Below are 72089 nucleotides of genomic sequence, written 5' to 3'. Positions count from 1 at the left end.
ACACAATTAAAATAGGGCATTAAACAGTATCATGTTCGTAAATCCAGGCAATAACTGGGGTCTGATATGCAATATTTGACCCTCAACACAACCCCCAACCAGCATTTTGCTAGTCTTGAGCAAAATATGCGAAAAATATGTTTGAGAATTACAGGATGATTTCTCTGAACTTAAGTAATTTTTGAAAAATGATTCAGATCCTCGAATTCTAAGATTCATGAATTTAGGCATTACTTTCTCATGGACTCAAGCGCACGGTAAATTACATAATCAAGTTCAAAGTATTACTCCATCAATTAGAAAAGTTCTAAACATTGAGTTCCATGAGTGTATAGTGCAATCTCGGCTTATCATCATTAAAATTCACTTCTTTATTTCAGGAAATTATTGGTAACCAACAAGATAATTCATGATAACCAAAACTTAAACCAAAACTTGCCTCACAGATCATCTTTTTATTTTTTTAGCTTTTGATTTTTCTAGTAAAAGTAACGCCAAGAAGGGGAATTAAATCCTCACCTATAGGGAGCAAACCTATGGTGAAGACTATACACCCAAAATTTTTCACATATCATCTATGGGGAATTAAATCTACACCTATAGGGAGCAAACCAATGGTGTAGACCATTCGCCCAATCCTTTTAATTTCTCAGATTGGTTCCTTTCAAGCTTAGTGATTACCAAGTTAATCCTTTAATATCGAACTGAACCCTTAATGTGCAAGCGAGATGTGTTTTGTGAAATCATGACTCAATCAATATTTAAAACCTCTAACCATGGATTAATAGTTCGAACTTAATTGTGAAATCTAACAAATAGTTGAATCCAAGAGTCATAAATTTCCAACATCACTTATCTTGTAATTCTAAATCGAATATGGCCATCAAAATCACTTTGAATTCATACGAAATTCCAAAAAAATTTAAAAATTTAAAAATTTTCACAATTTTCGCGCTTAAGACCATGAAAACACCGATTAAGAGACCTAATCTCCCACCCCCAATCTAAAGTCTATATTGTCCTCAATGCAAAAGATATGCTCGTAATGTATATGAGACAATGAAAGTAAATGAGAAGTGATGGGAAGATTGTACCTGGACGAGGGATTCAAGAAGTTTTTACACAAAGATCTCAGCATGAAAGCAAGTCAACACAAGAGAGAAACCAATAAAAGAGAACTATTCTAAAACAATGTAGAAAACAAATTAACCTAGAATAGCATAAAACAAACTGCCCTAGTCCTATGAAAACAGGAAACCTACCTATACCTCCATCAGACTAGGAGATCAATCCTGGTAAACAGGATCAGTCAGAGGTATGGACATGTCCTCTGAATCAGATTTCTCGACAAATGGCTTTAAGCGATGTCCATTTACTTTAAACTCCTTGCCATTGTCTGGATCTCTTATCTCAACGGCCCCATGAGGATACGCAATGACCACAATGTAAGGGCCAGTCCAACGAGATCGAAGCTTACCTGGAAAGAGATGTAATTGAGAATTATACAAAAGGATTTTCTGACCAGGTGTGAATGATTTTCGTAGAATACGTTAGTCATGAAACGCCTTCATTCTGTCCTTGTAAATTCTCGAGTTCTCGTATGCGTCGTTCTGGATTTCTTCGAGTTCATTCAACTGAAGTTTGCGTAGCGAGCCAGCATTGTCCAGATTGAAATTCAATTTTTTGATTGCCCAGTAGGCTCTATGTTCCAACTCCACAGGCAAGTGGCAAGCCTTCCTATAGACAAGTCTAAAGGGAGACATTCCAATAGGGGTTTTAAATGCAGTACAGTAAGCCCATAAGGCATCGGTCAATCGGATGGACCAATCCTTACGGTCAGGGTTAACCATTTTCTCCAAAATGTGTTTGATCTCCCTATTGGAAATCTCAACTTGCCCACTTGTCTGTGGGTGATATGGGGTGCTCACCTTATGAGAGATACCGTATTTCTTCATTAAACTCTCGAATAGCCTATTACAAAAGTTTGAGCCCCCATCACTAATGATAGCTTGAGGCGTTCCGAATCGGGAAAGGATGTTCTCTTTTAGGAATTTAATGACTGTGCGATGGTCATTATTCCGACATGGGATCACTTCAACCCATTTAGTGACATAGTCTACAGCGAGCAAAATATATAGATTTCCAAAAGATTAGGGGAATGATCCCATGAAATCAATGCCCCAGCAATCAAATGCCTTGATGATAAGAATGAGATTCAAGGGCATCATATTTCGACGGGACAACGCTCCCAATTTTTGACAACGCTCACAAGCTTTGCAAAACTCATGAGTATCCCTGAACATAGTGGGCCAGTAAAAGCTACACTGTAAAATCTTGGCTGTGGTCTTTTTAACAGAAAAGTGACCACCACAGGCTTGTGAATGACAGAAAGAGATGACACTCTGATGCTCAACGTTTGTCAAACATCTCCTTAAGATTTGGTCTGGGCAATATTTAAATAAATATGGATCCCAGAAAAAGTTGCGTACCTTGGTAAAGAATTTCTTCTTATCTTGCGCAGTCCAATGTGTCGGTATGGAACCTGTGGCAAGATAATTAACAATATCAGCGAACCAAGGTGAATGGGAGACTCTGAACAGTTGTTCATCAGGGAACATATCATTGATATGGGTCGCCTCAAGGGAATCGGAGGTATTAAGGCGAGAAAGGTGATTGGCCACTACGTTCTCTACTCCCCTTTCTATCTTTAATTTTCAAATCAAATTCTTAGAGTAGAAGGATCCATCTTATTATGCGGGGCTTAGAATCATTCTTAGAAAGAAGTTACTTGAGTGCTGCATGATTTGTGTAGATAATGGTCTTAGATCCGATCAGGTAGGACCTAAATTTGTCCAAGGCGAACACTACGGCTAAGAGTTCCTTTTCCGTATTTGAGTAGTTCACTTGGGCAGGATTTAGAGTCCTACTCGCATAATGAATGATGTAAGGCCTCTTATCTTTTCTCCGACCTAAAACCGCTTCAAGAGCATAATCAGAAGCGTCGCACATAAGCTCAAAAGGAAGGCTCCAGTTGGGTGGTTGTATGATGGGTGCACTAGTCAACATGCCCTTAAGCTTAGTGAAAGCTTCTTGACATGGTTCAGTCCACTCGTATGGTGCATCCTTTTGAAGTAGATTACATAAAGTACGAGAGATGAGACTAAAGTTCTTTATGAATCTTCTGTAAAACCCAGTGTGTCCTAAGAAGGATCGCACGTCTCGTATGTTCTTAGGTAGTGGTAGGTTAGAGATAAGATCAATTTTTGCCTTATCCACCTCAATTCCTTTGGATGAGATAATATGTCCAAGGACAATTCCCTTATGAACCATGAAATGGTACTTCTCCCAATTAAGTACCAAGTTCTTCTCTTCACATCTTTTCAGCACACATTTAAGACTTTCTAAACACTTACTGAAAGATGAACCGAAAACTGAAAAATTATCCATGAAGACCTCTAGATATTTTCCCACCATGTCAAAAAAGATACTCATCATACATCGCTGAAAGTTGGCAGGGGCATTACATAATCCGAATGGCATCCTTATATAGCCAAAGGTGCCGTAGGGACATGGAAATGTGGTCTTTTCCTGATCCTCAGGGGCGATTTCAATCTGATTGTAGCTCGAATACCCGTCAAGGAAACAGTAATAGGAATGACCAGCTAGCTTTTTCAATATTTGATCAATGAAGGGCAAAGGAAAGTGGTCCTTCCTCGTGACGGTATTCAGCTTCCTGTAGTCAATGCACATTCTCCAACCAGTAGTAACTCTAGTTGGCACGAGTTCATTATTGGCATTGGCTACGATGGTGATCCCGGACTTCTTAGGAACTACCTGAGTTGGACTCACCCATTGACTATCGGATATGGGGTATATGATACCCACATCCAATAGTTTAAGAATCTCGGCCTTAACCACTTCCCTCATGTTTGGATTTAGTCTACATTGTGATTGCCGAGTGGTCTTCACATTATCCTCAAGATATATGCTGTGAGTACAAATTGAGGGGTCGATTCCCTTGAGGTTCGCTATCGTCCATCCAAGGGCTCCCTTATGCTCAATAAGAGTAGATATGAGCATACTCTCCTGTTCTTTCTCCAGGTGGGTAGAGATCACCACCGGATATGTCTCATCTTGACCTAAATAGACATTTTTCAAATCAGAGAGTAAAGGTTTTAGGTCAAGCTTCGGTGGCTTGAGGTTAGACGGTAGAGGCACTACATCAGTTTAGGGCAACTCTTCAAATTGTGGCCTCCACCAGTTAACTTCAAGTACCGGTGCAGTATCAAGCAAGGCATACGTCTCCCTAATCATGTCATCATCAAAATCATGAGAGTGAGCCAAGCACGTCTCTAGAGGGTCAGAGGATAAGGTCAGAGATGTCGTATCTTCCATAAAAGAGTCAATCATGTTAATGTCATGGAAATCGTCATCATCCTCTAAGTTTCTACCGCTATTGAAAAAGATGTTTGACTCTAATGTTATATTCCTAAAAGACATAGTCATGACACCATTCCTGCAATTGATAATTGCGTTTGAAGTGACAAGGAATGGGCGACCAAGAATGACAGGAATCTGAGTGTTCATGTTATTAATGGGTTCGGTGTCCAAGATGATAAAATCTATAGGGTAGTAAAATCTATCAACTTGGACCAACACATCCTCAATTATCCCTCTTAGTACACGAATAGAGCGATCAGCAAGTTGTAGTATGGTTAGGGTGGGTTTTAATCCACCCAAACCTTACTGTTTGTATACCGAGTAGGGAATCAGATTGATGCTCGCTCCTAAGTCAAGAAGTGTATGATCAATTCGGTGGTCCCCAATTACACATGATATGGTTGGGCTACCGGGATCTTTGAATTTCTGTGACACATCTTACTTTAGGATGACACTCACTTTCTCGGTCAAGAAGATCTTCTTTTGAATACTCTGCCGTCGTTTGGTCATGCATAAGTCTTTCAGGAATTTGGCATATGAAGGTATCTGTTTTATGACATCAAGTAGAGGAATGTTGACTTTCACTTATTTCAACACCTCTAGGATATCCTGAGAGTTAGAGAGAGGTTTCGGTACGACCAACCGTTGGGGAAATGGAGCAACTAGCTTTTCTAGAAGTTCCGGTTCTAATTTTTATAGGGCCTCACTAGATTCATCATTGTTATCCTCTTCTGGTTCTTGAGGCTTTTCAGGCCTAACCGGAAGAGTTTTATCAATGATCTTCCCACTCCTAAGAGTGGTGATGGATTTAACGTGCTCCATTTGATTTAAAGAGCTGGGATTACTTATCTCGTATTGTGGTTTAGGATTGGGGAGCGGTTGCGCAGGAAGCATCCCCTTTTCTATAACCGTCATACGTAATCCATCTTTTGCATAAAATCTCGCATTGGCTGGGTCAGCTCTTGCATGAAATTTTGAACCGGTTCTTCTTGAAGTTTCCCCTGATTTGGATTTTGATTGAAGAAACTTTGAGGGGTAGCAGTTTGTCCATTTCTCCAACTAAAGTTTAGATGATTTTTCCAACCAGGATTGTATGTATTAGAGGTCGGTCCATTGAAAGGTCTTTGATAATTATTTATGGCATTGGATTGTTTATTCAACACTTCTCGAAAGGCGGGTATTGTAGGACAATTTTCAGTTATATGAATGTTGCAATCACAGATGCCGCAAACACTTTCATTAACCTTATCCTTCTTTCCTTCCATGGCCTCAACTTTCCTTATGAGCGTAGTCACTTTATAATTGAGATCATCCTCTTCTTTCAAGAGATACAATCCACCTTTCTCCTTATATTGAGTTGGCCTAGACGTGGTGTTCGATTTTGAGTAATAATCCCATGATTGTGTTTTTTCATCAAGACTATTGAGGTAATCCCATACCTTGTCGACATTTTTATTAATGAATTCTCCATTACACATTGTCTCAACCATTTGGCGCATCAAAGATGTCAGTCCATCGTAGAAAAAATTTGTAATGCGCCACGTTTCAAAGCCGTGTTGTGGGCATGAACTGACCAAATCCTTGAACCTTTCCTAACATTGGTAAAATGTTTCATCCTCCTTTTGGGTGAAGTTCATGATTACTTTTCTAAGGGTAATTGTTTTATGATGTGGAAAAAATTTCTTTATAAATTCCCTTTGCATATCATTCCATGTGCCAATGGATCTAGGATGCAGTGAATGTAACCATGTCTTAGCCTTCTCCTTTAAGGAAAAAGGAAAGAGTCTCAGCCTAACTGTGTCCTCAGACACATTTTCAAAATATAAAGTGGCTATGATCTCATCAAACTCTTTCAAATGTAGATATGGTTCTTCAGATTTCAGCCCATGGAACTTAAGAAGGAGTTGGATAACTCCTGGCTTGATGTCCATATGTCCTGTATTTTCAATAAAAATCATGCATAAGGGCGTACTCACCCCCGTTGGTTGTAAATAATCTCATAAAGTACGAGGCGGGGGCGCTTGATGCACCTCATTCTCATCCTAAATGTCCTCCACCCTAGGTTAGGGTAGAAGAGGTTAGTTTTCAGCCATCACTTCAATTAACTCAGGGGATTTCAAGTGGTGTTTAGTCCTGCGATGGATAGTTAACCCTCAACCAATCCTCCTTCAGTCAAGAGACGTCAAGTGTTGTCATAGGCCCACTTGGGCATGAAACACTCGTAGCCCTCAATCAAATTCGGAATCTAATCCTAAGAAGGGAAAAGAGAATCTAGAAAGAAAGAGAGGGTTGGAAAGAAGTTACCAAATTGGAGTCCCTAAGTTAAAAACTTGCAAAAGAAAACAAAACAAGTCAGATTCTAAAAAGAAAGTTAGAAAATCCTTAAAAAAAGGATAAAAGTAAACTAGTTTCTAAAAGAAGAAATTCCTAAAGGAAAGTGGAAATTTCTAAAATAAATTAGGAAAGTCCTAAACTAGGAAGTAAGTTACTAAAAGAGATCTGAAAAATAGAAAGTAGAGAAGGATCTTACCGAATTAGAAATTTCTATCTTAAAAGCCTACAAAATAGGAAAGTTAGTTTCTTAAACAAAAAGTCTACAAGTAGAAAATTTCTAAAAATAAATTAGGAAACAAAGTTAGATTCTAAAAGAGTTAGAATTAGAAAGTTTCTAAAATACAAAATCCAAACCTAAAATTAGAAAGTTTCTAAAAATAAAATAAAGAAAAGATGAATTAGTTTCTAAAATTAGAAAGAATTTCTAAAAAGGGAATTAACTAACCTAGTTTCTAAAAACAAAAGAGAAAAGTTTCTAAAAATAAACTATTTCCTAAAAATAGAAAAATACTAGAATTAGAAAATTTCTAAAACTCAAACCCTAATTCTAAAAATAGAAAAAGTAGAGGAATTAGAAAAGGATTTCCAATTTAGAAGTTTATGTCAGGATCCTACAAAACAGGAAAACAAGTTAGTTCTAGAAATCAAATAGAAATAAAAATCTAAAACTAAAGTTAGTAAAATCCTAATCTTAAAATAATTCTAAAACTAGTTAATTTCAAAAAAACGTAACCGTCAAACCCCGGCAACGGTGCCAAAAACTTGTTCACTCCCCAAGTATAGGGTTGTGATGTAGTAATAAACTCGGTGAGACCGAGCTCGAATCCCAAGGGACTGATACCTGTACGTAATCTGAAACTAGGTAGAAATAGAACTAGCCTAAGATGAAATCTAAATCAAATATAAATTGATGAATATTGGTGAGAGATTAATGTAAAACTTAAGAGAAATCAGAGATAAGAAACTAGGGATTCAGAGGATCCACTTGTAGAGATCAGTGAGATCTTATGCCTGCTTCAAAAATCATGAAAATTAAACTGAACTTTCTCTAATAAAATTTTAAAGAGATGAAAAGTATATGAATTAGAATGGATTCCATCACCAAACCATGCCCAGGAGACAAAGCAAACAACAGAATTAAACTAATTACCAACCAATCAACATGCTATGAAGGTTAGGAAGGGTACCATCATCCTACCATGCCCAGGAGACGATGGTGAACAACAGGGCTTCCTGACGTCATAAACATAAAAGGAAGGAACATGCTCAAAGCCATTGTAGATCCATTATAATTTTAGTCACAACAGACCATTAAAAACTAAAAACACTCCCTTAAATAAATTATAATCAGTATCAGTTCAGTATGAATACAAAACACAAGCAAAAGAGTCCCCCATCACGCTACAAGCTTCACCTTTTAGCCCTAGCTAAGAGGTTCTGCCACTCATGGACATGGTGAGGCTATACTCTCTGGAAAAATTCATAAACAAAAGAAAATACTAAAGAAGAAGGGAAAGTAGAACCCGTCTCTACCCTGTCTCTTTTCTTGCTTCAAGTCCCAGCCAAGCTCCTTGAATGCCTATTGGAATTTTATCCCCTCTCTCTCGTTTCTTCTTCTCTTTTATAGCCAGCCAGCGAGATGTCAGTGCTGCTGAAGTCGGGTTCGTAGCCTTTAAGCATCACTGTGCGCATGTGGAAAAACAACCTAAATCAACTTGCATTTAGCTTGAATTTCTAGACAGTGGACGTCCCATCTTTGGTTTTGATTGCATGGTCATGGTCTTGGCCACCTATTGCAACGTGTGGACGGTCTGGATCAGGGATCCGACCGTGATCTCGTTCACAAAATGATCACCAAAATCGGACAACGTCCGGACGCGTGTAGTGCGTAAGAAGTGCGAAATTTTAGATTTTCGACGTCAGTGGGGCCCATGATTGATGTTATAGGAGAGATCCAATCCCTCCATTGAATTTTTGGCCTTCTCTTGATGTGGTCCACAGGATCCTTTATTCCGCCGTCCATCCTACGTTTAACAGCTAGGATCTTTCGATACCTTGCATAGGGTCAAATTGACACCTAGGAGAGGATAAGAGGATCGGTGAGATTCCCATGGACGGTCCGGATCGAACCTTCGGTGTACGGTGGTGGCCCACGAAACTCGCTGAGGTGGTCGGTGGGTCCGTAATCTGTGTATTCTGAAAAATCCACTCCGTCCATTAGAATTATCTCAAAAAACCATTGGGGAAGGGCGAGAGCGGTTTGATTTCGGTGTGGCCCATAAGACTTGGCATTACACCGTTCATCTTGCGTTGGGACTTTAATTTCGTTCGTACACATGCATGGGGGTAAAAGTTCACCTTGATGAGGTCTTAGCCATCCCCCGGAGTGAATGGATGGTTCGGATCATCCGATTGGATGATGTGTGGGGTCCACTATCAAAAAATAGACGAACAGCGTCCGTTTGCTATTACCACGCAAGAAGAAGACGGGTCGGCCCGTCTTTGACCGGGTTGACCGTCTGGTGCGCGGCCGGTGCATGTATACTATGTACATACACTATATATGTAGGGTCCACTGTGATGCTTGTGAGAAATCCGCTCCATCCATCCCCTTCCTCATTTAATTTAAGACGTTGAGTCCAAAACTGAAGCGTATCCAGAGATCAGGTGGGCCCCATATTGATGATTAATGTGCTAATCTGACTGTTGGACCAATTCCACATGGATACAATGGATGAAATTCTACATGTACAGTTAATTTATGGCATTCAGGCCATGTATGAAGTTTCGAGCCAAATGGATGTTTGGAACCATGTGATCTTGCATTCTGGACCAATTTCGGAACATTTGAACTTCAGTTTCTCGATTTTCTCGGGTCTCTGACGTGTAAATCTGTTGATCTTGGTCCCCTTGGGTCCATCCCTTGCCTTGGTGATTTTAGAGTATCAAATCCATGCATTTAGCACTCTTTTTCAGTCCAAGCTTGTAAATACGCCTTGCTCACAAACACGATTAAAATAGGGCATTAAGCAGTATCATGTTCATAAATCCAGGCAATAACTGGGGTCCGATATGCAATATTTGACCCTCAACAGATGTGATATTAGATATCCAAAAATGCCCGAATTCATTGAATGGACAATCATGGAGATTTGCTCCTCGTCATCGATTGGATTGTGCATTTTGGCGACCAATGCTCGTCATTGTCCCACATATGCAGATAACTCTTCGTCACCTTATTGTCTTAAGGCTTCCAGGTCTGCTCTCCTAGGAACCACATTGAAGTTGTAGGCAAACTTGTCAAGAATGCTTGTGAGAGTTGTTCCCTGGTCTTGATTTAATGATAATTTAAGGAAGTGTACCAGTTTAGGGCATCACCCTTCAATAACTTTTGGAATAGGCGGATAAGGGCTCCTTCATTCCCTACTACTACTTTCAATTCCCCACAGAATGCCTTGAGAAGTGATGTAGGACATCCACTGTCGTTGTATCTCTTGAATTTGGGTACCTCAAAGTTTTAATGTACTTGTGCATCTGAGAAGGGACAAAAGTCCCTAAACTTTGTTAAATGAGATTGACCCCTTATTGACTTTGAAGCTGGTTTTGCATGGTTTGGAGCTTCTCTCGTAACTCATCTATTTATGTGCAGCTCGTTTGAGGGATCGGTGTCTCTCAAGGCAAGACTTGTTTCGCTTCTTTGACATGGTGATCGATTTCTTCGATCCTATGGCTCCCATGAGGGGGAGCTTGTTGAAATGTAATCGTGTTTTTATTTGTGGAAAATTGAAATTAAAAAGTACTCCCGGTCGGGGGAAGTTGAGATGATGGGAAATGACCCCTTTGTTGGGTATTTGCCACATTCGGCAGGTTGAACTAGGCTTAACACTGACCCCTATTGTGGACATTCACTAGTGTTGTACCTAGGCTTTCGGTCAGGGAAGCTATTACTTGAAATTGGTTTTAGATCCTGGTTAAGGAATGTGCTAAAAATTGATTGGAGACCCTGATTCTAGGATCTGTTTGAAATTATTTGAAATCCCTAATTATGAGGTTCGCTAGGGATTGATTGGAAGCCCCAACTGCAAGGCTATTTTAAAATTGACTGGGAATCTCAGTTGCGAGATTATTTTGAGAATGACTTCTAGCCATGGGAGAATATTGAAAGAAGTGCCTCATGGTCAAGGGCTATGTGGCTATTGTTAGTTGTCCTGTGCGGACTACGTGGTTGTGCTTTAAGGCTGGAAAGAGCCTGAAAGCTGATTGTTGTTGTTGTTATTGAAAAGGGCGAACTTGGTTACAGGCTGCGGTAGCTTGCTATAACACCTTGTACTTTTCAGTACTCGGGCATTACCATGGGGACCTAACTTAGTATAACACAAGCCCGATTTGTTCGAATATTCACAAACTCTAGCCTAAACTTGTTAATGGTGATCTTCATCTGTAGACCTACCCATTCATCCATTAATTTCTCAAGATGAGCCATCATGTCACCCTAAACTAAACCATCTGCCACAAATATGATATCTTAAGTCGCACATCCACTGTTCGGTGCATCCTTAATAACATAGAGGATGAATCACACCAAGAACATATGAATTGACTAATAAACACCTAAGACACCATTAAGTTCCTTATAGAATTAACCATGAATCCATATGAAACTTGAATATCAAATTTAGAAACAATCCGACTGTCCACTCGATGAAAATCGTCAATAAAATCCAAAAAGGGAAAATGTTGTGTAGCTTATACATATAAGATGACATCAATTTAAAGTAAAGAGTGTCATTGGGTGGCTCACTACTTAGGTGAATGGTGTTGATCGCGAGATTCAACCATAGATCATCGTTAGATCAGCAAAGATTCACAATTAAAGCATAAGATTCTAAATGTGGTCTCCATGAATTTAGGATTTTCCCCATCTCAGGTCAGGGGACTTGATGAAGCTAGTGAAACGACGTGGATGGTACAGATTGCAGGAACCAGTCATATGGGCCCCACTTTTGGTGGTGCATGTGCACCACACACGCGCACCCATGGTGCATTGGACCAGGAAATCCAATCAAATGGGTTTGACTAGATGGATTTGGCATGAAAACAGGGAGCTTTCTTCCCGCCCGAGCTAACTCAAATGGACAACATCTGTTTGGCTTAGATATGGCCCACCATCAAGGGCCCTCCTGATGATCCAAATCGTCAATATTGTAGAGGACCCAAAGAAGACCAGTCTCTACCCATTTCCACTGTTGGATGGCATAGGCACGCACACAATATCAACTACAAACTGGGTTGTATGCGGTTGATCTTTCTGAAAATGAAAAGATTTCATTCCTTCCTCCTTTCCACGTTGACAATCCGCGTAGAATGGCCTCCTAGGATCCCAGCCCTCCATTGAGAGCCATCCTAGTCCTCCATGCTAGGGCTTTCATGATATTTGTGGCTCGAGCTTTCTCCCACCGTCACCGCAATTGGAAATCAAACACCATCATAAGAGCGCTGTTAACCGTCCATTTGGAGGGTCCCACGGTGATCAGGGGACGAATCCACACCATCCAAGAGTGATGGATGAGCAGATTAGCCATCCACCAATGATTTGTCATCAATGGTGGAGTCGTCTTCCTCGTGCGACTGAAAGACCCATAACCTTGAGTCAAGCTCTATCCTTCAATCAAAGGTGATCATATGGTGGGCCATGTGACTAGAGGCCCATCCATGCAATCTGATTATAGTCATGCTAGTAGGATTTGAGTTTAACGACTCAAACTCCTTAGTTAGATCAACAGGGATCCTTTATCTAAACCTTTGGTTAGTAGGTTTGAATCTTCCAAAGTGGTATTGGCGTAGTTTATAAAAACTATCCTTTAGGACGGCCCTTGTCCACGCAAAGGAAAAAAAAAAAGAGAAAAGAGAAGAAAGAGTAGAGAGAAGTGAAGGCCACGACCTACTGCTGCACTCGCCACTGCCACACTAGCTCGAGCTGCTGTTCAAGTTGGAGTTCCTCCCCTATCCAAAGAGAGAAAAAGGGAAGAGGAAGAAAATGGAGAGAAAGAGAGAGGGAGAGTGAGGACGATGTCCTCCTTGCTGTTGCTGCCGCACCAAGTTGCTAGGAGCTGCCAGGATTATACGACGAGTCTGGTTTGAACCAGAGGATTCGCTGGTCGTTTTAGAAAGAGGGAATGATGAAGAAAGAGAGAGAAGCAAAGGTGACGCAGAGGAGAAGAAGGGAAAGCTAGAGTGTGTGAATGTCCAAGTTTGTGCAGCACCAGGTGACTCGTCTGAGTCATTGGCAGAGTTTTGGGGCCGACAATCATGTTGGTCATGCCAAAGGAAGAAGAGAGAGAAACAAACGGAGAAGAAGGAGAGAATGACAGGTGAAGAAAAGAGAAAGGAGAAGGAAGGAAAGGAAATATAAAGAAGTTGGAGTGACTGGGTTGCTGCCTCAAAGGTATTGAGCCACATCTGACTCGCTGCCGAGTCATGGCGCAGAGTTGTTGCATCGAACCGACTTGCTGTTGAGTCAAGGTAGGTAGGGCAAGTCTGGTTCAAATTTAGGGTTGCTGGATGCCCCATCATTAAGAGAGAAACTAAAATGAATGGAGAAAGAGAGAAAGAAAGAGAGTGAGTCGAGTCGAGTCGATACATTGGTAATGCACCAACCTGACTCGGTTGAGTTGCTAACCGAGTTGCGAGTTGATCTTGGTCTAGCAACCTTGCTAAATAAATTAGAAGAAAAGAGGAGTTGTTGAGTCGACTCGGTTTAAAATCGAGTCAAGTGTGAACTAAACTTGTAAGGTAAGATCCCCTCTTAAACCTTTTTTTTTTTAAGGGTTTAAGTAAAATCAAAGTTTTCATATTTATGCTTCTAAATTGGATGCATGGATCTTGTTCTCCTAACCTTTTCGTTTGAATCTGCGCTCCATCGAGTTGCATCCAATCTTTGTCGACCTAGGTCGAATCGTGCAACTTTAAGAAGGGAGGTTAGTAAGTTATATGCCTCTTTTATAAAATTCATACTTGATTACGTAGCTAGAGTTACGCAATGAAACTTAAATTTCCTAACCTTAACCCTAGGCTCGAGGTTGTGGAATTAGCTACATTAGTATTCACAATTAAAACTCTAAGTATGATTCTAACTATTGATTGGTGATGATTTGGGTTAGGACTTGTGCCTAGAGTACAAAAAGTTCCATTCTAAGGATTTGAGAAGTGAACCCAAGTTTAGAAGGTGAGTTAAAACCTTGTATATTAGCCCCCTAAAAGAATGTTAGTTATTAAATCCTTATTTTATAATAATTATCTATTTTTCTTATCCTCATCTGGTTTCTCAGTCATGTTGGATTCATGTTTCCGAGTTGAACCCATTTCAATCAAAATTCGAAGTGAGGACTCACACTTTGAGTTTCCCAGTTAAATTCATCAATCTAGTCATAGATGATGCTTTGATTTCTTTCATTGAGTTACTTACCTCACTATTGAATATACTAAATTATTGTGCAATTATTTCTTGTGTTAGATGATAGACATCTTTATTTAATTATAGTAAGCATAAATGATTTGATGATAACAAACTATCTTTAGTTGTACATTTGTTAATTAATTGTATGTTTGTTGCTTGTGATTAAGTGATGGAATGAATGAAACCTGTCATTGACTTACTATCTTGCGGTCCATATTTGACTTACGCGGCTTGGATCATACATCTGCCTAACACGGCTTGGATCATACATTGCCTTACATGCCTTTGATCACTTATTTTCCCTTTGTGGCTTTGATGGAACATCGACGCCCTTTTTGTGGCTTGTTGGTTATATTTACATATCTTGTTGATTTTCGTGTCATTATGCGGAGTTTGTTATGATTTTCGGGTGGAGCTGAAGTTCGCTTATCAATTTTCTAGCCATCTTGCGGAGTTCATACGATTTCTGAATGACACCGGCGTTCCTATGTTGATTCTCTCTTCATCTTGTGGAGTTCAATCGTACCATGATTTTTGGGTGGAGCTGAAGTTCGCTTATCGATTTTCTAGTCATCTTATAGAGTTCACGTATGATATGATTTCCGGGTGAAGTAGAGGTTTGTATGTTGATTTCTTAGCCATCTTGTGGTGTTTAATCATGCCATGATTTTCGGGTGGAACTAAAGTTCACTTATCGATTTTCTAGTCATCTTGCGAAGTTCACGTACGATATGATTTTCAGGTGGTCTAGAGATTGTATGTTGATTTTCTCTTCATCTTGCGGAATTCAGTCATACTATAATTTTAAGGTGGAGCTGAAGTTCACTTATCGATTTTCTACCCATCTTGCGGAGTTCATGTATGATATGATTTTCGAGTGAAGTAGATGTTTGTGTGTTGATTCCCATTATGCAAAGTTCGTTATGATTTTCAGGTGGAGCTAAAGTCGCTTACTGATTTTCTAGCCATCTTGCGGAGTTCATATGATTTTTGGATAATGTCGGAATGCCCCTGTTGATTCTCTCTTCATCTCGAGGAGTTCAGTCATACCATGATTTTCAGGTGGAGCTGAAGTTCGCTTATTGATTTTCTAGCCATCTTGTGGAGTTCACGTACGATATGATTTCTGAGTGAAGTAGAGGTTTAAAGGTTGATTTTCTATTCACCTTACGGAGTTCACTTATATTGTGATTTTCGGGTAGAGTGGGAGTTCGCTTATCGATTTTCTAGCGAACTTACGAAGTTCACATACAATGTGATTTTCAGGCACAACAGAAAGTTGTATGATTGATTATTTGATTATCTGGACACATTCACTTGCATCGCGATTGGTATTATATTTTCTTAATGTTGAAATTATGTTAATCAGTTTAATTTTTGAGTATATGATCATGATTATTAATTATGCCATTTAATATATACATTCTCATGACTTGCGATCGATCCTGGATTATGAATGATGAGTGTGTAATCTTAGAGGGTACTCCTCACTGCGATAACTGTTGACCCTATCAATCCATATCAGTTAACGCAGGTGTAGAGCGAGCCGATGCTGTTCACTGGGTCACTAAAGCAAATCAGGTAGCTGAGGAGCTAGACAGGGACCCTACGGCCTATATTGAGCTCCATCATTAGATGATTGATTTCTATCTTTGTTTAATGAACTTTGTTATTTGGGATTGTATACATCCTGTATGGGCGCTACATTTGGATATTTATGGTGATTGAAATGTTTTTATACAATGCATGGTTTATTCTTCTAACAATTACTGTTGATTCTGATTAATGATAAGAATGTTTAAATTTAGGCTGAATTTTAAAGGCTAACACTCTGGTTTTTGAAAAATGAGTCATATACTCAGGTTTCGAAAATCGGGGTGTTACACTTGCGCTTGCATGAATTACAGGAACATTTCCTATAAGACTTGTAACCTCGTGAGGCCTTCCTAACACTTCTACTTCGACAATGACATGTTCCTAGTGGACTAGATCGACGAGTTTTGATCGCGATCCCATTTTTAGTACCGCAATACTCTAATACTTGCACCCTAATGACCACACGGGTGCTTTCCTCCTTTTTCTCCCCATTTTACCCCTCTCTTTTCATAAATTCCTATCTACCCAAAAAAATTTAGGCGTTAAGCCCAAAAATCTAGATGATCCACCAATCAGGTGGACCACACTAAAGGCGACGGTGGGGTTGGGAGCACTCCCTCACGTCAGCTATGTGGGCATGGGGTGGGGCCATCCCAGTTGTAGACCCCACCTTGATATGTATATGTTAGATCCATGCCATCCACATTTTTCTATAGATCATTTTAGGATATGGGCCAATAAATGAGACAGATCCTAGTCCCGAGTGGACCTTACTGAGGGAAACAAATCCCACTATTGAAACTTTCTAAGGGCCACTGTTATGTGGGTGTCTGATGAAAACCTGCCCAATCCTAGACTCCTTTGGTCGAAGGAGAGTTGAACGACAAGATGGATGGAGTGGATCATCCTAAAGTAATTATAGTAATGTCATTGGTAATCAGATTATTTTGGGACATCATTAGTGGGCCATGTACCCAAATGGATTGGTAGCTTGGTGACACACATGTTGTACATGTGGGTGTCCATCCTGGTCACTCCCAGTGGACCCCACTTTGGTGTATGTATTACTCATGCCTTATAGGCTACATAATGAGTTGGTTCTAGTCTCAAGTGGGCCATGCCACATAGACCTTTACATTTCTAGTGAGTCCTGCCATTCGATTCCACCTCTTTGCATATTATGTGCCAATTAAGGCCGATTATCTCATGAATATCTGATAAAATGTTCATGTATTTAGCCTGGTAAGACACAATGATAGCATGCTTAGTGTAATGGATATCATGCCCAATTATATGCCCATACACATCATTTGTGTGCCTGTTGTGGATGACGATTGTTCATTGTATATGCCGTTTGACTTGAGAGACTTAGGGGACTATATGAGACAGGGTCTCCCCGCATGATTCGCACGATACATGCAGGTTTGGTGCTTGCCTTGGATAGTATGATTCATGCATTCTGAACTGTGTGGCACATACATCTACTCCCTAGAGACAACGGGGAGGTTGTCCTGTAGCCTTGTTGTGGCTAGCAAATGATGGACACCAAAAATTACTGAGGTTATAGGGCGTCATAGGCATCCCTAGGTGAAAGTCCCTAAACCTTGTTGTACCAGTAGGATGCTCCAACATCTAGACAGAGTGGATTCTTGATCACACGATGGCTGAATACCGGTAGGCCGTGTCTCCCACTGTGTCGGGGTCGGTTTGAAGGGGGTTTGACCTTACCCGCCCGGGTGCAGAGGGCTATATGCTCGGTTGAGTTTGACCAGCTCGTGAAATGGGTTCGCTATCAACGGACCGGGTGGTTTTCGTGTACCACTGATGAGGTGGATAGTGAGGTCTTTTAGATTTGCCTAGTCTTGGGTGCGATTGGCAGTAACCAGTGTTGGAAGTGTACTAGACCCTAGTGATGATCCAATTGAGAATTATTCTAACATGTGGACTAGTGGAGGATTGGCATATTACATTGCATATTTAGCATATGACTTTGGTGATGTAGGCTTGGCACATGTATTGCGCACACTCGCACATACTCTCTAACCATGAGTGTAAACCACAACAGCAGTGAAGTAGGAGCATGTACCAGATCTTTTGGAATTTTGTTATATCATGTATTCCCTTTCAACATCATACTTAAAGATTATATTAGTAGATATGTGGAGATGATGTTTTGTTTCTTGGTTACACTCATGGTTATGCTCATTTACAAAAATAAAAATAAAAATCACCCTGAAAATCCTCCTTGTAGGATCCTAGGATTGGAACCTAGTGCATGAGAGTTGGGAGCCAAGAATGAGGTACTACGGAGGCGGTCAGCACCAGATTTGGTGACTGTGAATTTTGTAAGTCTAGTTCCCGAGTTTGGGGCTTGACATTTCTTACATTGCTTTTGTGCCTTGTGCCAATTCCTGGATGTAGGCCATTTACATGACTTCTTTCTATTATAGTTGTGCAGGTTGAGCTTCTGCGAGATCGAGAATGTGAAAGTGTTAAACATCTTTCTCATGGTTGGCCATAGCTATCTGTGATTTAGTGGAGATTATGTTGCGACAAGAGGGGTTTTTTCGAGGACTCTGACTTATAGAGTCACAGTTTTCTGGTTCTTTTTTAGTTCTTTGAAATAGATGTCGACACAGATGCATATGCAAATGTGCGAGAACTGGTGTTCCTCAGGAATTTCTACAATCTTGGTTTTTAAGTCAAGTCTCGACTAGAGTGACTAACATATCCCCAATAGAGTCGCCATTCTGTGGATGCTACATCCCAAGTGGAGGAATTGACTCACCTTCCACTGGTTGCCTCTCTCGAGGGCTTTTTGGGATTAAGAGGGTGTTATGTTTAACTAGAGTCACCACTAACCAATTATTTCGATCCTACAGTCGGTTAGACCCTGTAGAAATGCTTAGGAATGAGAATCCAAAGATCCCTAACCCTAAGATGACTATTGAGTTTGTGTTTTAAAGATTTTGAGTAAGGGACCACGATTACATAAAGGGAAGTTGTTAGGCACACACTCTGCCCGTACGTGTGTATGGTTTTTACTTCACAAGATCTGACTAATTTTTAAAGATTATGATTAAATTTCACACATAAAATATTGGAATACAATGCAACGATGATGATGGTTAATCGATTCGAATTTTTAACGGGCAGGATCTGTATTATATTGCAAGCTATAGAGCATACGTTCGAACTTACCGAGTGTTGAGTGCTATGGGAATGTGGAAAAGTGATGTGTGGGATGCTCGATTTTGTGTTGATACTTATGATAAAATGACGACTAATTAGATGGATTTCTGATAGGCAAGCTCCGATTATATCAGGAAACTATAACGCATACGCCTACTAATTAAATTTGAGAAAATGATGAAATGTAATGCAATCATGGTGTATCTAGGGAGCAAGGGGGCTGAGAAGGGAATGCGTGTTGCACAATGTTAATGATTAGAATTAACCGAGGCTGATTGAAGTTGAGTGGTTGGATGGACGATAATATCACAAAGGGAAGATCGAGTGGCTTGGATCAAGGCTTAATTGATTCAGGAGGCTTGAGCTCTGGTTAGGCTAGACTAGACCAGGGCTAGACTCTTTCTTTCACTCTCACTCTCCTTGGTGGAGGGATGGAATGGCTAGATGGATAAGGGATTTCCTAAGCCTCTAATGTTTTTTGGGATGCTCGGATGACTACTTGATGCTTAGAGAGATTCAAAATGGATGATGGTGATTGAAATGGGAAGGGAAGGGGGGTATTTATACCCTTCAAACCTGATTTTCTTATAATTCCTGTAAAGTCCAGGGGCAAAAGATGGTTGAAGGGCTAGGATTAGAGATTGTTACATAACATCATCTCATGGGTTGGATGAGGTGGTAAAATGATAAATTTTGGGATTTGACTTTATATAAACACTTGAGTTGCTTATTGGATATTTGAGCGAGTATTGAAGAGAACTTTGAAAGAGTTGTTACCAGAGTTATTTCCCTTACTATCAAGTCTTCTTTCCTATATGAGTTCATCATTCAATCTATGACTTAAAGGTATTTATTGGTATATTCATAGCTTGGATTGAAGAATGATCTCCGACCTTCATTGATCATCCAACAACACTCTTTAATGGAAAATCATTATGCTGGGATCTTTAAAGGCATTGCTTATGGAAATATTCTCTAGATCTTAAATGCATATCATTAACTCGAGTAGATCAACCATACCCTAAACCCAATAACCTCGGTACCTCGATTGGAGCATCTACAAGTGATTGCAGTTCAAGGGAGCTAAAGACTCTTTACCACTAGGAAGATCTTCAACAACATGTGCTGAAACAAGGCTCACTTAATTACAAGTAAGTCTAAGAGTCCATTGAGTCTGAAACCCTTTCCTTATGTAGGATTGAGATTCAGAGTTTGAGTTGTCAAACTTGCTAAAACTTTTTGTAGGCCTCTGACGGGAGAATACATGTAGTGTCCTTGTGTAGGACCCACTGCCTTGTGTAGGCATATAGGTGCCTTGTGTAGGCCCTAGAAGTGTCCTTGTGTAGGACCTATTGCCTTGTGTAGGCACAAAATTGCCTTGTGTAGGCACCTAAGGTTGCCTTGTGTAGGCTCCTTAGTTTAACTTTGTGCAGGTTGTAAAGATTCATGGTTAACCTGATTTAAAACCATTGGATAGTGAAATCCAGTACACTCATGGGTTGAGTGCGTCCACCGGGAGTGGAGTAGGCATGTAGCTGAACTATATATCGCCACATTGGGATGAATGTTTGTGGATGTATTTTTGTTATTTGATGATATGTTTAGATTATGCACATTACATGTTTGATAAAATGTGGGTGAGATATATTCCACTATGTCAATTTTTGTTTATACATTAATCCTGCGTGTTATTGTTTAAAGAACTTAATATATACATTAAGTAGGATTAATAATTTTGAAAAGTCCTATTCACCCCCCTCAACACTCAGACATAATTCCATACTTTAATTAGTAGTTTAGCCGCAATTTCACTTTTGTATATACACACACACAAACAAATGATGTAGGACTAGACGGGAATGATGACATGCCTGAAGAATCGAATAAAGACCCCGTGGATGCGATGCCTTACATGAGTGTGGCGGAGCTTTTAGAACTCAACCAATAGATAGATTTATTTCTAATATTTTAGTAGAACTATTGGTGTTTGACGGATTATTTAATTTTAAAATAAGTCCCCAGCTAAGTGGATAAGTTTATTTAATTATTATGATTATAACGCTATTTACAAAGTTCAGTTTATTTTTGTTTATATGATGTATACCATATGAATGTGAAAGGTGTATTGATTGAAAAAATAATGTGTTATACAAAAGCATTCTTTCATTAACTATCTAACACTCTCGAATTCATAGTCGGAGCACCTATACTTAGGTGCCGGGTTTTGGGGTGTTACACACATGCCTTGACAGATGTACTTCACGAGTTTGCGCATGCAACTGGCAATGGTGCCAACATTATATTTATTTGTCCTCAAAGGAATTTTTTGCCGTACTCCTTTGCCTTAGGTATTGCCTAATTGAACAACGATGTGGAATACCCACATTTATCATCGGCCTACAGATTGCAGAAGAGATGAATATGTGCTTAATTAGGGTCTTCAATGACTTTAAGACAATCATCAATCAACTGTTGATAAAGTACATGGACCGCAAATCGAAGCCTGTACCCTTGATAAATCACAAGCTGAATCAAGTTGGGTTGTTTAGGTATGTGTGTCGCGATCCTTAATGATGTCTACTATCTTATGGCCCACTTTTGGTCCATTTGATGGTCGCTTTTGGTCCCTTTCAGATCACAAAGTTATTAGATGGACAAGATGGACTCTTTGATGACCAAGAGATGGCTTAGATTGCGTGGGCCATATTTTAAGATCTAAGGATTAAATTGAGATGAAAATGTTTATGAGTGATGTTATGAATATGAAAATCTAGATGAGCACATCAGATCAGACACCTTATGTACAGATCTATCCAAAAAATCTTAGACCATAAGTTGATTAATGTTGCCTAGAAATGGATTGTTTTGATCAGATCGGTTAGATCTATCACTTGATTAGGCTCAAACTTGATCCTGGGCCCAATTGACTTGTTTTGAAAACATTTTTCAGCTCGGATTGATTATTGGAGTGCTTGATCATGGAAATACAATTAGATTAGTTCATCAACCTTGTTTGATTGATTTTGGGTAGATAATTCATGTTATATTCTTGATCTTGTGCATGCTTATTGTGATCCATGTTGATCTTCAATTAGTTGACCATGTGTATGGTATATGTAGTGCCCACCCTGTAAGGCCCATATCCTAATCCATACCATTCCTTAGACTTCCACGATCCTCCCTGTCGAATTATGGAAACCTACGACTTGTAATTAACATTTGCATGCGACCCTAAGTCACATCCCGTATATCTGAGTCGACTCGACCCGAGACTTGTACCCTAGCGACTGCACCGTCACCGCGGTTCGAAAGCCGCATCTCGCGCGCCGATGCGATACTCAGGCCAGGAATTGTGGGTCCGCGTTTATTTTAAGGAATATGTCGCGCGTTGCGAATTTCAAGAGAATCTCTACAACCCATCACATCAATCAATTAAAGTACAACCTATGCCTAACCCATCCCTCTCTCACTAATAAGGCATGGTAACCCATACCTCTCTCATCCAAAGTTAACTCTCTCTCTCTCTCTCTCTCCACTCATCCCTCCCTTACACCCATCACCCATCACTCCACCTCTCTCTTACAACACCATCTCCTCTCTCTCATTTCTCTCTACCATTTTCCAAACAACCAAGAGAGAGTGGACATCCAAGATTCCCAAAGAGAGCCTAGGGTGTGGCCCACTTCCTACCCCAAAACTCCCATCTCCACCCTTCAATTTTCATCATAAACCTTCAAAGGGAAAGCTTAGGAGCTAAGGAGTCCAAGGAGCTAAAGAAGAAGGCAATCGGTGGGTGATTTTAGGATATTCACCGTTGATTTTCATTTGAGGGCCCACTTGTGATGGGACCCATTTTGATGTATGTATTGTAAACAAAGAGGGGCCCATAGTGGCGAGGTCCCTCCACTATGTTGTCTCTCTCTCTTCCATATTTTGCAGCCCACCATGATGAATGTATTTTACCCATGCAGTCCACTGAGTGGGCCCACCTGGCAGTCCGTTTGGATGGGCCTGATTGGAGGAAAACACATATATCAGCTTGATCCCCAGCAGTGAGCCACATGTACGTGGGACCCACATGCTGCCGTCTATCCGTGGGACCCACCTAGTGCATGGCCCATCCTCACCGTCTAGCAGGCCTGGACAGTGGGAAAACCACAATTATCAGCTTTAACGGGTGGGCCACACCCACGTGGACCCACCCTGATATATGTATTTTATCCTCACCGTCCATTCGGGGACGGTGGGATGGAAGCGGATTGGCTGGGTACCTTACAGCAGCTATATAGCTGTTGTATTGACGTCTGCAAGTTCTGGGTCCCATCTCGAGGTATGTGTTATACCGTCCATTAGCATGGGTCCCACCTTGTACGTGTGTCTAGTAACCATTCAGGCTACTAGATGGTGGGACCCACCATTATATATGGGTTTTATCCTAGCCGTCCGTCCTTCTGGATGGGTGGGGCCCGCATTGATGTATGTATTATGAATCTGCACCATCAATCTGGACAGTGTGGTGTGGGCACACTAAGATGTATGTGCTTTTCTCAGCCATCCATCTGTCCAGGATAGTGGGACCCACCTTGATGTATGTATTCTGTCCCCACACTGTCCATCTGGACAGTGCTGCTATGGATGCACCATGATGTATGGATTTAATCCACACCGTCCGTCTATTTTTTTGGCAGGACGGTGGGACCCACCCACATGTGTTGCACATGTGGGGTGGGGTCCACCTTGATGTATGCATTCTATATTCACACCGTCCATTTGGACGATGCTGTATGGAGCCGACCATGATGTATGTGCCTTACATCCATGCTGCCCATCCATTTTGGACTGTGTGGCCCCTACCTTGATGATGCGTTGTATACCGTGCCATCCATCTGTGCGTAGTCCACCTTGATATATGTATTTTATATACATGCTATCCGTCCGTGGCCCACCGTGATATATGTGTTAAATCCACACCGTGCATTTGCAAGGACCATATCATGTATATCCACACCGTCCACATGGGACGTGGCCCCCATGAGATGTACGTGTTTGATCCAAACTGTCCATCTGATGGGGCCCATTTGGAATGTGCAGGGCCCACCTTGATGGGTTGTATGTGCGGCCCATTTGATGAGGCCCGATGTGATGTAATTGGGGCCCAGGCATAAGGCCCATTGAGATGTATTTGAGGCCCAGGTGAGAGACCCATTGTGATGTATTTGAGGCCTAGATATCAGGCTTGATGTGATGTATATTGGCCCATATGATGAGGCCCGATGTGACATATGAGAGGCCTATGGATGTGGCCCAATGCAATGTATATGAGGCCCTTGTATGAGGCCCAATGTGATGTATGTGAGACTCATGAGTGAGGCCCAATGCAATGTATGTTCGACCCTTGTGTGATGCCTAAGCGATGTATATGAGGATCGATATGATGTGTGATTCCACCATGATGTATGTAATAATGTTTATGATAGGGCATGCCTTAGGAGCAATGATGGTTAAATGTTCACATTATAACTCTCCCTAGGGCCCATTATTAGGCCAATTCTCACCTCCCCTTAATGGGCTAACCCAAACCATTGGGCCCCCATAATTGTTAGGCCCATCCTTGATATGAGGAGAGTACATTATCATCATCATGCTTAGTATAACCCCATGATCCATGCCATGCGCATCATATGTATGCTTGATATGATGATCGGTAAAAATCCCTAGATATAAAGGAGTGCGAAGCACTGGAATTAAACAAAACTGGAGCGATGCATGCAGAGACTAGAAGTATACCCTCAATGACTCCTCCGGAGGACTGTGAGTCCTACTAAGCCGCATAGAACCTAGCTTGAGCTGGCTGGGGAGGTACATGTCCCCTCTGAGGGTGTTGCTGCTCCTACTGCCACTACGACGGCCTATACTGTTGTCTCGGCTATAGCTGGGGCCTTTATGGGGGAGGTGGCTGCGGTCGCTCCTGCTGCTGTGAAGGTTGCTGAGGTGCTCTTGACTGCTGTTGCTGAGGGCGGGGGCACTCATGCCTGTGGTGCCCTGTCCCACCACATCCAAAATAGGTCCCTATAAACGACCTATGGGGTGGTGTTGAGGTGCCGCTAGTGCTACTGGTGCTCTGGCGGATGGGTGGCTATGTGCCTCTGTAGCCATCGATGCTACTGGTAGCTACTAGAGGGGGCGTGCCTCTTCCGGTCTCTCCTCTGATCATGGTCACTTTGTGTGCCAGCCCACTTATCCTCAAAGATCTGGGCCCTTCGTGCTACCTCCTCGAAAGTTGGGAGCTCAAGCCTAATAATGCAGCCTCGGAGACTCGAAACGGTGGGCCTTCTACCCCTCATCATCTACCAAGTACAACACAAATCTAAAATGTGCAGGGCCCACCTTGATGTGTTGTATGTGTGACCCATTTGATGAGGCCCGATGTGATGTATATTGGCCCATATGATGAGGCCTGATGTGATGTATGAGAGGTCCATGGATGTGGCCCACTGTGATATATTTGAGGCCCATGGGATGTGGCCCAATGCAATGTATATAAGGCCCTTGTATGAGGCCCAATGTGATGTATGTAAGACTCATGAGTGAGGCTCACTACAATGTGTGTGAGACCCTTGTCTGAGGCCCAAGCGATGTATATGAGGATTAATGTGATGTGTGATTCCACCATGATGTATGTAATAATGTTTATGATATGCCATGCCTTGGGAGCAATGATAGTTAAATGTCCACATTATAACTCTCCCTAGGGCCCATTGATAGGCCCATTCTCACCTCCCCTTAATGGGTAACCCAAACTGTTGGGCCCCATAATTGTTAAGCCCATCCTTAATATGAGGAGAGTACATCATCATCATCATACTTAGTATAACCCCATGATCCATGCCCATGCGCATCATATGTATGCTTTATATGAGGAGTGATTGATCATAACACATGTCATTGGGCGAATTATTATGGGACTCCCTGATGGAGGAGTTGCCCACACGAGTGCGCGGTACGCGCAGGATTGCTACATGACTGGGTAGTATGATTCATGCATCTCGTATTTGTGTGATATGATTTTTATACACCCTAGTGACATTAGGGCCATAGCCTCCACAAGCATCTCATGGATGATAGGATTGGACACCGAAAATACTGTTACTAGCATCGGGGTGCCACAGATGTCCCTGGGTGAAAATTTCTAAACCCAATGGTACCAGAGGATGACTCTAATGTCGAGACCAAGTGGATACATGAGCGCACGAGAGCCGTATACCAGTAGTCCACGTCTTCCACTGTGTTGTGGTAGGTTGGAAGAGGGTGTGGCCTTATCCGCCTGAGGGTAGGGGGCAATGATAGGCTGAGTTTGACCAGCTCGTAAATGGGTCTGCTATCGATGGGCCGGGCCGATATTGGTAAGCAGATAGTGAGGTCTCTTTCACTTTCATGGTTGTGCATCCAGTGGGTGACGATATGGTGTATAGTGTACAAGACCCCGGTGATATGAGGATTCAGATGATATGAGGATTCAGATGAGATTTGGTATGCTTGAGTTGCCCCTCGCATATATCATTAGCCCTGTAGGCCTTGCATCGCATAGCCTTGGTATGGCCGATAGCATTCATGCCTCGCATCGCATGACCTTGGTGTAGTCGATAGCATTCATGCCTTGCATCGCATAGCCTTAGTACGACTGATGGCATTCATGGACTTACCAGCATTTCTGCATTACTCTGATATTGCATACTTGCATTGCTGCCTTGTGCACACACTTTCATAACTACTGTCTTCTGGAGCTTCTGTTATTGTAACTACTGTCTTCTGGAGCTTCTGTTATTGATATTATATTTCCCTTCTGCGTTGTACTCAAGTTTTGATCATAGTGGATTTTTGTGATGGTGTTCTCGTTATTATTCGTGGGTTATCCTTATAGTTATGCTTATTACGAATCAAATTCATGTTTAAAATCCTCTTTATAGGATCCTAAGATCGGAACCTGATATATGGGTGCCGGGAGCCAAGAATGGGGTACTACGGAAGCTGTCAGTGCCAGATTCGGCAATCAGGAATTTTATGAGCCCAGTTTCCAAGTTTGGGGCGTGACACACCCACCCTTAATGGATGGTGGCGTCCCATGTTCATTTATGATGGTCATGTGAGGCCCTCTTTTCGATAAGCCTACCCATGCGATCATGTAAGCCACTTGGCAGATCAGTGGATTGATGATCTGTCCATGGACATTACATGGTGTAGTCATTAAATCACTTATTTTCTCTCTCCAATGAACCCTATGTGATGGATGGCTGTCATGCTCTTATAATTGATCTGACCATGTCTCACCCAGTGGTGGGCTGTTTGGCTTTAATTCCAAATGGAAGTGTTATTCCTCATGACGACGTATGATGCTTAAATATGTCTAAGATAGATTTTGGACCATTAGATCATTTAGGGGATGGACCTCATTCGCTAGAGATTAACTGAAGTTTGATGTGTTGAATACATTGAAGTGTCCAAATTATGTAGTACGAAGTTTAATCATGTGAATTTCTTAGATAAGCACCCTCTTATGCACAAATGATGGTTTGCGAGTTGTATTAGACCCTAACTTGATAATCCATGATGCATATTGCATACCGAGTAAACTTTATGGGGCCCACCATGATGTATGTGTCTTATCCACATTGTCCATCCATTTTTCTAGCTCATTTTCGGGAATGAGCCCAAAATTAAAGTATATCCCAAGTTTAAGTGGACTACATATGAAATAGTTAGAATTTAATGCCTACCATTGAAAACTTCTTAGGCACCACAAAAGTTTTAGATCCAACTCATAATTGTGTTTTCCCTTCATCCATGTCAGTGTGACCTTATGAATAGTTTGGATGACAAATAAACATCACGATTGGTCTTAGGAAGGTTTTTGTTAGTGCACTGATTTTTGCACCCTATTTGTCAATCACGTGACTCCTTGTGTCATGCAGTGGGTTGAGCCCCTAGAAAGTGAAGACCGAAGACACAAGCAAAGATAAAGCATCAAGGAGTTAAGAACAGGTAAAAGAGGTACCTCGGTGACTCTAACCCTTGACCTCTGAATAATCTTTACCTAATATGAATACCAAATTGATTATCCCATAGCCTTAGAAAACCAAGTGGAACATGATAAATAAGGATAGAATAAGTGCGAAGTTGTTGTGAAAACAAGCACCCAAAACAACAATTTTCAATGACTATTCAATGGCATCGAGCAGCCATCAAAGGGCCTTCGTTGGCATTGAAGGTCCCCTTGATGGCATCGATCGAGAGTTAGAACTGTCGAACAACTAAATCATATTTGTTTCAATTTACTTGATGGCTTCGAGGCCACCTTCAATGACATCGAAGGTTAAGTTTGATGGCATTAAAGGTCCGTCGATGGCATCGAGTAGAGGGTCAGATATGTCTGGCAAGAAATTCATCAATTATCTGATTTTGGCGATGGCATCGAGGCCACCTTTGATGGCGTTGAAGATTAAGTTAGATGACATGAAGTGTCGCTCAATGGTATCAAAGGTACCTTAGATATGTCCGGTAAGAAATCATCGTATTATTTGATTTTCTCGATGACATCAAGGAAGCCTTCGATAATATCGACAGAGCCGTTTTCTGCCCATATTTCCACTGTTAGAACTCAAACTTTTTATAAAGGTCATTTGGTTCTTTGGCATTTTGATAGGTTTTTAGTGCAATAAAAGCTTAGGTGAATCCATGTTCATATCCCTCATCCCAAGCCTCTATACCATTGAGTTTTAAGCAATATTCCTTGAGATTAACACTCTTATAAAGATTCCAACCTTCACCTTGAAGATATACTTGAACTCTTTCATTTTCTAGATATTAGACTTAAGCTATCTTGGTATACTATTGTCTAAATCTTCTAGAGGATCCATCTAGGTGAATCCCCTAGGAAATACAATTTCCAATTAGTTGTAAGAGATTCAACCAACCATCCACACCTTGGTCACCTCAAAGGAACACTACATGCAAGGTGTTTGATCTTGGAGCTGGAGCCTTGGTAAAGCAGTGATAACATGATCGGGGAAGAATCCGGGAGCTGATTGAAGCATGAGAGAGCGACGGTCAAGCTACCTAAGAAGGCGTTACAAAAGGAGCTCAATCCGACAAGTTGTCAATTTTAAGAGTATATCTACTAACTTTCCTTGTATATGATTGATGGTAAGAGTTTGCGACCCAAACTCGACTAGGTTCTTATATAGGACCTTGTCTCTTGTATAGAGCCTAAATCTTAGGTTCTTGTGTAGGACATTGGTTCTTGTGTAGGGCTTAAATCAAATCCTTGTGTAGGTCACCAGCATGAGTGTTTGTGTGTCAGTCTCCATAGGAGCCTCCGACGAGAGTAAACGTAGGGCCTTGGATAGGACCGTGGTTGTTGGTTAGCTTATGGAAAACAAACTAAAGTCTCTTGCAGGAGCCTCTATCGTGAGTGTATGTATGAGGTTCCTATGTAGGACCTTGACTCTTGTGTAGGGCCTAAATCTGGGTTCTTGTGTAAGACATTAGCTCTTGTGTAGGGCCTAAATCTTAGAGTCCTTGTGTAGGGCAGTAAAGGTTAGTGGTTAACCTGATTTAAAACTTTCGATAGTGAAATCCGGTACACTAATGGGTTGAGTGCATTCGTCGGGAGTGGAGTAAGCAAGTAGTCGAACCACTATATATGATTGTGTTTGGGATTGTCATTTGCACATATATTTAATTATGCTTATATGTTGAATGCTTAATTATATGCATGCATGATTAGATGAATGCTAGGAATTGTTAGTTTGCACATCTCACACACACTTGTACACTATCATGTTATAGATTAGTTGCTTATCTTGCATATCCTTTGTAGTCTATATGATTGGACCCTCTATCGGCTTGGAAGCCTTAAAGTAACATTACCTTGCTTAGTTTAATTGTTAATTAGTTTAAGTTAGCCAATTTATTTTTTAAAAAGAATAATTTTTTAATTAGTCCTAATCACCCCCTCTAGGACATAGTCTTTATTCCTTACCTCCGCCAAGCTTATGAACGCACATTCGTTGTAATCTCATCACGCCATGTGCAGAATTTCAGTTTTAACTATGGATGCCATTATACTCGCTATTTCTTGTGGTGTGGTTCACTTGAGCTTTGGATATGCTTCAATTTTGGTTCATGCCCTAACATGATTTGAATAAATGGATGGATACCATAGATAAGACACATACATCATATGTGGGAACCACTGTGTTTACTCGATATTCATATTGTACTAAGTAACTTAGTACGCAACCTGCATTCAATGATATCACGGATGCTGCTGCGAGTTCCGTCTTGAGGCCTTATAAACATCAAAGGTTTCTTGATCCCATTCATTGATGTATGGCACAATGAGCAAGGGAGGACAAGACAGACCAAGCAAATGCCTTGCTGTTTGCGGATATGATTATGTTACGTGCTTGTTTGTGTTGTGAGATGGTTTTTGAGTTGAGTTTAGTAGGGCATTGTATTGGCTAACCCATGCCTTGATGCAACACTCTGCCTGTGATGACAATCTATGTATGAATATACAAGGCTTTGGTTAGCTACTTCATGGAGCGGGAATCGTTAGTCATGCTAGGAACACAACAGGACAAACTTTGTGTGAAAAGGTTACATTCCTGACACAAGATGAAAGAAAACTAAATATAATATGTGGTCACACAAATATGAAAAAAATTAAATGCATTTATGAAATTATTACCTCCGAGAACCTCACTGGGAAGAGCTTTATTAACTGAACATAGAAGCTTTAGCTAATACTCACCTCAGACCAAGTATTGCATGTCATAAACAAGGCTTCTCCACCTGAACTCAACCCAAGGTCTGATAAAGAGCCCATGGCTGTCTCTTCCAAGTTTATCAAATGGGAAAGAGACACTGAGATAGTCAAAGTATACATATTGGCTTCCATCTTTAGTGTGCTCGAAAGCTAGGTGCAGACCATGATTAAGGCCAAAGACATATGCTTGCACTTGAAGGGAATATTTAATGCTTGGATAAATGCCCGTGCATAAACCCTCGAGAGGGCAACTTTACACCGTGAGACTAGAGGAATGTGCATCATCAGTAAGCATGTCATTGAAGTCTTAAATTGACCAATGAATCGGAGATGATTGGACATGTCGAGGATGAATTTATTGTTAATGCCATACTCTTTTCATTGACACCTATGTACGATAGATTTATTGACAACTATACCATGATGAAGCTAAAGTACGATGAGCAAAGGCTCCACACGTAGCTGGTCCTCTGTGAGGATGAGATGCCAAAAGGAGCATGGAGTAGTTGCCTGAGAATTCCTCATTAGGATATCCAATTTCCAGCATCCCAACAACCTCCTTAGAGCCTTTGATCTTATTTGAAGTGAATCGTGAGGGAAGAAGGGTAGCATAAGGTGAATCACACGTCCTCAGTGGTAGAGCAACACTATTTTGAGAATAGTCAATCCCTCCTGGAGAACTTGGGGATTGTGGGTGGATTCTTAATCCTAACATTTTCATAGAAGCCCCAGACATTATGGGCCCATTTAGATACCACCAAATACATAGCTTTTTTAACTTATAGAAGTCAATAAGCTACTTTTCTTAATTAAGTTAGTTTGGTTAATCAACTTAAATGACTAACTTATAACAAAAAGTAACTTATTTTTGTAAGTCTTTTTATTTTGCTATTCAACTTATCAAAAGTAACTTATACTGGGTCATTGTGAGTAACATGTGTCTGTAGAGCTTGATGAATGGATCTGCCACAATTAGGAAATATTTCCTGTGATGTTTTTGAAAAACCCCATTGGCTATTTTATTCATATCATTTTAGGGCGTGGGCCAAAATATGAGGTAGATCCAACACCCGAGTAGGCCACACAACTTACAATAATGGCATTGAACCCCCATTGTTGAAACCATGCTCATTGTCGTGTGACCCCCCAAAATGTTTTTGAAAAATCCACTTAGTCTATCAATTTTTCCTGCTCATTTTAATTGGTGTGTCCAAATATAATGAAGATCTAAAACTCAGGTGGGCCATATAACTTTAAAAAGTATTATTAAACTCCAAATTAGAATGGAGCACAAATTGAAATGTCTCACCATAGTCTTTTTGAGAAATCCATCCTATCTACCACTTTCATTGGTCCATTTTAGGCTGTGGACTCAAATATGAAATAGATCTAACACTCAAATAGGCCACACTACTTGAAATAGTGGTATTGAACCTCCACTGTTGAAATAGTCACAAGGCCCACAAATTTTTTTTTTTTTTTTTTGAAATATCCACCTGGCCACCTGTTTCTTCATATGATCTGATGGGGTAGGAATGACCTTATGACCAGCTTGGATAGCATATAATCATCACAGTGGGCCTCAGAGAGATTTTAATGGTGGTCGTTCAATCTCCATTGTTTCCTTCAATACGGCCCACCTAAGCTTGGATCTCCCTCATTTTTGGGCCCACCTCCTAATGTGATGTGGTAAAATGGTTGGACCGGGTAGATTTTTGAGAAACATCATGCTGGGCCCTAGGCATGCAGAGTTGGGCTCATCCAACAATCATGTCCAACAAATTCAGGTAACAACATTTTCAGACAAGCATGTATGTGTTGTTCATCCATGCCCTCTATCTATTTTGTCAGCTCATTTTTTGGAGATCCAAATCTCAGGTGGACCGCACCATAGGAAACATGATGATTATTGAACGATTGCCAATAAAGGCTTATTAGGGGCTATAAAGTTTTGGATCAAGTTGATATTTGCATTTTCCCTTCATCCCTGTCTATGTGACCTTATCAACAAGTTGGATGGCAAATAAGCATTATGGTGGGCCCTAGGAAGTTTTTAATCACAACCATTGAATGACCACTGTTTCCTATGGTGTAGTCCACCTGAGATTGGGATCTGGCCCAATTTTGGGCCAATGCCTTAAAATGAGTTGGAAAAATGAATGGATTGAATAGACATATAACACATACATAAAGGTGGGCTCCAAAGTCACGATATTAATGGATTGGGCATTTCCTAACCAAACTTTCTTTTGGACAAAGGTGTTTTAAAAAACATACTTACCAAACATGGTCATCTACCAATTAAGTAGAAACCAAGATAAGCTACTTGAGGCATAAGTAACTTATTATCCAAACACGCCCTATATTTTAGCCAAATCTTGATTTTATGGATATGGGATTTGCAATCCATTGAGTGAAATAGTTCATTAAGAGAAATACAAATTAAAATGAATTATCGAAATAACAATTTCCACTCAACGATGCACAGATACACCAAACCCAATTATTTAGGCAAGCATTAGATGATGATGATAATGATAACACGAGTATACCATTCATATGCATTAATATAAATTTTAAATATAATACTAAACTACCAGAAATAAAATGATCATTAGGACAATGATTAATGAATTGTTTATAAAACATACATTAATTGTTATAATTTTCATCTCTAAGAAAAGATGTTATTAGATAAAGTTCATCATGGATGATGAAGTTAGGTTCTCTAACAAACACCTCATGGCGGATAGTCCAAGAACAGTCATCATTACGGTGCCATGACCAACGGGCATGTCCTTATCTGCCCATAATTAAAGTTCGTCTTTAGTAGAAGTTGACGAGAATTGGGCATGTAAAACCTCGCACATAGATGATGTAGTTAGGTTCTCTAGCCACACCTCATCACGAATAGTTGAAGAAGAGTCGTCGTTGCGGTGCCATGACCAATGGGCATGTGTTTGGTTATACATCCTTAGTCGTCCATGTCCAAAGCTTGCTTCCCGAAACAATGAGAGTGGAGAAGTGGGTGTCTTAAACCTTCACACAAAAGATGTAATAAAATGTATTAATAATTGTCTATTGATTTCATAAATTTAATAAATTTCATGAGATATAGATTATAAGTTATACTTGTCCTGCTTCATCAAAACTTTCAAGTGAAGCAAGTAGTACTACTTACAACAAAGCAAGGCCCTCTCTATTCCCTCCATCACCAATGGTCAAATGCATGGGACCACAATGGTTGGCACTGTTGTTGTACACCCTCCTCTGCATAATACAAAAATAAATAAGTAAATAAAAATTAAAATAAGTCAGATATTTGCATGCAGTAAAAGGCTAAGGTGATAAAAAATAAGGGCCAAAAGAAAATTACTAAACACATTATACTGAAAATCAGTGTATAAACTTTCTTAGGATTGGCGTGCGTTCCCAATTAACGGTCCGTCCAATTGCTCCAAGAAATGGGCCATATCTTGGATGGGCTTATTAGGAGATATAAAAGGACCTCTACTAGGAAATTGGGTAGGGTCCTTCTGAGGTGGGGTTGGTCTCAGTTGACCCTGAACCTAACCCAACCAACCTAAGCTGCACCCCTGGTAACTAGCCGGTTATATATATATGCCCAGCCGATGGCTGGCTGGGCTAGGAAGTCCATCGATCTGGTCCAGTTTGAATTTCAGGCTTTTCCCCAGGTGGTTAAAAATTCCATTGAGGCTCAGCACGAGTTCATGTCCAGGTCCATTTCAAGATCCAATTGACTGGCCCAGGTCTGATTTCAAGGCCCAGTAAAACGATCTGAGCCCTGGACTTTGTAGACCCATAAGAAAAGCCCATTAATGGAATGACACAACCTGGCCCTTGTTACTCCTATTTGTTAGAAGATAGAAAGAAGACTTACGAAGCGCTCATATGCATGGACGTGTCCTGCAAAAACTATGTCAGTTCGAGCATTATAGAGCAATTCTTCCATGGCTTCTCTCATGCTCTCTCCCTCCCCTTGATGAGCAGTATTTGTATTGTACCATGGTGCATGCAGGAGTGCAACAAGCCATGGTGTTCTCTTCCTATCGACCTTAGCCAAGTCTGCTTGGAGCCACTTATACTGTGCTGAGTCCATGTCAAAGTTCGTGTAAGACCCTAACATAACGACATGGACCCCAGCAACATCAAATGAGTAATAGAGATTCGAGTTAGATCCACTCTCCTCGAATGGCATTTTCCACCTAGCATTGTAAGATTTAAATGCACTAGGGCCGATTATGGGGATCTTCTCAATCTCGTGGTTGCCTTCTGTGACCATCCAAGGGCGGCGGCTCGCAAGTGGCTCGACCAAGCGGCCAAAGGTGTCCCATAGAGGCTGCTGATTGTCCGCGTAAGATAAATCACCAGGTAGCAAAAGCACGTCGTAGTCCGAACTATTGATATGCTTCAGTGTCGATGACGTCCATTCGGTTTGGCCCAAGTCCCCTACAGGGAAAAGAAAGAAATTTGAATAATTGCAAACCAACCATAATGTTGTGTATGGATGCACACCATTTCACAAAAGTTTTGCAAATCTGGTCCATTACACAATATTTTTCACAATGGCTTTGTAGGAGAGTTTTTTTATAGGTAATTGAGCCATGTTTAATGATCTGAAACGTTGGTACAGTGATTCCAACCTTAATTTGGCAGTCCATACACCTAAAATTCCAAAGATTGGAAGATCGTGCTGCATTTTATTTCTTAACCACATCTTTCTTGGGCCACCCATTGAATGGTTTTAGATTTTTCCATTTACAAGATTTCACAGGAATCCTTGGTTGCGCCCATAATATTAACATTTTGGATCAATGAACCATTGGACTTACATGTATGAATTAAATGAAATGCGAACCAGAGGTTATAATCTTTTGGTACTTACAAAAGACCTGGAAATTGCATATCTGGTATACAAGAAAGTGAAATTGAACTATGCTTAAAAATCATTAAGATCCTATATTTCAACAAACAAGTGTGTCCACTGACCAGATGATAGTATTTTTCAAACAATCTGATTTGCTCGGATTGTGAATTAGCCACATTAGTTTCCACAATTTGGTTGGTTTAACTTGAGTTAATACATGCCACGCGTACAATTTCTGAGTGCCCGTGTATATCAAGTGTCATAGGCAGCTCCCTTAACTTGAACTCTTATCTTGGTGAGTTGAACGTAAAGCATTAGCAAACATACCTACTCGAAATGTATCATATAGGTTCCCTCCCAAAAATATATATAAAAAAAAATCATTAAAAGAATTTTTAAAAAAATAATCAAAAGAATCATAGGTTCCCCATCAAGCATTTACTCAGCGCAATAAAATTGTAGATGTGGCCCCACTATATCAGGAACTTAGGTGAGCCAAAGGTGAGCCACACTCGTATTTTTAATGGACTGAGCTAGCCTGATTATGGCTAATTAATCATATGGAAGGCGTGCGTGCATGTTAGATGCACACTGTCCATCAGGTGAGCCACGACATTTTCACCATAGATCCTAGAAATCAGTCAAATTCAAGAATTAAGAGGGTCTGTCACACCACTGGGAACATTGTGAAGTCATGCATAAAAACTCTAAATTCTTGTTGTGTGGCCCACATTAGTCTTGTAATGTCCTGATTTTCACAAAATCCATTCATCTTAGTGTGGCACGTTAGATGAACGGATGGATGACCCCACACACAATTTGAATGATTTTAATGGTTAGACTTTCCTTGTCAACTATTCCCGGCAATACATCTGAATTGAGAATTGGACTGATTTTTGGGTGCCGGTCCATAAACAGGGCAGATCACCTAATGGAAGAGGTTGATCTACATAACATGAAGTCTTCCATCCACATCAACGCATAGTCAGGCACCCACGGCACGCAAGCGTTTTAGTATCTTTGGTTCCTAGCTCCAAAAAGTAAAATATATAAAGAAAAGATTGCTTCAAACAAGCAAACGTCATGTTCAGCCACATGTTTTTGGTGCTTTCATGGCTTAAGAAGCTAACCTGATACAGCAAATTCAATGGGGAATGTTGCTGGTGGTGTCTTGAAATCAAATTCCTTGCTGATTCCCCCACATCGGTAATAATAAATTGTGCTGGGTTCTAACGGTCCAATTTTAACATGATGGATCTTCCCAGAACGGTATAAAAAGAAGTTGTATGATGTATGTTCGCCGGTTGCTGATTCGTCATATTTTCCAGATATTTTTCCATATTCCACTGAAGATGGTGCACTGTGAGCTTCGGTAATCCATGAAATTCTCATGTGATCTGTCCCCACTAGTGATATATGGACCTGAAAATAATTAAGCAAATGAATATTACGATTGCATACATAAATGAGGATTCAATTAAAGTGAAAACCTGAAAAAGGGAAGCTTAGTGTTTACTCATGGCTATGTTTGCATTATTCAACCTAATCTCTCAAGTGGTCCACCTTGATTTGACATTTTAGTTGTGTGGATCAACCCTTATAATTGTTGGTCCCAAGCCTGGATAACGCTTAGATGTTGATGATGATGATGAGGCTTGTAGATCAAGTGGGCCACAGTTGCAATCAAAATCTACTGAAGGATTTAGCTCACCTACCATAGTAATGGGTGTTTCAATCCAAATGGAGGGCATATAACTTATGGTGGTGCAACCAGGTAGTACATAAAAAAAAACAAAATGAATAATTAAGATGGCGTTTTTAAACACTGATCCCACCCGTCCAGTCAAGATTCGGATGGAGATACATTTCTTAATGGGTTGTATCTAAGACCTGTTAGGTTGGTCAGATCCATTTGTACCACTAATGACGTGGATGACTTTAAAAAAGAGAGAACTAAGGCGCGTGAAGCTTTGCCAAACCTGGTTTGTCCGAAAATCCTAGTGTAACATATTCTGTCCAAGTCTGGCCCATCTAGGGTGGTTACTGAGTAACTATTCACTCATTTGCAAAAGCAATTATGTAAAACTCACTTGCATTATATAACCACAGAGAAATCTCTTGAAAAAGAGAGATTTTTTCAACCCGTACGAATAGAGACAACGATCATCACGAAGAGTAAGTAAAGAGAAGGAAGCACAGGATTCCATCAACCACACAATTTACCGTGTGGATTCTTGACAAGAAGAATGTTGTTCCTTTAGACCCATTCCTTCATCAATGAGGTAGCAAACTTACTTCCGGTAACATCAGACGTATTCCGAAAGATCCAACATCCAAGCCTTCGCCTTCCTCTGCCATTGGATGCAAGGAATCTCTTCAAGGTAGAGGATTTCTAACATTGGTATCAGAGAGAGAGAGAGAGAGAGAGAGAGAGAGAGAGAGAGAGAGAGAGAGAGAGAGAGAGAGATGTGGGTCGATTCATGCACTTTACTGAGTTAAGTGGGGTCTGGTTGGTTTCAGGAGAGTTGTGGATGTAAATTGGTAGAGAGAAAGAAGAAAGAAAGAAAGAAAAGACAAAAGAAAGAAAGAAGAAGAAGAAAGGAAAAAAAAAAGAAGGTGAATTGACTTACCGAATCAATTCAAGTTGAGTCGGATTCGAGTGAATTCAGGCTAAGAAACTTCGCAAAGTGATTCATCCCTTTTAATTCTAATTGTTTCGTTAAAATTTTTATCCTAGTTTCATTCAAGCTATCTTTTATCTTTTTCTGTTGCTAAGTTAATTCTTCCAGGTTGTTGGCAAGGGACCTCACCCCACTCAAGACAATAAAATTGTTAGTTAATCAGGTCTTACGCAGCACATGTCTAACCCTTTTTTCCTAAGGATAATTCCTCCTCATTTTGGAAAAGCCCTTTTCTTTCTTTTCTTATCTTTGAAATTCGTATAACCACATGTATCCAACCTTTCAGGCTAAGGAATATCTTTGAATCGTATATTGTTCTTGAAACAACATTTTAGCTAATACTCTTGCGTAATGATAGAATGTACCTCACAGATTGGGCCATACTATGACTCACTCGTTAAAGTTGTCTATTTATGAACATTACATAAATCATAAGCATTGTGCGCTTGAAATCGTGTTATTGACTTACATTATTATTACTTGAGGAATGGATAAATTGTATGATCATGATATAAATAAAAATAAATAATAAAATTTGAAATTGGATTTATTTTTCCTTTTGGGAGACGGATTGGTTAGCATGTCAGGATTGCTCATCTGCATGCTTGTTAAGATTGCCGCTTCGTTAGATCGATTAGGTGAGCATGTCGAGATTGTAAAAGGTTCCCAATGTTGTGTCGTGCAAGATTCCGGTGCGCCGGTATATGAGCATGTTAGGATTGCTCATTTGCAAGCATGTCAAGATGACCACAATGTCGGACCAATTAGGTGAGCATGTAAGGATTGTTAAATGTTCTTAATGTTAGTGTCTTTCAAGATATTGGATATAAGTACATGCATCACTGGACCAATTAGGTGAGCATTCCAGGATTGGAAAATGTTCTTATTGTCAATGCCATACAAGTCGTGAAAAGCTGCTTTGCTAAATTAATCAAGATGAAACAACTAACCTTATGCATCATGAATTCATGAGACTAGAAACATATAGTCACACATTGTACCTTAGTGTAAATATTGGTTTGTCTCTATCTTACTAATATTATGTTTCACTTCTGCATTTATCGAACCGTCTGTACCTTCCTTGGAATTTAATTATGATGAACACGATCTCACCGAGCTTCCAACTTACCCAATTAAACATTACATGTAGGAAGAAGAAGACGGAGGCAAACTGAAGTACCTAGATGGTTAATTTTATTGAAGCATCATTTGTAGATTAGGCCAATTTATTTTATTTCATGAATTCGATGTAATAAGACACTTAGTGAAACATTCATTTAATAGAGAATTTAGTGGTAGTAATTTAATTAGTTGTGGATTATGAGTTTAAATTTAAGTTTGAGTTAAATTATAGTTACTGAGTTTTATTTGGATTTAGTGTAAATATGCGATGTGTGGAATAAAATTACATGGAATAAATGGTCAAATTTTAATTTACACCATAACTTGGGATTTGTGTCACTATACTCAAGTTTTGAATTTTGGGGGATGACAAGGGGTGCAAGGGCTGCTGTAAAATAACAAGGCCAAGGCTCATGTAATAAATTCGCCTATCCAACCCACATTACATGAGTACTGCTCAAGGGAGATCCGTGACAACCACAAACGGTCGTCCCTAGAGTGACACATCAAAAGATTGTTGCAACATTACTGCAACAACCACGAAGGCCATGATTTGAGGCGGAACATGCTCAAAGAGCCCTCCATGATCATGTCGAACCTTGAGAAATAATAAGAAAATTAGCTCAATCCTGGAACCAGACCTCAAGGAACTAGGATTTGAATCGTGAACGTTCAGTTTCTCACCAATCGTGTTAGACTCAAGGGAGACATTCTTTAGACATGTATGAATGCATGATAGATGGATGACCCGGATGTCAAAAAATGATAAAGCAAATGAATGCCTGACGAGATCGTTAGACATAAGTTGTTCACCTGAAGTTTCCGCAACCTTCATATGAGTTAACAAGGACAAAAAAATATTATCTACAAAGACAAATGGTTGCAGCAGGGATTCTAAAGGAGAGATAGAGGATAGATCTCAACAAGCATCGAATGAAGGAAAATAACCTTCTCCCATGACCAATAATGATGCAACAATAAGAAAAGGCATAGGTTAATCTCACATCGGCAGAAAGTTACAGCTCACAAACAAGATTATTCAAGCTCACAAACTATCATGTTGTCTACAACCAAAACAGAGTAAAACACAAAGTGCACGACAACTTGCAGGACATGGAGATGTAATTCTTTAGTCGTCCATTCCCTATAAGGAAAGTCATAAAAGTTGAACAAGCCATATGACGGCTGAACACCAAGATTAAGCCTAATAAGGAAGACGTAAAATGCCCAAAGCATTAGCCAATCTAAGCAGGCCAAGTCAGGACCTCCATAAACTTGGAGTAGAAATTGTTTAGTTGGTTGCATACAAAGATTACGAATATGCACAAGGCAAAGATCATTTATCCAAAAAGAAATTATAGAGATTCATTCATTTGAAGAAAAAAAAGGTATGAAATAATCGATTTAAAAGTTAGAGTTAGTTTGTTGCGAAAACCATTATTTGGCTATCCTTTCCCTAAAGTATCTATGGCAACCCTTTCCATAACCATAAAAATAAAAGAGAAGACTATATAAGAATGGTCTCCCATCTAGAAGAAGCCTATTCTCTAGCATGAGGAGACGTGCTCCATCGCTTCTCCATTCTCCTCCTAGCATCTCTCATCTGAGAAATCTAGAGGGGAATCTCATCTTGCGCTCGCTTTAGGTGCCCAAGGTCGTCCTTTCTATTTGTTATGGCACTTTTATGCCCTACCTCGTAGCTGTTTATTTAAGCCTCGATCTCCACTCATTGCTCTTTGAGTTTTTACTTATTTATTTATTTATTTTAAATTTTAATCTAGTTCCCCAAAAGCACTACTGTCTTCACCAGGTCCTTTATTTTTTCTGTCATCCTTCTCGCTTGGGAGTTCATCACCTCAACTTCATCCATTAACGTGTTCTTCCTAGCTATGCTTCTATCACATTCCTTCCTTAATTCCATCTACTCTTTGACCGTTTTCTTTCGAGCCTCAAATAATTGATTGACCTACAAATGCTTGAGTTTTGCTTCTCAGAAGTCGAAGGCCACTGATACCCTCACTATACAAAAGTCCAATTTGGACAATCGCTCAGTGTCAGAACTAATCTAATTACGAATTTGGACCATGAAGAAACAAATCTCGACCAAGTTCATGGAGAGAACTAGTGACGGAAACTCCATCTGAAGAAGTTCCTCCAAGCATCTCTTTAACAGTTTTGGCTCATCGTGTTCACAGTATTTGGCAGGAATGTTTTTTGAACTTATTAGCAACTCTAAGGAAGCAAAAACGTCATCCTCATTGATAGCAAGAGATTTGGGAGACGAGTCAACTTTAACAACCCTAGTGGCCTTGTTAGAATTGTTAGTATACTGATTTGTGTACCTTATTTGTCAGTCACATGAGTATGTGTGTCATGTAGTCAATAAAGCCCTTGGAAGCTGAAGATTGAATATAGAAGAGTATGTGAAGCATCAAGGAACAAAAAACAGGTATATGAGGTGCCTTAGTGACCTTAAACCTTGACTTAAAATAATTCTTGAACCTCTAGATGATCTCAACCTTAATAGGTAAACCTTATTGATCATCCCTTAGCCTTAGAAGCTTAATTGGAATATGATAAGTAATACTAGAAGATGTACAAAGTTTCTGTGAAATTGTATGCCCAAAATAATAGTTTTCAAGTGGTCCTCGATCATAGTGATAGGTTATCGATGGGACTGATGGAATCGGAGGACCACTCAATTCGATTGAAGAATCAGTTTAGCAACCCAATAAAAAAATTCTTAGATTTTCTCGATGGGATCAATAAACTGTTCGATCTTATTGAAGGACCTTCGATCCCATTAAAGGGCCTTTCGATCGGATCAACAGAGTCGTTAACTACGTATTTTATAGTCGTTGTAAATCAGTTTTTTATAAATAAAAATTCAATTCTATGGCAAAATGATGAGTTTTTTGTGCAATAAAAGCCTAGGTGATTCAATGTTCATATCCCACATCCCAAGCTTCTAAATCAATGCTAAGTTATCCTTATTGAGATTAACACTCCAATGAGGATTCCAACCTCCACCTTGAAGATGAGGTTGAACTCCACCATTTTCTAAAGATTAAACCTAACCCTAATGGCAAATCCTTTGTCTAAATTCTTTAGAAGACCCATATAGGTGAATCCTCTATGACTATAATATTTTCATTAGATGTAGGAGATTTCACCATCCTCCAATCACCTTGGTCACCTCAATGGAGCATTGCATGTATGATATTTGATCTTGGAGCTGAAACAATGACAAGCATAGACACCAATGATTGATGGAGCAGAAGGGGAACTAATTAAAGTACAAGAGAGCACCGATCAAGTAATTAGAGAAGGTGCTATAAAAGGGGCTAAATCCAACAAGTAAATTATCAATTTGTAAGTGTCCACACGCTCCTTCATTGTGTAAGATTGGGTGCATATTTTATAACCCAAACTCATGTAGATTCTTATGTAGGACCATATTCCCACAGACATTGGTGAGTACATGTGTAAGTCCTTGTGTAGGCCATCGACACGGGTATATATGTAGGTAAGTTCTCTTGTAGGCCACTAACATCGGTGAGTACATGGGTAATTCCTTTTGTAGGCATCCAGTGGGAGTGTATGCTTGACTAGGTTAAAGGTGAACTAGATTTAAAACCTACGATAAGGAATACCAGTACACTCAGGGAGAGTGTATCTATTGGGAGTGGAGTAAGGAAACATAACCACTATATATGTTTACATTTGAGATTGTGAATTGCGGACATTCTTATTTGTGGTTATGTGTTTGATTAGGTAAATTCATATGAATGATTAAATTGAATTATATGCTAGGCACTTGACTTGTAATGTATACACAAGCTCACTATCAATTATACACTAGTTAAATAATGGGCATATATGACGCCCCGTCACTATTGCACATGTGGGTGGGCACACGTGGGCAGACACTGATGTGGGCAGGGCCTAAGGGTTTGGGCGAGCACCTTCATGCACCTTCATAGTGAACGTTGTCTCACATCGGAAACGCTGTCCGAAGTAATGGTGGTTATATGTGGAGTTAGTACCTTCATAGTATGAGGCCTTCCTATGGGGAACAAAACCACCGCTGCATACTCTGATGGGTTATCAGTTAGGTTGGACATATCTGTGGGATAGGTGTTGATGTGGCCGAGACCACGGGAGCACCGGGTCTGGGCGAGCTACCAATATCCTTCCCCCACATGAGGCTTTTTGGGGAAAACTATGAGAACAAAGCCGTGCGGGCACAAGCCCAGACCGGACAATATCATACTGTGCTAGTTGGGCTGTCGCAACATATCTTTAATAGTCTGTGATTGGACCTATTATTGGTTTGGAAAGCCTTACTTACTTTAATTAATATATTAGTTTAACTAAGAAATTGAGTTTTAATTAGTAAAATTTTTATTGGCCCTAATCAACCCCCTCTAGGACATAGGCATTCACTCCATAACTCTACCATACTTTTATGTGTCATGGTAGACTATTTCACGTAATTTCAAATTAGTTTCAGAGAAGGTAGCTCTTTAAGGGATTAATCGTCTTAAGTTGATCCAATGAGCTTAAGAATGATGTCTACCTAAGGGAGGTGTGCTGTCACATGACCGCCATATTTTAATGGGTTTAAATATACCTATTAGAAGGCTAGGATGAACGTCTTTCTAAAATCCCTTGCCTTATGGTTTGAGAAATTGTTTAACAGGGATTGACTATGCTCGTAAAATAATTCATGGTTGATAGTATAACTATTAGCGCTCCCAAAGATAAATTCAAATGGAGTGCCAATGAAAGAGAGCAGTATACTAACGATGTTAAAGCTCTCAATTCTATTTATTGTGCGGCTTTTCACAATGAATTTAAATGTATTTGCACATGTGAAATGAGTAAGGAAGCATGAGACATATTAAAAGTCTCCTACGAGGAAACTAGCACAATAAAGCGATTGAAGCTTCAAGTCTTAATGACCCAATTTGAAAATATAAGAATGAAAGATTCTGAAATTTTCATAGAGTTTTATTCTAAACTTAATAATATTTAAAACTCCATGTAAGGTTCAGGAGAGAGAATCCTAGATAATTGTATATATAGAAAAATATTACATTCCTTTTCGATAAGTTCATTCCCAAGATAACCTCAATAGAATAGTGTAAGAATATAGCTAAGATGAATGTAGAAGAACTCTTAAGTTCCTACAAACTTATGAACTACATTTTAAGGTCCCCTTTAGAGAAAAGAAACTAACTATTTTAAAATATCTCATAGGCATTCATATAGGCATAAGAATGTTGAATCAGAAAGTGATTGTGATGATGAAGATGAGGATGATGAATTCTCTAGGAAGTTTAAGAAAATTTTCAAGTTTGATAGAGGGAAGAGTTGTGACAGAAATGGTAAGTCGGTTGAACCTGGGCATAAAGAATTTTTTTTAAAAAGACCGAGCGTAACCTAGTGTTTGAACTATGAGGGTTATGGACATAATATCACCAAGTATGCTAGCAAAGTATGAGGGTTAGACGATCATTGATCATTCCCATTTCAATTGATATATCTTTTGAATGACCATAATAAGTATGTTCCATGTTTTAATCTTTATATGCATCCTATTTGCTTGTTAGTATGTGCTTTATAATTAGTAAATCCATGACTTGTAGAGTTGTTCCATGCAATATTTTTATTGTTATATTATTGGAATTAACTCTTTGTTAAATAATGACAAAAAAGGAAAGGAAGATAAAGTCCCATTAAAATAAGTGTATTTTATTTCACAAGATCTATTTGTTTAAGGGATTAATGAAGATAAGGGGGAGCAAAATCAAAGAGCATTGCAAATGTTACATGTCTCAGTGTATTCGAGTTCTAAATTATTTATATTTGACATGTAAAATTTTGAATTGTTTTCGTATGTCATTGGTATGGACCATAACATGATCTAGGTTAGGTTTTTGTCATATAATTGATAAAGGAATAAATTGTTAGGATTATAACATTTTCATTAGTTGTGGGAGATTTCACCATCCTTCCATCACCTTGGTCACCTTAATGGAGTATTGCGTGCAAGGTGTTTGATCTTGGAGCTGAAGAACTGACAAGCATTGACATCAATGATCGAGGGAGCACAAGGGGAGCTAATTGAAGTATGGAAGAGCATCGATCAAGCAACTCGAGAATGTGTTACAAAATGGGCTCAATCCGATAAGTAAGTTGTTAAATTTTAAGAGTCCACATACTCCTTTCTTATGTAGGATTTTGAGTACAGAGTTTGTAACCCAAACTTGCGTAAGTTTTTATGTTGGACTGTATCACCACCGACACAGGTGAGTACATGTGTAAGTCCTTGTGTAGGCCACCAACATGGGTGTGTACGTGGGTAAGTACTTCTATTAGACACCAACATGAGGGTGTATGTGGTAAGTCCTTACATAGGCCATCGACTCGAGTGACTACGTGAGTAAGCCCTTTTGTAGGCCTCCATTGAGAGTGTACGCTTGTGTAGGTTAGAGGTGAACCTGATTTAAAATCTTTGATAGTGAATACCAATACACTCAGGGAGAGTTCATCAATAGTGAGTGATTAGAGAAACTGAATCACTATACGTGCTTGTGTTTATGATTATGAATTGCGTACATTATTATTCATAGTTATGTGTTTGATTAGGTAAGTTCATATGAATACTTGAATTGAATTGGATGCTAGGCACTTAACTTATAATGCACACATAAGCTCACTATCAATTATAAACTAGTTGCATAATTGACATATCTTTATCAGTCTATGTGATTGGACCCACTATTAGCTTAGAAGCCTTAGTGTTAAATCGTATTGGTTAGTTTAATTGACATATTAGTTTAAGTAAGAAATTAAGTTTTAATTGACAAAAATTTTAATTAATCACCCACCTCTAAGACATAGCTATTCATTCCATAGCTCTGCCAAGCTTCTGCATGACATTGTAGACTATTCCATGCATTTTCAAGAAGGAGAGCTGGAGGGGTTGTTGGTCAACCTTACATGAGACATGCTTGGTGGGCAATCAACCTAATGGGCTGACATCTCTAAACAATGTGGCAATTTTGGATCTAGGGAAGAGAATGGGACAAGAGTAAGCTCTGTAAATGGAACACTCGACCCCTGGGGAGGTTTAATGCTTTTCGACACAACTCTCATATGAGATCCTTCACTTTGCTTGCCCAGAGTCTCAAGGTTATAGGGCAAATCAACCACACCGCTACTTCACTCTAAATTGACAATCAAAGTTTGGTGGGGATCTATCTTTGCTTTAATTCATCTTTCTCCTGCTCCTTATGATCGGCTGAGACATGCTTTGGGTATGGGAAAATTACACCAACAAATATCTGACGTCTTCTGAGAAGGGGTTAATGTTCAACCTCACCTCGCTCTTCAGTCTCTTCAACACGAAGATGAACACTCACTATAAAGAGAGGTTGTTAAATAAGAGAGTAAAAAAACTGCAATAAGACGACGTCGAACGTTAAATTTTAAATACTTCCAGGAGAAAGAGGGGTAACATAAACAATGCCAGCTAGTATAATATGATCAGGAGAACAACTCCATGTGGATCACTAGCAGTTGATGAAGGACTAAAAATGATACGTTAACGGCCGTCAATGGATGGTGTGTGTGTAGTTTCTTTTGGAGGAGCAACTTTTTTTAGGATGAGCAGGCTCGACTGGTGCCTATGTGCACTTCCCATAGGTCGTTGTCTCTTTCTATAACCTTTGTAGCCTTAGTGGCTTCATGAGGTGGAGGCTAAGAGGCTAGTGGAGCCTTAAGAACTAGTGCTTGAGGGACCATCAAAGAAAAAAGACAGTGTGGCTTAGCAATATGATTGAAGCACCAATGGCCTTGATAATAAACATCCCACCAAGCATGAAATCCTAGAGTGGCTAATAGCCGTGAAGGAAGGGCGTGAAGAGAACTTATTTGTCGTAGCATCGAAGCTTTGACAGAGAACCAACTACTCTTTACTCAAAATGAAAATTTCCATTTTAGCAAAAAATGGAGAAAAAAGATACAGAGGAAGAGGAATGCTCTGAGTCAAACTAAAGTGATGAGCACAAAGAGATGATGATAGAATTCAACTCTTACCTTGATGTTTAATCTTCTAACGTCAAAGGCACCGCTTTATGAAAGATTTTAGGCCACCAAATAACTGACCCACAGATAGTTCTGACCCTAACTTGTTCTCGGTCGAAAGGGTCGAATCCTTCACTAATAAACCAAGGCATGCCAAAAGATATGGCCTAAAAAAGAAAAAAAATCATTGTCTAGATGATCAAGATAAAGAGAGTCAAAGATGGATAAGCATTCTCAAAATGGTCATTCGATGAACTTGTGACGAGATAGACAATGATGGATGTGGGTTGGAGAACGAGGAGGCAGAGGTGGTAAAGGTTCAAATAAAGGAGAAGAATATTCATACAACCAAAGTTGGAGAATCCAAAGCAGACCCCCAACTAGATGAATACCTTTGCCGGAAAGGTAAAAAAGAGTCCGATAAAGATGAGAAAGAATAAAAGGAGCAAGGGCTAATTTATGATTGGAAGCTAATACTTTAGCCAAGAAGTAGTATTCTTTGGTCATTTGACCATCCCTGACGTAGAAAAGGAACCGATAGATTCATATCAGGAAGGTACAATGCTCCTAGTTGGAGACTTTTCCTTTTGCCTTGGCCTCCTTTTTAATGAAATGCCATAATAAATAAATATGCTATGGTTATTAAAGAAAGGAGGAGAAGGCCATCGAAGGCCAACATTAATGATTTCACCGATGGTCAGGAGGTCACTGATGACACAAATGTTTAAAATTGTAGGGCTCATCAGCCCACATCTAAACTGGAAGACATTGTGAGAACGACTCCATAAACAAATGGCTGAAGCTAAAAGAGCATAATGGAAAGATTGAAGTGCTTAAGATGATTGTACTCATATATCCCAATGGATTTTTATAGATTGCCAAAGGAGGCTTCCACCCGGTTCAGTCGATTAATCTAGTTAGTGTGGAAATGCAGCCAAAGTTTGTACTTTAGGGCATTCAATTTCCACAATAACCAATCAAGAGAGCCGACCTCGAGTAGAAGCCTCTCATCTTGATAAGAAGGGAAGAACTGAGAAAGAGAAGAACGGTCACTGGAAAAGGAAGGTAGAAATGCAAGTTTAAGGACCTGTTCCCTATCAAAAGAACTAGAAGAAGAGGTTTTAGTGGTAGATAGTACCTCAAGCGAAATCGAAACCTAAAAATGCTCAATAATGAGAGATACCAAAGAGGGAGTAGGCACTTTACTTGGAGTATGCTTCATTTCAAAAATCTTAAAGAAGGAAGAAGAAGAGAAGAAAAGTTGGAAAAGAGTGGAAGGGTTGAGGAGATTTGGTGAGATCGAAGGGAGAAGACAATTGATAAAAATGAAAAATGTAGTAGCAGAAAGGCCTCTGAAGATTGTTTTGGAAAATTTGGTAATTGATTCTTGTTCCTTCAATTAAGATTTTTAATAATGACATATGATTTTTGAGATATTAGCCGACAAGAGGCTATACAAAATAACCGAAAGTAAACCCCTTGCTGTCATGTGTCGCTTGTCACTCCCAACCAAAAAGCCAAATAACACAACATTTCTTCACATTCTCTTAATGCAAAGAGACATGGGGGCATTTTTTATTAGCCTGACAAGAAATCACCATGTGTCCACACACTTGTTCGAAAATAGGAGAGAAACATACATGCAGTAGGAAGAGACTGCAAATGCCTATCTATTGTGGACACATATCTTGTCAAAAGTACAGATGCTTAAAGTTGTACATATGGTCAAAACTTGAAAGATGGTCGTCTCTTGGATGACATGCGACCAATAAACGAAAGGCAAGCAGGACCCTAATGTGTAGAGAAAGTTTTCGTTCACTTTCTATTGTTAGACTCTTGCATAGCCAATAATCACATGACATGAGCGATTCAGGACTTTAATTCAAAAGGGAATTATCTCCGAGGAACATCCAAGACTTTTCTAGAAGCCACAAGAAAACCAAAGCAGACAACGAGAAGCCATCCGATGATAAAAACATATTGCTTATGGTGGCATAATACACCAAGGACTCTAGAATTAAGTAGGATAGAATTGTTATATGATCGAAAGACTCTTGCACAAGTTACTGGATCTTACATGGCCATTGCCTCTAAAAAAACTATAAAAGCAACGCTCAATGATGAGCTTAAGGCCTCACACCAATACAATCACACACAAACTTTCATCTCTAAATTGCTTATCTCTTTCATCCCCCATGGACATCTATTAATTTAATTTTAGTTTCCTCCACTTCTATCTAGCACCATGCTACATCAAGTCTGGAACCGTTAGTTTCATTATTATTCAGTGCACTATTGCAGTACGCTAATAGGATAGTATAAATATTCATGACCCCCATCATTAGATCCCCAAATTACTGAGTCCTTACATAAGTATAAATATTCATGACCCTCATCGTTGGATCCCCAGATTACCGAGTCCTTACATAATAACTCTTGATCGTATCATGTTGATCATTCGCCAACATCTTCTTATAACCATATGGTATTTTCTGCAATCGTCCTAGGACCATCTAGTAGTAATGGTCACGACTAGTTTGCCAACACAGACCATAATAGGTAATCTCTGCTACTTATTTACTTTTCTTTTTATTGAAGCTAATTCAGCACATGAGTCACAAGTGTTCATTTAATTCTAGTAAAAAATAACCCTGGCATGCAGGCACTTAATCTATTCGCACGGCTGTCCGTGTGGCCACGTGTCCAGATTCAACAACAACAGGTACAACATGGTAGCAGTAGCACACAAAAGCGGGCGGTCCTTTAGATCTTTGGACACGTGACATATATCATAACTAACCAATTGGTTGGCCCAAAATGCATAAGGCCATAAGCAAAATCTTGCACAAAAGAATCAGACCATCCTTTATTTTATTTTTCTTTCTTTATTTTCTATTATTATTATTTTAATGTTGTTGATGTCTTAAATCTATAAACAACAAGGTTTGTCGATGCCATTGACAGACCACTCGATGCCATCAAGTAGAGGTCGATGCCTTTGAAAAAATTTAAAAAAATCCATGTTGGTTGCTGGAACATTTTGCTGTTGCTACTCAATGTCATCAAAGGTGTTCGATGCCATCGACAGGTCCTCCAGGGTCATCGATGCCATCGAAGTCCCATCGAGCGCCCATGCAGAGTTGTGTAAGTGTAGGATTTGTTTCCTATTCTAATTGAGATACTTTATATATCAGGTGTAATCGGGATTTGGTTGTAGTAGAAGAGTTCTAGGGCTTTTTAATTCATTCTTAAGGGTTTCAAGGGCATAGCTCGGGCTTATGAAGTGGATTGAGGCTTGTTTGAATCGGTAATACTTTATTTATAGTAATTTCTGATTTTATAGTGCATACTTGTTGCTTTGTGTTGTGGTTTTTTTTTCTTAAAGGGTTTTTCCATGTAAAATTTAGATTATTTCTATTTGGACTTTGTTGTGCAATTGTGTCTACTTTTCTTAATTCATCTTTGTGTGCTTTTGCGGTTCCCCAACAAGTGGTATCAGAGACAACATTGGGAAGAAAATCAAATATGAAAGCAAGGTATCAATGACATCTAACCCGAAGTTTGATGTAGAAAAATATTATGGTAAAAATAATTTTGAACTATGAGAAGTTAAGATGAACAGTATCCTATTTCAACAAGGATTGGATGAAGTTCTCCTTGAAAATCTACTGGAATCTATGACTGATGATGAATGAAATAAGATGAATAAGAAAGTGAGAACCACTATCCAATTATGCTTAATGGATGAGGTCCTATATAATGTCATGAGAGATAAAACTGCAGCAAATACATGGGAAAAATTAGAGAATAACTATGCAAAAGAAAATCTCTTGAGAATCATTTGTACTTGAAGCTTCAGCTGTTCAATCTAAAGATGATGGAGGGGGCTGACGTCGAAGCCCACATTAATAACTTCAACAAGTTATTTTGTAAATTGTTGGATGTGGAGGAAATTATGAAAGGCGAGGATCAAGCATGCATTTTGCTGAAATCTTTCCCGGCTACGTATGAGTCATTCAAGGACTCTTTGTGTCGGTAAAACAGCCATTAACGTTAAAACCGTTATTTCAGCCCTTCAGTCGAAGGTGATGAGAAAGAAAAGCGGTGATGTGGGTGCTTTTATAGATGCGCTAGTTATGAGGGGGATAAATTCTAAGCGGGATAATGGATCTTCATGATCGAGCTTCGAATCCAAGGGCAAGGGCAAGGGCAAACGAAAGTTAAAATGCTGGAATTGTGGGATGACTGGGCACGTGAAGAAGGATTAAATGATAGAAAGTTCATCATCTTGGTATTGTATGTTGATGACATGCTTATTTTCAGTAATAGCGTGTCAGATATCGACATATTGAAGACTTAGTTATCAAGGACATTTAAGATGAAATATCTGGGGGCTGGGAGGAGGGTTCTTGACATCAACATACATAGAGACAAAGAGAAGTAGGCTATGGTTATCTCAGGCTAAATACGTTGAGAAGGTATTGAAGAAGTATGGGATGGACAAGGCAAAGATAGTTAGTGTTCCCCACATGGCTTATTTTAAGCTATCTTCTAAACAATGTTCTAAAATATATGAAGAAAAGCAGGTTGTGTCTCATGTGCCTTATTCAACCATATGTGGTAGCTTCATGTATGTCATAGTTTGTACAAGACTAGAATTTCACATGTGGTGGTTGTTGTTAATAAATATATGTCTAACCCTGGTAAGCAATACTGGGAGGTAATGAAATGGCTACTTCAATATATTCGAGGTACATGGGACTACGTCTTATCATTTGCGAAATCATGGGACAAGCTGGTAAGTTATGTGGATTCTAATTATGTGGGCAGTGTGGATAATAGAATGTCAACTTCCGGTTACTCGTTTGTGATAACGAGTGGAACGATCACTTGGATGTCAAAGATTCAGTCTGTGGTGGCTCTTTTCACAACCGAAGATAAGTATATGACAGTGATAGAAGCATTCAAGGAAGGTCTTTAGTTGAGGGGGATGATAAATTAGTTTGTGCTTCAGGACGAAGTTGTATTAGTCAATTGTGATAGTGTGAGTGCGATTAATTTGGCTAAAAAATCTATTTATCACTCATGTATTAAACATATTGATGTGCGTCACCATTCTATCTGACATGTACTTGAGGAAGGAGGCATGATTCTAGAGAAGATTCACATAAGCGTGAATCTGGCTGACATTCTTACTAAGGTGGTTCCCATGGAGAAGTTCAAGTTTTGTACTTCTCTGAGCTTGGTGAAGGCGTAAATGGAAAACGGAGTGTGTACGAGAAGCGATTGTGGAGCTAAGATGCAAGGCAGAATTACAGATATGGATAATGAGTTATAAAGAATGAAGATTGAAGACATGGTCAAGATTTTTATTGATGTCTTAAGTTTGTAAACAACCGGGTCTGTTAATGCTATTGAGCAGAGGTCAATGCCATCGACAAATACTTGATGCCATTAAAAAAATCCTTGTTGGTTGCTGCTATATTTTAGTGTTGGTACTCACTATCATTGAAGGTCTTCGATGCCATTGACAGATCCTCGAGGGTCGTCGACGCCATTGAAGTCCCATCGAGCGTGCGTGCAGAGTTGCGTAAGTGTAGGATTTGTTTCCTATTCCGATTGAGATACTTTAAATATCGGGTGTAATCAGGATTTGGGTGTATTAGAAGATTTCTAAGGCTTTCTAATTCATTCCTAAGGGTTTCAAGGGCATATATCGGGCTTGTGAAGTGGATTCGAGGCTTGTTTGAATCGGTAACACTCTCTCTTGTAATTTCTACTTTTATAGTGCGTACTTGTCACTGTGCCATGGGTTTTTTTTTGTTGAAAGGTTTTTTCACATAAAATTTGGATAGTTAGTGTTTGGACTTAGATATGCGATTCTGTGTACTTTGCTTGATTTGTTTTTATGTGCATCTATGGTTTCCCAACATTTAAGACATGCGTTTTCTTTAGAGTACCGGGATTTATTTAGTTAAAATAGGCCTGTAGAGGATGGGGACAACCTCTTGAATGGTTATGATCAATGTACACCTGCTCTCAACTAATTTTCAACCACTTGAAATAACATGACAGATTGCTTGTCGGGCCCATGAGAAAGGAGCTGGACCTGAATCCTCTACAACACAATTTTTTTACTAGAGCCTGAAACATCTATGTTCTGTGGTCCACCACTGGTATATGTAAAAATGGCTTTGCCCATTAGGTTCTATCATCAGCTCTAAGGGATGAGTTGCCAATCATAAATTTGTGTTTGGGGTCACCACGCCATGCATGTTTCATCAAATCCATTAACCGAGAGTAACTCATCACGATGGAGTGAAGATTTAAAAATTGGCCTGACCCAAAACTCATAAAGGCCACACGGAGTTAACCTCTTAGAGGTTCTAAGAGTAATTTTATATTCTCCAAATGGCTTTACACATTAGAGTTGTTTTTTTTTCTTAGTCTAGCTGATCTTTTATAGATATGGTTCAAATAAAGTGTTGAGGTGTGGAGCCAGTACACCAATGTGCCCATTGTAAAACAGAGGTCTTTCACCACGCTGCTTGACCGGCCGAGGGGACTACTCGACTGGTCGAGTGGGTTGCTCGACTCAAAGTGTAAAGAGTCATGTTTTTTGGCCTCGACCAGTCGAGGGTTAGGCTCGACCAGTCGAGAGGGTCCCTCGACCAGTCGACGGTTACGCAGATTCTGCGCGGATTTGGTTCGGACTGCCTAATTTTGAGGCAATTTCGTAGAGGTGCGGAACAGAAGTTTCTAAAACTATAAATAGGGGTCCTAGGGTTATTCTAGGGTAGGAAAAAGGGTTTTCTAAAGTAAGGCTAAGGGTTTTCTATACGTCCAAGGTGAGTATATTGCTTGTAATCTCGTTTTCTTCATAGTGGAAGTTACACCCATGATTTTTTACCCTTGTTGGGGTTTTTCCACGTATATTCTGTCTTGTGGTTTGTTGGTATGCTTGGATTCTACTTCTAGATTATATTTTTCCTGTTTATCGTTTGTGGGTAAGACCGGAGATTGGATCTCAGTTCACCTGCATTGTTGGCGTGCTGCGCAACAACTGGTATTAAAGATTTGGCTTAGTTCAAGTGGGAGCGATGTTGGAAGAAGGGAAGACTAGAATTAAGAAGTTTGATGGTTCAAACTTTTCCTTCTGGAAGATGCAGATGGAGGATTATCTGTATCAGAAGGACCTCTATATTCCTCTAGGAGGAAAAGAGAAGAAATCAGAGAATATGACAGATGATGAATGGTCTTTATTGGATCGGAAGGCATTAAGAACGATCCAACTCTCTTTGTCTAAGAGCTTCGCCTTCAATATATCCAAGGTGAAGACCACAAAAGAATTAATACAAGATCTAACTACGATTTATGAGAAATCCTCAGCATCTAACAAGGTTCATCTTATGAAATGACTATTCAACATGAAGATGCCAGATGGTGGGAGCGTAGCTGAACATCTAAACGAGTTCAATACAGTCACGAGCCAATTGGAATCCATTGGCACCACTTTTGATGACGACGTTAGGGCGTTATTGATCTTGTCTAGTTTGCCAAATAGTTGGGATGGTTTGGTGATTACCGTGAGCAATTCTTCAGGGTCGACAAAGCTGAAGTTCGATGATGTGGCCGGTCTAATTCTCAGCGAAGAATCTAGAAGAAAGGCATCAGGAGTTTCAGGGGATTCGGGAATTGCTCTAAACGTTGAAGGAAGAGGAAGATCGCTAAACAAAGGAGGTAATAAACATGGACGTTCTAAGTTAAGAAAGAAGTCAACCGAAAGACAAGGACGGGTGTTGGCATTGAGGGAAGAAGGGGCACATGAAACGTGATTATTGGGCGCTTAAGAAATAAGAATGAAGCTCTTAAGGTGGGAAGGATTCAGTGAATCTATCTGAGGAGAGTGACACAGAGGTGTTGATCTTGTCTCTTGATGCGCAGAATGAGTCTTGGGTCATAGACTTGGGTGCTTCGTTTCATGCCACTTTGTGTAAGGAAGTTCTACGTGATTATGTGTCAGGTGACTTTGGAAGAGTCTACCTGGGTGATGACCATATAATATTATTGGAAAGGGAGACGTTCATATAAGTCAAAAAGACAGAACGACTTTGAAATTGAAGGATGTCAGACATGTACCGAGTTTGAGACGAAATTTGATCTCAGTGGGGCAGTTGGCTGATACCGGATATGTGACGACATTGACTAGTGATTCCTGGAAGGTCACAAAAGGTGCCTTAGTGATATCTCGAGGCAAGAAGGAAGGTACTTTGTATGTGACTTCTAGATCATATAGTTGACTCACAGTCGTATCAACTGGAGTGAATGGGCAGTTATGACATCAGAGGTTGAGACGTATGAGTGAGAAAGGGATGAAAGTGCTATTGTCAAAAGGGAAGCTACTATGGCTAAAGTCTATCGACTTGGAATTCTGCGAGGACTACGTGTATGGCAAGCAAAAGAGGGTAAGCTTCAAGAAAATAGGACGAGCTCCAAAGATGCATCTATTGGAGCTTGTGTAAGTGCTTTGTTTTCTAGCTCCTATGATTGTCAAATTTTGTAGTGCCTCTTGGAATCTATATCTTGTGTAGATCATCTTCATGTTCAAGATCATGCAATTCTTGTACAAGTTCAAGATGTTCCACTTCAAGATTCAAGCATCACGAGTATAAGAAATATACAAGTTCAAGAACTACATCAACTGATAGTTCAAACTTTCAAGCTTATACTATGTTAAGAAAATTTACTTTGGTACTCAAAGCTCAAGGTGAATTTCAACTCAAGTAATTCAAATTTAAGCTTCAAAGTGCTACAGATTCAAGCTTTAAAGTAATTCAAATTCAAGCTTCAAAGTATTATAAATTCAAGCTTCAACATACTTCAAGATGTCTGGCTTCATGTACGTCAAGATCAACTATCAACCAAAGTAAATGATGATTCAATGTTCAAACATCGCTTATAAGGTATAAATGACCCTAGATTAACCATAGGTTAGGTCATATTGATTGCATACTTAAATTGGGTCACTTTATAAGTGTATACGCTTTTTCTCGACTAGTTCAAAGTGTTTCATTCAATTCAAGCAAAATCAAGACACCACTCTGAGAGATAAGTTAGTGATATTCTTAAGCTATTTAGTGCTCATTTAATATTCTCTTTAATTAGCTTTTTTGCATTTGATTTTGTATTCTACACTCCAATCTTATTTGAAGAAGGGATTGAATTTTTTCCATTTCTTGGAATCAAAATCAAATCAAGTTAGCCCAAAGTGATTTAATCTAAAAATCATTTAGAACTTAGAACCATATCATAAGTGAGTGTGGACATTGAACATCTACATTGAACTTCTACTCCGAATTGGTTGTACCGGGCTGCATCAAAGGAGAATATCCATATAAGTATTTTACGTTTATTTAAATCTATTTTTTTGGTTTCTATGAGATCATGCCAGGAAAAATCTCTTTCTTTTTATTGGTTTGTCTGAGGTAATCCAGAAAACTCTTGTGTAAGCCCACTTGAAAGATACAACCATGAAGGTTTTAGGTGAACCTTGAAAAACCTATTTCATAGTGAACGCCAGTATCCACTGTGTGAGAATATTGGGAGTGGAGTAGTTGTGTGGCTGTTTTTCTAAACAGTTGGTGTACACACAAGAAAACCACTATAATTTCTGGCCTTGTGGTGAATGATTGATTGTGACATTGTGTGGATGTTGTAATTTCCTTTTTAAGCATTTGTGGAGAATGTTATAATCTTTTATGCAAGTGTGGGAATGCTGTAATAGCTTAGTTATTTTCTTTGCTATTTTATTCTTTATTCTTCTGTATTAGTTTGGGATTTTGATACACAAACCATTATAGGAATCAGGTTGTTCTACCGTAAGCCATTGATTTTTGGTGTAAGGTTGTCCTTAGAACAATATTTGTATCAACCTCTCAATACTTGTACGTTTGAGGTTGTTATTCATTTCTGCATTGTGAGATTGTTTAAGTGCTATCTTTATTTACATTTGTTTATTTTCGCATTTAATTTTTAATTTGGCATAGTCCTATTCACCCCTTCCTCTAGGACTCTTAGCTCGCCCTTTTCAAGTGGTATCAAAGCCTAATAGCTCGCTTTATTTTTTTTGGATTCATTTCCTGAGCTAATCGATCTAAGCTTTTTAAGATGTCAAATTTTGATAGCTTTTTAGTCACTAGGCCTCCACCATTTGATGACTCCAATTATGCCTATTGGAAAGACAAAATGAAGATTTTCTTAAAATCCATGGATGAGAGCGTGTGGCAAGCCACAGTGATCAATTGAACTCCTCCTACCACTGAAGTGACTAGTATTGATGGATCTGTAACTGTAAAAGTAACACTTTATTTTACTTGGACCAATCTTCAGAAAAGTGAGAGTAGTGCCAATGCAAAGGCTCTAAATGTTATTACTTGTGCATTGTCACCGGATGAATTCAAGAGAATTATATCATGTGATACTGCAAAACAAGCTTGGGATGTTTTGGAAATGACGTACGAGGGAACAACAATTTTAAAGAAATCTAAAGTCCAAATCCTCAACCCAAATTTGAGGAAATACGTATGGAAGAAAGTGAAACTTTCATGGACTTCTATATAAGATTGAATGACATTGTCAACTCTATGTGGGGTCTTGGTGATAGAATCCCAGAAAGTAAAGTCTATGCAAAGATACTGCGCTCATTGCTTGAACGGTTCAATTTAAAGGTGACTGCGATCTAGGAACTTCGTGATACGGATAATATGAGGGTAAAAGAATTGGTTGGTTCTTTACAGACCTATGAGTTAAACTTTAAAGCTCCTAAAGGTAAATCCATCACCCTTAAGTCTTCTAAAAATATTTCTCAAGAAAATAACAATTCTGATTTAGAAAATTCTGAAGATGATATAGCCCTTTTAGCTAAAAAGTTTTATAAGATTTTCAAAAGTAAAAAGAGGGTTGATTTGCAAAAACCTAATGAAAAGAAAAATCTAAATCTAAAACTTTGAAATCTTTAAAAGACAGTCAATGTTACAAACGGCCATGAATATGGGCGTCTAACGAATAAATGTCTTAAAAAGGACAAACCTAAAAAGAAAGATATATTGGCTACATGGGATGAATCTTCCTGCTTCGAAGCTTCTTCTGAGTCAGAAGATTCTGAAACCGAGTCGGGTAATGATGTTAAAGCCTTAATGACTCTAGCCAAGTTCACTTTATCAGATGATGATGATTTAACCAGTGAAGAAAATCTGAATAGTGACCATGAAAATGAAGAAGATCTTCAAGATGCTTATAATGCCCTATACAAGGAAAGTTACAAAATTGCTGTAAAACTAGAACTTTAGAAAGAAAAGTTTTCAAAACTAAAAGAAAATTTTGATAATCTAGTCTTAGAAAAATCACACGTTTCAGATTGCTTTGAAAAAACTAAGTGCGACTTAGATTTCTAAACCTCCCTAGTTGAAAACATAAAATCTGAAAATGAAAAGCAAAAACTAAAAGTCTCTTCACTTTTAAGTTTAAAATACACTTGGAGGTATGCCCAAGGTGATCCTAAGTTAGAAAAACTCTTATCCGGATCCAAAAAATGTGGCGATCGAACTGGATTGGGCTACGACAAAAATATTCCTCCTAATCATAAGAATACTCTACCTAAATTTGTGAAAGGGGAGTCTTCTAACTCAAAAGGGAAAAGTCTGAATCAAAATTATTTTAAAAACACTAAGACTTTTCACAACTTAAAACCTAAAAGCAACCATGCCAACTATAAAAATCAGGATCGTAATCTTTTAGCTAAGAAAATTGTTGATTTACTTAAGGAGGTCTTAAAATCTAACTCAGTGAGTCGATCTTATAACAACTACAAACATAAGAAGATAAACTATACTCCTATACCCAAAACTGTAATGAAATGGGTCCCTAAGGTTACGTGTTTGGTTGCCCACACCACTTTCAAAGCTTTGAGCCATTCAAAGTGGTACCTAGACAATGGATGCTCCAGACACATGACAGGTGACAAAGGTCTATTCACCAATCTTAAAGACATGACTGATGGTTCAGTCACATTCAGTGATTGTAGCAACTACGAAATTATTGGCCAAGGTACGGTTCAGCTCTTTAACCTCTCTCTATTTGAGAATATTTTATATGTGGAAGGGTTAAAACATAATTTATTAAACATCTCTCAAACATGCGATAATAATCATAGTGTAAAATTCACCAAGGGTGTGAAATTCTAAATAAAAATGGTTCTGTTATATTAACTGGTCATAGAACTTCTGAAAACTGCTACATTGTGAGTGATTCAAGCTCATCTAATCTATCATATTACATGGTCCATATTGATGAAACCGAATTATGGCATAAATGCCTTGGACATGTACACTGCTGCAACTTGTATAAATTGAGTAAAATAGAGTTGGTAAGAGGTTTACCCATAATACAAAAAGTAGATAAAATATGTGGCGAATACTAGATTGGCAAACAAACCAGGAGTACTCACAAAAAGGTGAACTCCAATGTCACGTCTAAACCACTCGAACTTCTCTACATGGATCTCATTGAACCAACTAGAATGAGAGTTAAGGTGGCAAGAAGTACATTCTGGTAATTGTTGATAACTTTACCAGGCACACTTGGGTAGTCTTCTTAAGAGACAAATCAGAAACTCTCGATGAAGTAAAAATGATACTTAAACGTATCCAAACGGAAAAAGAATCACAAGTCTCTAAGATTGGTAGTGATCATGGTTTAGAATTTGAAAATAACGGTTTTGAGAAATTTTGCAGTGATCAGGGAATATCACATGACTTTTCTGCACTCAAAACACTACAACAAAATGGTGTAGTCGAAAGAAAAAATAGAGGGCTTTAAGAAATGACAAATGTAATGCTAAATAGTATGAAGCTTCCTAAAAATTTTTGGGCCGAAGCCATAAATACTGCTTGTTATATAATTAACCGCATTTATACTAGAAAATCAAATGGTAAAACGGCTTATAAAATGTGGTTTGATAAGAAGCTTACTGTCAAATACTTTCAAATTTTTGGCAGCAAGTGCTACATTTTACGTGACCAAGAAAATCAGGGTAAATTTGACACCAAAAGTGATGAAGGGATATTTTTAGGGTATGCTCTGAATAGTCGAGCGTATCGGGTTCTTAATAAGAGGACTGGTGTAATTCAAGAGTCCATTAATGTGGTTATAGACGATCACTTGAATTCACCTGTCTCAAGTTCAGAAAATGATGAAGATCTTTTAATTAATAAACCAGACTCTTCATTAAGTAAAAATAACACTGAACTGAGGATAGTTAAAGACCATCCTTCTAATCAAATCCTTGGAAACCCTCTCACTGGTGTGCGCACTCGTAAACAACTAGAAGATATGTGTAACTACATGTCCTTTACATCTCAGATAGAACCGGCTAACGTAAAAGAAGCTCTTATTGACGAAAACTGGATTGTTGCGATGCAAGAAGAGCTCCCAAGACCAAAAGATAAATACATTATCAAAACTAAATGGATTTTGAAAAATAAGTCTAATGAACTTGGTAATATTATTAGAAATAAGGCTAGGCTGGTTGTACAAGGGTACACTCAAATTGAAGGCATCGATTATGATGAGACCTTTGCCCCAGTAGCTCGTCTTAAATCAATCAGACTATTTATATCCATTACATGTTTTAGAAAGTTTAAAATATATCAAATGAATGTAAAGAGTGCATTCTTAAATGGAGTTTTGCATGAAAAAGTGTATGTTGAACAACCTTCGGGTTTTAAAGACCCTAAACATGCTAATCATGTCTACCACCTAAAAAAGGCACTTTACAGTTTAAAATAAGCTCCCATGGCATGGTACAAAAAGTTGACTAAGTTTCTACTAAGTCATAACTTTATAATGAGAAGTGTTAATAAGACATTATTTGTAAAGAAACATAATGATCATATACTAATAGTGCAAATCTATGTTGATGATATTATCTATGGATCTACCTGTGCTAACATGACTGTTGAGTTTATAGATCTTATGAAGTCTAAATTTTAAAATGTGCATGGTTGGAGAATTGAATTATTTCCTAGGGTTGCAAGTCAAACAACTACCTGATGGTTTCTTTATCTCTCAAACTAAATATGCTCTAAACTTAGTTAAAAGGTTCAGATTTGAGAGTGAGAAAATTTTTGACACTCCAATGAGTACTACTTTAAAACTCTCAAAGGACTCTACAGGTAAGAGTGTAGATCCTAAGTTGTATCACAGTATGATAGGTAGTTTGCTTTATTTAACTGTGAGCCGACCTGATATTGCATTTAGTGTTGGAATTTGTGCTAGATATCAATTTGACCCTAAAGAGTCACATTTAATTGTTGTTAAGCGGATTATGCGATATGTCCCTAGTTTAGCAAATCTTAGTCTCTGGTATCCACATGATACTAGTGTGCAATTAACTGGTTACACGGATATTGATTGGGCTGGTAACATTGATGATCAAAAATCAACCAGTGGTGGTTGTTTCTATGTTGGGAACTGTTTAGTTTCTTGGCTAAGTAAGAAACAAAGTTACGTATTGCTCTCAACAGCTGAGACTGAATACATTGCTACATGTAATGCATGTATTCATCTTGTATGGATGAAAAGAATACTAAGCGTTATGGAATTGCGCAAGATACTATGGTTTTATATCGTGATAATTCAAGCGCAATTAATATCTCCAAAAATCTAATTCAGCATTCACGAACCAAACATATTGACATTAGATATCACTACAATCGTGAATTAGTAGAAGACAAAATAATTTATTTGGATTATATTCCGACCAAGACTCAACTTGCAGACATATTCACAAAACCGCTCGACAAAAGTAGGTTTGCGAAATTGAAATTTGATCTTGGTATGTGCAATATGAATTGATGATTCATGTCTTTCTGTAACATAATGTATATATTAGTTATTTTGAATTTTTAAAATTTAAAATTTTATGAAAAATTGTACATTTTGTGTTATGCACGACCACTCGAGTACATACTCGACCAGTCGTGGCACGACTGGTCGAGCATGTACTTGACCTGTCGTGAAACATGGGTTTGACCATTTATTTGGGGAAAAATTACTTTTTCTTCATTTGGGTTTTCTTCTCCAATGAGCCCTACGTCGACCGGTCGAACTCATCTTCAATTCATCTATGGTTAGTGTATTGTTTTCAATTTTCTTATAGATTCAAGTCCTTTGCACTTCCTTTTCTTCATTTGTATGGTTTATTTCATGTTTCATGTTGGTTTTTGGAGTTTTTTATTAAAAAATATGACCTATTAGAAACCCATTTTACCTCTTTTGCAATCTCTTTATTTTTTTATTTCTTTATTGTAAATGGAGGGTAGAACCAAGAAGAAAGGATCTTGTGGTCCCTCTTCATCTCGTTTAACTCCTATCATGGTGCGCCACCTTCGGTCGCCCGAGGATGATCCCACTTATGTGTGGGATATTCGTTTGCGCAATGTGATAGTAGAACGACCGATTAACATTGATCATTTGGTTCCTTTTGATATCCTTCCTTTCCTTCAGTCTATAGGATGGGATAACATACTACATTGGGGTGGACCTGCATACCGCTCCATTGCGCAAGCTATGTATGCTTGCATTATTAATTTTTCTACTGAAAATCTGACATTTACTATTGCGACTAGAGAAGGTCCAATTGATGTGGACCGTCATCTTATTTCTGGATTAATGGATATACCTGTCAATGATGAAGGTATTCCCATTAGTACTCTAATGGCAAAACCATCTGAAACTGAGAAGCGAATGCTCACTAGAGATTTATGTAATATAGATGCGAAATGGAGTATTGGTAATGCGCTCGCCTCCAAGTTTCTATTACCCAGATAAAAATATTTCATAGGATTTTCATTTCAAATTTCTATCATCGATCTGGTAATAAAACCGAACTTACCACGTTCATGGTTCGTATTCTTCATTCTATCATTTCTGAAATCTCTATATGTCTTCCTTCTTTGATTTGTCATAGCATAATTCAGTTCTGTCTCCACCCAAGTCACAATGATATACCTTTTGCTTATCTTATAACTGTGTTAGCTACCCATAGTTTAGTGGCTATGCCTGTTGGAGAAGCTCCCATTCATCTTTTACCCTTCAACAACTCTAACATTAACAAGATGAATTTGAAGTTGGCCCCCAGGCCAAGTTGATGTAGGTGCTGGTGGAGCTACTGCCGCAAATGCAAAGGAAGGTGATTTGCCTCCAGATGATGTCAACATGGATGACCTCTTTGATGAAATTGAATTCGATTTTGCTGCTGATCCTGATTATCAGCCATCTGACTTTGATGCACATTTGCGCTCACTTGAGGAGAAGGTTGAAAGTATGAATGTCTTATGAAATGCAATTTAAATATATGCGCAAGTATCTGAAGCGCATTAATAAGGGATTTAATCAAATTGATCCTTTCATACCTGCTCCTTCGGGTTCAAATTAGTATTTGAATATGTGTTATCTAATAACTTTTAAAATACTTGAACTTCTCTTGTTTTTTATGCTTAGACATGCTTGCTTATGGACTTGGTTAACTTAGTAATCTTGTTCCTATATTCTCTTATTCATCATTACTCTTCTAATTACTTCCTTATTTATCTACTTCCATTATATTTTATTGGTTCTTTCCTTTGTCATATTGTGACAAAAAGGGAAAGAATTTTATCATGCTTGTGAAATATGGAATTGTGGATAGGTACATTTTTTTTACTGTATGATATTAAGGGGGAGTATTGTTGAGTATTGATGAGAGTATTGGTGCGTTTGGTGCGTATTGATTTAACCAGGTTATTGTAACTGGTGCATGACTCTTTAACCGGGTTGTTGTAACCGGTGTCTGATACTTTGTTCTGCGCATATTGTGCATGATTCTTTATTATGCGTGTTATGCTTATCTTATTTTAATGAAGTGTGTTTTGTTACAAATTTGACAAAGAAGGAGATTGTAAGTGCTATGTTTTCTACTTCCTATGATTGTCAAATTTTGTAGTGCCAAAACCTCTTGGAATCTATATCTTGTGTAGCTCATCTTCATGTTCAAGATCATGTAATTCATGTATAATTTCAAGATATTCCACTTCAAGATTCAAGCATCACAAGTATAAGAGATATACAAGTTCAAGAACTACATCAACTGATAGTTCAAACTTTCAAGCTTCTACTATGTTAAGACAATTTACTTTGGTACTCAAAGCTCAAGGTGAATTTCAAGTAATTCAAATTCAAGCTTCAAAGTGCTACAAATTCAAGCTTCAAAGTAATTCAAATTCAAGCTTCAAAGTGTTACAAGTTCAAGCTTCAACATACTTCAAGATGTCAAGCTTCATGTACGTCAAGATCAACTATCAACCGAAGCAAATGATGATTCAATGTTTAAACATCACTTATAAGGTATGAATGACCCTAGATTGACTATAGGTTAGGTCATATTGATTGCATACTTAAATTGGGTCACTTTATAAGTATATAGGCTTTTTCTCGACTAGTCTTAGTTTATGTTCGACTAGTCCTAGTACTGGCTCGACCAATCAAAGGTTTGTTACTAATTTTTAGGATTTACTGTTATAGCCTCGACTAGTCCTAAAGACTGCTTGACCAGTCGATTGAACAGTGCTCGACCAGTCGAGAAGGCTCGACTCAAAGTCCAGCAACCAAATTGGGTCCCACACGACCAGTCGTGGGCATGGCTCGACTGGTCGTGGAGGCCACTCGACCGGTCGTGCAAGCCCTTCGACCAGTCATGGAATGACTTTATCTTATCGCGCCTGAATTTTTAAAAGTTTGTTGGTCCTTCGACCAGTCGAGCTGACCACTGGGCCAGTCGAGTGAGCAGTTTCTATACTTATAAATAAAGCATGATTTTCAGATTTTTTCATTTAATTTAAGCAAAATCAAGACACCACTCTGAGAGATAAGTTAGTGATATTCTTAAGTTATTTAGTGCTCATTTAATATTCTTTTTAATTAGTTTTTTTTTACATTTGATTTTGTATTTTACATTCTAATCTTATTTGAAGAAGGGATTGAAGTTTTCTCATTTCTTGAAATCAAAATCAAATCAAGTTAGCCCAAAGTGATTTAATCTAAAAATCATTTAGAACTTAGAACCTTTTTATAAGTGAGTGTAGACATTGAACATTTATGTTGAACTTCTACTCCAAATTGGTTGTACTAGGCTGCATCAAAGGAGAATATCCAGATAAGTATTTTACATTTATGTAAATCTATTCTTTTAGCTTCTTTAAGATTGTGCCAGGAAAAATCTCTTTCTTTTTATTGGTTTATCTAAGGTGATCCAGAAAATTCAGAGTGTAGGGTTTTTAAATTGTATAAGCCCACTTGAAAGACACAATTGTGAAGGTTTTAGGCAAACCTTGAAAAACCTATTTCATAGTGAACGCCAATATCCACTGTGTGAGGATATTGGGAGTGGAGTAGTTGTGTGGCTGTTTTTCTAAACAGTTGGTGTACACACAAGCGAACCACTATAATTTCTGGCCTTATGGTGAATGATTGATTGTGACATTGTGTGGATGTTGTAATTTTTTTTAAAGCATTTGTGGAGAATGTTGTAATCTTTTATGCAAGTGTGGGAATGTTGTAATAACTTAGTTACTTTCTTTGCTATTTTATTCTTTATTCCTCTGTGTCAGTTTGGGATTTTGATACACAAACCGTTATAAGAATCAGGCTGTCCTACCATAAGCCATTGGTTTTTGGAGTAAGGTTGTCTTTGGAACAACATCTGTATCAACCTCTCAATACTTGTACGTTTGAGGTTGTTATTCATTTCTGCATTGTGAGATTGTTTAAGTGTTATCTTTATTTGCATTTGTTTATTTCCGCATTTAATTTTTAATTTGGCATAGTCCTATTCACTCCCCCGTAGGACTCTTAGCTCGGCCTTTTTAGCTTGTACACACTAATGTGTAGGGATTGACACATGCATCATCTCTTAGTGGCTCACATTATTTTATTTCTTTTATTGATGATGCCAATAGAAAACCGTGAGTTTATTTCTTAAAGCACAAATCTGATATATTCGATGTATTTAAGAAGTGGAAAGTAATGGTAGAAAATGAGACAGGTAAAATAGTAAAATGTGTTAGATCAGATAATGGGGGAGAGTAGTGTGATAAAAGGTTTGAGGAGTATTGTGCAGCAAATGAAATCAAACATCAAAAAATGATTCCAGGGGCACCACAGTAAAACGGTGTGGCTGAGCGCATTAACAAGACTATCCTTGAGTGCGCCAGGAGCATGAGGTTACATGCAAGGTTGCCCAAGATGTTTTAGGCAGATGCTATGAATATTGCCATATATCTCATCAATAGAAGTCCCTCAGCACCATTGGATGGTGGGCTACCAGAAGAAACGTAGATTGGGAAAGAAGTGAATCTTGCACATCTCAAAGTGTTCGGTTGCACTTCATATGTTCACATTGATGCGGAGCACAGAAACAAGCTAGATGCGAAGTCCAAGAAGTGCACGTTTATAAGATACGGGTAGCATGATTTTGGCTATCGATTTTGGGATATAGAGAACCAGAAAATCATCAGAAGCAAAGATGTAGTTTTTAATGAAAAAGTGATGCATAAGGACAGTATGCAGCAAAAACAAAATAAGGCCGATGAGAAAGAATTCGTAGAGTTGAAAGAGTTACCAGACATGGGTGTTACAGTGTCACAGGATGAGCATGCATAGAAGTATAATGAGGCAGAGCCGCAGACACCGATTGTAAGGAGGTCTACTCGGGAGAGGAGACCGAAGGTCTGATACTCACCCTCCTTACATTATCTACTACTAACAGATAATGGTGAACTAGAATATTTTGAAGAGGCATTACAGTTAGATACACAGGTTAAGTGGGAGCAAGCCATGGATGATGAGATGGACTCTCTTGAGTCCAATCGTACGTGGGAGCTAGTCACTTTTCCTAAGGGTAAGAAAGCTCTTCATAACAAGTGGGTTTACAAACTAAAGGAGGAGCACGATGGTTCGAAACGGTACAAGGCCAGATTGGTTGTGAAAGGGTTTCAACAAAAGGCAGTTATCGACTTCACTAAAATATTTTCACCAGTGATGAAAATGTTTACGATTCGCATGGTCTTGAGTATAATGGCTACAGAGGACTTACATCTAGAATATCTAAATGTTAAGACAGTCTTTCTTCATGTGGACCTTGAAGAAGAGATATACATACTTCAGCCAACAGGATACATGGTACCAGGAAAGGAAAATAATGTGTGTAGACTGAAGAAGAGTCTGTATGGTCTGAAGCAGGCCCCGAGGCAGTGGTATAAGAAGTTCGATAGTTTCATGTCGGGAAACAGTTTTAGGAGATGTTATGCAAACCATTGTTGATATTTGAAGAAATTTGATACGTCGTACATCATCCTTCTTATGTATGTTGATGATATGCTTATGGCCGGATCAATCATGAAGGACATCTCCTATCTCAAAAGACAATTGTCTAGAGAATTTTCCATGAAGGATTTAGGAGCTGCAAAACAAATCCTATGTATGAGGATAAAGCGTGACAGAGAAAACAAGAAACTAGTTTTGTCACAGGTAGAGTACATAGCCAAGGTACTTGATCGATTTAGTATGGGAGGTGCTAAGCCGGTTAGCACTCCATTAGCCAACCACTTAAAGCTTTCTAAGGAGAAATGTGCTATTACACAGGAGGAATGAGACTACATGACTAAAGTCCCATACGCGTCAGCTATTGGGAGCCTCATGTATGCTATAGTGAGCACGAGGTCAGATATTGCTCAAGCAGCGGGAGTTGTTAAAAGGTTCATGAACAACCCCGAGAAGGAACATTGGGAAGCTGTGAAGTGGATCCTTAGATATCTGGTAGGTACTGTGAATGTAGGGTTGTGTTATGGAGGATCCAAAATCAAGATACAAGGCTATATAGATTCAGATTTGGCATGAGATATCGACAACAGAAGAAGCACTATTGATATGTCTTTACTCTGGGTAGTGCTGCAGTCAGTTGAGTCTCTCAGTTACAAAAGATAGTATCCATCAGTACAACGGAAGCAGAATATGTTCCAACTACAGAAGTGCGAAAGGAGATAATGTGGATGTAAGGTTTCATGGAATAGTTGGGAAAGAGGTAAGCAAATTGCAAGATGTACAATGACAGTCAGAGTACAATACACTTGGCTAAGAATTTAGCCTTTCATTAAATGACTAAGCATATTGACATCAGATATCACTTCATACATTCGTTACTGGAAGATGGATCGATTGCTCTAGAGAAGATCCATACAAGTGAGAACTCTACAGATATGCTGACGAAGGCGGTCACACGGGAGAAGCTGAAGCTTTGTTCAGCTTTGATTGGTCTTTAGGCTTGAAGACGGGGAGGTGGTGCACTCTTGATGTAGAAAACGAAGGATTATGGTGATGTGTCTCCAAGTGGGAGATTATTGAGGCGTGGAGCCAACACACCAATGCACCCATTGTAAAACGGAGGTCTTTCATCGCGCTGCTCGTCCGGTCGAGGGGACTGCTCGACTCAAAGTCTAGAGAGTCATGTTTTTTAACCTCAACCAGTCGAGGCCCTAGCTCGACTAGTCGAGGGTTACGCAGATTCTGCGCAGATTTGGTGCGGACTGCGTAATTTTGAGGCAGTTTCGTAGAGGTTCAGAACGAAAGTTTTTAAAAATATAAATAGGAGTCCTAGGGTTATTCTAGGGTAGGAAAAATGGTTTTCTAAAGCAAGACTAAGGGTTTTCTAAAAGTCCAAGGTAAGTATATTACTTGTAATCTCATTTTCTTCATAGTAGAAGTTTGCGCCTGTGGTTTTATTTATTTATTTATTTATTAACCCTTGTTGGGGTTTTTCCACGTATATTCTGTCTTGTGGTTTATTGGTATACTTGGATTCTACTTATAGATTATATTTCTTCATGTTTATCGTTTGTGGGTAAGATCGGAGATTGGATCTCGATTCACCTGCATTGTTGGTGTGCTGCGCAACATAAGGATTATCATCTAATGGACGGACTAGATTTACATCTACAACATGGTGGACCCAACGGAACTTGAGTGTTTTATGGACTGCCTTAAAACATGCGCTGTAGACGATTCATCTCCAAGGAGGCCTCCGCTGCCAAAAAGCATAAAAGGAAGCTAAAATCTCCTTAAATAGAAACTGTTACTTGAACTTCTATGTCGCGTAATCTCAATTCAGTTCGTGAGTGATTTTCTGCATCCTGGCCCATTTACGTTAGGGACCAAGAAATGAAATGGTGTCGTGAGTTCCATCTATAAATAGACCGAACGACGGTATGAGGAAACCTCCACCTTACAATTTGTTTCCCACATGCCTTATCATCACGTTACAGTCAACTTGGGCCACAGAAATTCATGTGGAGGAGAGAGGCGATTCAACGAAAAGGGGAGTGTAAGATCCTGTAAATTCATCAAGTGAGCTAAGTACCCTCATCAGGTGGGCCACATGTGCACATTGATATGCACTATTGCTCCTTTTTTTCTTCTGTCATCCACTATTTTCATACATATCCGGCCCCACCTAATTAGTTGAGCGGTCTCAGTTTAGGTGCGGGGAATGTAGTTGGTGGTGCGAATGTAGTTGGTGTGACGCACCACTTGAGTGTTTCGGACCTGGCAATGGTACGCTACTTTGCCATGAATCGTCTCTTCAATCTCTCCTAGCAAAATCGTCACATCGCATGCGTTGGAGAACATTCAGGACCATTTATCCCACGGGCCACACATTAGTTGTTGCCCGGTTTTCATGTTTCAATCTTATTGACATTGCATGTCAGAGAGAGAGAGAGAGAGAGAGAGAGAGAGAGAGAGAGAGAGAGAGAGAGAGAGAGAGAGAGAGACCTGTTGGGGTTGAGAACTGGACCCATTATGAAGGGTGGAGATGAGATTGCGGGGCGGTGGCCGGATGTATTCATCCGAGGCTTGAGAATGTAGGAAGAACCACGTGCAACAAACTAGAACCCACCTGAGCACATGCGACCGCAGACACTCCATTTCTCTCAAGGACTGCAGCACAAACATGTAAGCCTTAAAGGGATATGCACATATACATATAGGGGGGGTGCGGGGCGTTTGACAGCGGAAAAAAAAAATAATAAAAGAATTCCATGGGAGGAAAAAAAAAATAATAGAAGAATTCCATGGCGTCAAGGAATTCATTTACATGCCTAGGATATGCTTTCAGAATTCCCCGGCTACACTCTAAAGACCTTCGGAGTTTGGCGGCTTAGCTTGGCTTGGCTTGGCTTCGGATTGCCGGTTCTCAAGTGGAAAATCAGGGAAGCGGATGGGGTGGTTTACCACACACCACCGACTTCCATGGTATGTTGACATCACCAAGTTATGTGGGCCCCACCATGAGGTATGTGTTATATCTAAACTGTCCGTCCATTTAGTGAAATCTTTTTAAATAAGACATACAACAATCAAGCGGACAAAACTACATAAAATAGTGGAGGATTGAAAATCTATCATTGAAGCCTTCTAGGGGTTTACATAAGTTTTGGATCAATCTGATATTTATTTATTTTTCTTCTTCTATGTTTGTATGATTTTACGAGCAGATTTAACAGAAAATAAACATTATATTAGACCCTATAATGGATGGATATTACAGTGGGATCCCACTGCTATTTGTGGTGTGGTCCACTTGAGTTTCGGATATTACTCATTTTAGGGCTCATCCTCTAAAATAATCTTGTCAAATGAATGGACAGTGTGGATATAATAAATACATCATGTTGGGCCCACCTTGATGATGTGTAGTATATCCACTCAGCCCATCCAAATTTTCATCCCATTCTAGGACTCGGTCTCAAAAAATTAGGCACATCCAAATCTCTAGTGGACAACACCACGGGATGTTGTGGTGATTGAATATCCACCATTAAATTTTTTTTACAGCTCATCGTAATGTTTATTTGCCATTCAACTGAAGGGAAAATATAAAGATCAGCTTGGTCCAAAATTTTGTGGCTCACATAAAGTTTTATTCATCATTCACCACTTTTCCAGTGGTGTGGACCATTTGAGGTTTCGACCTTCTTAAAATTTAGGATAACATTTAAAATTAGCTGAAAAAATGGAAGGACAGTGTGGATATACAACATATTTATCACGGTGGGCCCACACGGTCAAGGTAACACCCACTAAGGTACTACAGGGTAACGCCTGATCCGCTCCCATTTGTATGGCACCACCCACGTTTTGGCTAATTAAATATAACCACCCAAAATTTAAAGGAAAAATTAAAAGCATTATGGGTTTTGACTTTCTTAATTTACTAGTATTCGTTGGTGTCCATCACCCTATTTTGTCTAAATGACAAAACTAACCCATAATATGTGAAATGATGATCCCTCCCATAGAAATGAAATAAAT

At 39.1% G+C, this 72089-nt stretch overlaps 1 protein-coding gene and 1 non-coding gene across 2 annotated transcripts; one reads left to right on the top strand and one right to left on the bottom strand.

Annotated features, from left to right (window-relative positions):
* The first annotated feature begins 5988 nt into the window (after window positions 1–5988).
* On the top strand, window positions 5989–6095 carry LOC131222618 (small nucleolar RNA R71). The gene has a single exon (XR_009160128.1). It is a non-coding gene; the product is annotated as a small nucleolar RNA R71 (small nucleolar RNA).
* A 27320-nt stretch (window positions 6096–33415) lies between these two features.
* On the bottom strand, window positions 33416–70758 carry LOC131251120 (purple acid phosphatase 22-like). The gene is made up of 5 exons (XM_058251644.1): window positions 70551–70758; window positions 36864–37155; window positions 34747–35315; window positions 34027–34115; window positions 33416–33884 (listed from the first exon to the last, which is right to left on the bottom strand). Exons 1-5 carry the CDS (start codon window positions 70728–70730, stop codon window positions 33659–33661), a joined length of 1356 nt encoding a protein of 451 aa, XP_058107627.1. The 5' UTR covers window positions 70731–70758; the 3' UTR covers window positions 33416–33658.
* Window positions 70759–72089: the final 1331 nt, after the last annotated feature.

The sequence above is a fragment of the Magnolia sinica genome, chromosome 1 (assembly GCF_029962835.1).
Source record: "Magnolia sinica isolate HGM2019 chromosome 1, MsV1, whole genome shotgun sequence".
In the NCBI taxonomy this organism is placed as follows: domain Eukaryota; kingdom Viridiplantae; phylum Streptophyta; class Magnoliopsida; order Magnoliales; family Magnoliaceae; genus Magnolia; species Magnolia sinica.
The sequence above is the reverse complement of the archived record's forward strand: the minus strand, read 5'-3'. Positions and strand labels throughout refer to the sequence as shown.

Coding starts and splice junctions, on each gene's coding strand:
- LOC131251120 (XM_058251644.1), bottom strand. CDS start 70,730: ATGTTTGTGCTGCAGTCCTTGAGAGAAATGGAGTGTCTGCGGTCGCAT. Junction 35,316..36,863: donor CATTGAATTTGCTGTATCAG/GTTAGCTTCTTA, acceptor TTTTCCCTGTAG/GGGACTTGGGCCAAACCGAA. Junction 33,885..34,026: donor AGAGAGGGCCTTGCTTTGTT/GTAAGTAGTACT, acceptor TTTTGTGTGAAG/GTTTAAGACACCCACTTCTC.